At 38.1% G+C, this 72,089-nt stretch overlaps 4 protein-coding genes across 4 annotated transcripts; 2 read left to right on the top strand and 2 right to left on the bottom strand.

Annotated features, from left to right (window-relative positions):
• Positions 1–29,742: 29,742 nt before the first annotated feature.
• LOC143859504 (uncharacterized) lies at positions 29,743–30,708 on the bottom strand. The gene has a single exon (XM_077370184.1). The coding sequence runs from the start codon at positions 30,706–30,708 to the stop codon at positions 29,743–29,745; it is 966 nt and encodes a 321-aa protein (XP_077226299.1).
• A 2,105-nt stretch (positions 30,709–32,813) lies between these two features.
• LOC143859505 (uncharacterized) lies at positions 32,814–33,812 on the bottom strand. The gene has a single exon (XM_077370185.1). It carries the CDS (start codon positions 33,810–33,812, stop codon positions 32,814–32,816), a length of 999 nt encoding a protein of 332 aa, XP_077226300.1.
• Positions 33,813–54,151: 20,339 nt separating this feature from the next.
• Positions 54,152–54,763, top strand: LOC143859506 (uncharacterized). Its single transcript, XM_077370186.1, has one exon. It carries the CDS (start codon positions 54,152–54,154, stop codon positions 54,761–54,763), a length of 612 nt encoding a protein of 203 aa, XP_077226301.1.
• On the top strand, positions 54,763–55,398 carry LOC143859507 (uncharacterized). The gene has a single exon (XM_077370187.1). The coding sequence runs from the start codon at positions 54,763–54,765 to the stop codon at positions 55,396–55,398; it is 636 nt and encodes a 211-aa protein (XP_077226302.1).
• The last annotated feature ends 16,691 nt before the right edge of the window (positions 55,399–72,089 follow it).

Consider the following 72,089-nt stretch of genomic DNA (forward strand, 5'->3'; position numbering starts at 1 on the left):
ATAACTCTCTCATAAAAGGTCGACGGGATGAGAGAGTTATGGTCTGTTTAGTAACATGGAGATATAGAGTAACAAATCCACAACTCTCTCATTTTAAGTCTAAATCAATTGAAATCTGTCTCTATGTGCTCATCCTGAAGTTCTCTTTCAAACGCAAAAACGGCCCAAAAAACGTCAAAGGAATGAAAGAGTTTTTGACTGTTTAGTAAAAACATGGAGATTTATAGCAAAACTTCCATAACTCTCTCATTTTAAGTCCAAATCAAATGATATTAGTCTCAATGTGCTCATCTTGAAGTTTTCTTTCAAACGCAACAACGGCACCAAAAATGACAAAGGGATGAAAGAGTTATAGTCTGTTTAGTCAAAACATGGAGGTATCGTGTAAAACTTTCATAAGTCTCCCATTTTAAGTCCAAATCAAATGAAATCAGTCTCTATCTGGTCATGTTGAAGTTTTCTTTCAAACGAAACAAACGGCACCAAAAATGTCAAATGGATGTGAGAGTTATGATGGTCTTTTTAGTGAAAAGAGGACGTTTAGAGTAAAACATCCACAACTCTACCATTTTAAGTCAAAATCAAATGAATTCAATCTATCTGTTCTCATCTTGATGTTTTCTTACAAACCCAACAAACGGCTCCAAAAAAGTGAACCGTGTGAGAGAGTTATATTCTATTTAGTAAAAACATAGTGGTATATTATTAAACATACACAACTCTTTAATTTTAAGGCCAAATCAAATGCATTCAGTCAATATCTTCTCGTCTTGATGTTCCATTTCAAACACAACAAACAGCTCCCAAAAACTAAATGGGATGAGAGAGTTATGGTCTGTTTAGAATCATGGAGGTATAGAGTAAAACATACCTAACTTTCTCCTTTTAACTCCAAATCAAATGAAACCAGTCTCTATCTTCTCATCTAGATGTGTTCTTTCAAACGCAACAAACGGCTCCGAAAAAGTCACAGGGATGAGAGAGTTATTGTCTGCTTAGTAAAGCATGGAGGTATAGAGTTAAACATCCCAAAACTCTCTCATTTTAAGTCAAAATCAAAAGAAACCAGTATCTATCTTCCATCCAGAAATTTTCTATCAAATGCGACAAACGGCTCCAACAAAGTCACAGGGATGAGAGAGTTATATTCTGTTTAGTAAAAATTATGGAGACGTAGAGTAAAACATCCACCACTCTCTCATTTTAACTCCAAGTCAAATCAAATCAGTCTCTATCTGCTCATCTTGAAGATTTCCTTCAAACGTAACAAACGGCACCAAGAATGTCTGCGGGATGTGAGCGCTTTTTACTAAAAGCTTGAGGTATTTTTTTTTTTATGGGCAAGCTGGGGTTAGGCAAGACCCCCACCAGATATATTAGAAGGAAAAAGAGATACAGAGCTAGGGTGTCATTTTAAATCAAAATAAAATCGAATCAGTCTCTACCTTCTCATCTCTATGTTTTCTTACAAAAGCAACAAACGGCTCCAAAAAAGTCGATGGGATGAAAGAGTTATGGTCTGTTTAATAACATGGAGGTGTAGAGTAACACATCCATAACTCACTCAATTTAAGTCCAAATCAAATGAAATCAGTCTCTATACGCTCATTTTGAAGTTTTCTTTCAAACGCAACAACGGCACCAAAAATGTGAAAGGGATGAGAGAGTTATGGTCTGTTCAGAAATATGGTGGTACAGAGTAAAACATCCATAATTCTCTTATTTAAAGTCTAAATCAAATGGAATGATTCTCTATCTTATCATCTTTATTTTTTCTTTCAAACGCAACAAACGGCTCCAAAAAACTCAATGGGATGAGATGATAGTTATGCTCTGTTTAGTAACATGGAGGTATAGAGTAAAACATGCATAACTCTCTCTCTTTTTATGTCAGAATCAGATGAAATCGGTCTCTATTTGGTCATCCTAATGTTTTCTTTAAAGCGCAACAAACGGCTCCAAAAGAGTCAATAGGATGAGAGTGTTATGGTCTGTTTAGCAAAAACATGGGGGTTCAAGTAAAACTTACATAACTCTCTCATAAAAGGTCGACGGGATGAGAGAGTTATGGTCTGTTTAGTAACATGGAGATATAGAGTAACAAATCCACAACTCTCTCATTTTAAGTCTAAATCAATTGAAATCTGTCTCTATGTGCTCATCCTGAAGTTCTCTTTCAAACGCAAAAACGGCCCAAAAAACGTCAAAGGAATGAAAGAGTTTTTGACTGTTTAGTAAAAACATGGAGATTTATAGCAAAACTTCCATAACTCTCTCATTTTAAGTCCAAATCAAATGATATTAGTCTCAATGTGCTCATCTTGAAGTTTTCTTTCAAACGCAACAACGGCACCAAAAATGACAAAGGGATGAAAGAGTTATAGTCTGTTTAGTCAAAACATGGAGGTATCGTGTAAAACTTTCATAAGTCTCCCATTTTAAGTCCAAATCAAATGAAATCAGTCTCTATCTGGTCATGTTGAAGTTTTCTTTCAAACGAAACAAACGGCACCAAAAATGTCAAATGGATGTGAGAGTTATGATGGTCTTTTTAGTGAAAAGATGACGTTTAGAGTAAAACATCCACAACTCTACCATTTTAAGTCAAAATCAAATGAATTCAATCTATCTGTTCTCATCTTGATGTTTTCTTACAAACCCAACAAACGGCTCCAAAAAAGTGAACCGTGTGAGAGAGTTATATTCTATTTAGTAAAAACATAGTGGTATATTATTAAACATACACAACTCTTTAATTTTAAGGCCAAATCAAATGCATTCAGTCAATATCTTCTCGTCTTGATGTTCCATTTCAAACACAACAAACAGCTCCCAAAAACTAAATGGGATGAGAGAGTTATGGTCTGTTTAGAATCATGGAGGTATAGAGTAAAACGTACCTAACTTTCTCCTTTTAACTCCAAATCAAATGAAACCAGTCTCTATCTTCTCATCTAGATGTGTTCTTTCAAACGCAACAAACGGCTCCGAAAAAGTCACAGGGATGAGAGAGTTATTGTTTGCTTAGTAAAGCATGGAGGTATAGAGTTAAACATCCCAAAACTCTCTCATTTTAAGTCAAAATCAAAAGAAACCAGTATCTATCTTCCATCCAGAAATTTTCTACCAAATGCGACAAACGGCTCCAACAAAGTCACAGGGATGAGAGAGTTATATTCTGTTTAGTAAAAATTATGGAGACGTAGAGTAAAACATCCACCACTCTCTCATTTTAACTCCAAGTCAAATCAAATCAGTCTCTATCTGCTCATCTTGAAGATTTCCTTCAAACGTAACAAACGGCACCAAGAATGTCTGCGGGATGTGAGCGCTTTTTACTAAAAGCTTGAGGTATTTTTTTTTTTATGGGCAAGCTGGGGTTAGGCAAGACCCCCACCAGATATATTAGAAGGAAAAAGAGATACAGAGCTAGGGTGTCATTTTAAATCAAAATAAAATCGAATCAGTCTCTACCTTCTCATCTCTATGTTTTCTTACAAAAGCAACAAACGGCTCCAAAAAAGTCGATGGGATGAAAGAGTTATGGTCTGTTTAATAACATGGAGGTGTAGAGTAACACATCCATAACTCACTCAATTTAAGTCCAAATCAAATGAAATCAGTCTCTATACGCTCATTTTGAAGTTTTCTTTCAAACGCAACAACGGCACCAAAAATGTGAAAGGGATGAGAGAGTTATGGTCTGTTCAGAAATATGGTGGTACAGAGTAAAACATCCATAATTCTCTTATTTAAAGTCTAAATCAAATGGAATGATTCTCTATCTTATCATCTTTATTTTTTCTTTCAAACGCAACAAACGGCTCCAAAAAACTCAATGGGATGAGATGATAGTTATGCTCTGTTTAGTAACATGGAGGTATAGAGTAAAACATGCATAACTCTCTCTCTTTTTATGTCAGAATCAGATGAAATCGGTCTCTATTTGGTCATCCTAATGTTTTCTTTAAAGCGCAACAAACGGCTCCAAAAGAGTCAATAGGATGAGAGTGTTATGGTCTGTTTAGCAAAAACATGGGGGTTCAAGTAAAACTTACATAACTCTCTCATAAAAGGTCGACGGGATGAGAGAGTTATGGTCTGTTTAGTAACATGGAGATATAGAGTAACAAATCCACAACTCTCTCATTTTAAGTCTAAATCAATTGAAATCTGTCTCTATGTGCTCATCCTGAAGTTCTCTTTCAAACGCAAAAACGGCCGAAAAAACGTCAAAGGAATGAAAGAGTTTTTGACTGTTTAGTAAAAACATGGAGATTTATAGCAAAACTTCCATAACTCTCTCATTTTAAGTCCAAATCAAATGATATTAGTCTCAATGTGCTCATCTTGAAGTTTTCTTTCAAACGCAACAACGGCACCAAAAATGACAAAGGGATGAAAGAGTTATAGTCTGTTTAGTCAAAACATGGAGGTATCGTGTAAAACTTTCATAAGTCTCCCATTTTAAGTCCAAATCAAATGAAATCAGTCTCTATCTGGTCATGTTGAAGTTTTCTTTCAAACGAAACAAACGGCACCAAAAATGTCAAATGGATGTGAGAGTTATGATGGTCTTTTTAGTGAAAAGAGGACGTTTAGAGTAAAACATCCACAACTCTACCATTTTAAGTCAAAATCAAATGAATTCAATCTATCTGTTCTCATCTTGATGTTTTCTTACAAACCCAACAAACGGCTCCAAAAAAGTGAACCGTGTGAGAGAGTTATATTCTATTTAGTAAAAACATAGTGGTATATTATTAAACATACACAACTCTTTAATTTTAAGGCCAAATCAAATGCATTCAGTCAATATCTTCTCGTCTTGATGTTCCATTTCAAACACAACAAACAGCTCCCAAAAACTAAATGGGATGAGAGAGTTATGGTCTGTTTAGAATCATGGAGGTATAGAGTAAAACGTACCTAACTTTCTCCTTTTAACTCCAAATCAAATGAAACCAGTCTCTATCTTCTCATCTAGATGTGTTCTTTCAAACGCAACAAACGGCTCCGAAAAAGTCACAGGGATGAGAGAGTTATTGTTTGCTTAGTAAAGCATGGAGGTATAGAGTTAAACATCCCAAAACTCTCTCATTTTAAGTCAAAATCAAAAGAAACCAGTATCTATCTTCCATCCAGAAATTTTCTATCAAATGCGACAAACGGCTCCAACAAAGTCACAGGGATGAGAGAGTTATATTCTGTTTAGTAAAAATTATGGAGACGTAGAGTAAAACATCCACCACTCTCTCATTTTAACTCCAAGTCAAATCAAATCAGTCTCTATCTGCTCATCTTGAAGATTTCCTTCAAACGTAACAAACGGCACCAAGAATGTCTGCGGGATGTGAGCGCTTTTTACTAAAAGCTTGAGGTATTTTTTTTTTTATGGGCAAGCTGGGGTTAGGCAAGACCCCCACCAGATATATTAGAAGGAAAAAGAGATACAGAGCTAGGGTGTCATTTTAAATCAAAATAAAATCGAATCAGTCTCTACCTTCTCATCTCTATGTTTTCTTACAAAAGCAACAAACGGCTCCAAAAAAGTCGATGGGATGAAAGAGTTATGGTCTGTTTAATAACATGGAGGTGTAGAGTAACACATCCATAACTCACTCAATTTAAGTCCAAATCAAATGAAATCAGTCTCTATACGCTCATTTTGAAGTTTTCTTTCAAACGCAACAACGGCACCAAAAATGTGAAAGGGATGAGAGAGTTATGGTCTGTTCAGAAATATGGTGGTACAGAGTAAAACATCCATAATTCTCTTATTTAAAGTCTAAATCAAATGGAATGATTCTCTATCTTATCATCTTTATTTTTTCTTTCAAACGCAACAAACGGCTCCAAAAAACTCAATGGGATGAGATGATAGTTATGCTCTGTTTAGTAACATGGAGGTATAGAGTAAAACATGCATAACTCTCTCTCTTTTTATGTCAGAATCAGATGAAATCGGTCTCTATTTGGTCATCCTAATGTTTTCTTTAAAGCGCAACAAACGGCTCCAAAAGAGTCAATAGGATGAGAGTGTTATGGTCTGTTTAGCAAAAACATGGGGGTTCAAGTAAAACTTACATAACTCTCTCATAAAAGGTCGACGGGATGAGAGAGTTATGGTCTGTTTAGTAACATGGAGATATAGAGTAACAAATCCACAACTCTCTCATTTTAAGTCTAAATCAATTGAAATCTGTCTCTATGTGCTCATCCTGAAGTTCTCTTTCAAACGCAAAAACGGCCCAAAAAACGTCAAAGGAATGAAAGAGTTTTTGACTGTTTAGTAAAAACATGGAGATTTATAGCAAAACTTCCATAACTCTCTCATTTTAAGTCCAAATCAAATGATATTAGTCTCAATGTGCTCATCTTGAAGTTTTCTTTCAAACGCAACAACGGCACCAAAAATGACAAAGGGATGAAAGAGTTATAGTCTGTTTAGTCAAAACATGGAGGTATCGTGTAAAACTTTCATAAGTCTCCCATTTTAAGTCCAAATCAAATGAAATCAGTCTCTATCTGGTCATGTTGAAGTTTTCTTTCAAACGAAACAAACGGCACCAAAAATGTCAAATGGATGTGAGAGTTATGATGGTCTTTTTAGTGAAAAGAGGACGTTTAGAGTAAAACATCCACAACTCTACCATTTTAAGTCAAAATCAAATGAATTCAATCTATCTGTTCTCATCTTGATGTTTTCTTACAAACCCAACAAACGGCTCCAAAAAAGTGAACCGTGTGAGAGAGTTATATTCTATTTAGTAAAAACATAGTGGTATATTATTAAACATACACAACTCTTTAATTTTAAGGCCAAATCAAATGCATTCAGTCAATATCTTCTCGTCTTGATGTTCCATTTCAAACACAACAAACAGCTCCCAAAAACTAAATGGGATGAGAGAGTTATGGTCTGTTTAGAATCATGGAGGTATAGAGTAAAACGTACCTAACTTTCTCCTTTTAACTCCAAATCAAATGAAACCAGTCTCTATCTTCTCATCTAGATGTGTTCTTTCAAACGCAACAAACGGCTCCGAAAAAGTCACAGGGATGAGAGAGTTATTGTTTGCTTAGTAAAGCATGGAGGTATAGAGTTAAACATCCCAAAACTCTCTCATTTTAAGTCAAAATCAAAAGAAACCAGTATCTATCTTCCATCCAGAAATTTTCTATCAAATGCGACAAACGGCTCCAACAAAGTCACAGGGATGAGAGAGTTATATTCTGTTTAGTAAAAATTATGGAGACGTAGAGTAAAACATCCACCACTCTCTCATTTTAACTCCAAGTCAAATCAAATCAGTCTCTATCTGCTCATCTTGAAGATTTCCTTCAAACGTAACAAACGGCACCAAGAATGTCTGCGGGATGTGAGCGCTTTTTACTAAAAGCTTGAGGTATTTTTTTTTTTATGGGCAAGCTGGGGTTAGGCAAGACCCCCACCAGATATATTAGAAGGAAAAAGAGATACAGAGCTAGGGTGTCATTTTAAATCAAAATAAAATCGAATCAGTCTCTACCTTCTCATCTCTATGTTTTCTTACAAAAGCAACAAACGGCTCCAAAAAAGTCGATGGGATGAAAGAGTTATGGTCTGTTTAATAACATGGAGGTGTAGAGTAACACATCCATAACTCACTCAATTTAAGTCCAAATCAAATGAAATCAGTCTCTATACGCTCATTTTGAAGTTTTCTTTCAAACGCAACAACGGCACCAAAAATGTGAAAGGGATGAGAGAGTTATGGTCTGTTCAGAAATATGGTGGTACAGAGTAAAACATCCATAATTCTCTTATTTAAAGTCTAAATCAAATGGAATGATTCTCTATCTTATCATCTTTATTTTTTCTTTCAAACGCAACAAACGGCTCCAAAAAACTCAATGGGATGAGATGATAGTTATGCTCTGTTTAGTAACATGGAGGTATAGAGTAAAACATGCATAACTCTCTCTCTTTTTATGTCAGAATCAGATGAAATCGGTCTCTATTTGGTCATCCTAATGTTTTCTTTAAAGCGCAACAAACGGCTCCAAAAGAGTCAATAGGATGAGAGTGTTATGGTCTGTTTAGCAAAAACATGGGGGTTCAAGTAAAACTTACATAACTCTCTCATAAAAGGTCGACGGGATGAGAGAGTTATGGTCTGTTTAGTAACATGGAGATATAGAGTAACAAATCCACAACTCTCTCATTTTAAGTCTAAATCAATTGAAATCTGTCTCTATGTGCTCATCCTGAAGTTCTCTTTCAAACGCAAAAACGGCCCAAAAAACGTCAAAGGAATGAAAGAGTTTTTGACTGTTTAGTAAAAACATGGAGATTTATAGCAAAACTTCCATAACTCTCTCATTTTAAGTCCAAATCAAATGATATTAGTCTCAATGTGCTCATCTTGAAGTTTTCTTTCAAACGCAACAACGGCACCAAAAATGACAAAGGGATGAAAGAGTTATAGTCTGTTTAGTCAAAACATGGAGGTATCGTGTAAAACTTTCATAAGTCTCCCATTTTAAGTCCAAATCAAATGAAATCAGTCTCTATCTGGTCATGTTGAAGTTTTCTTTCAAACGAAACAAACGGCACCAAAAATGTCAAATGGATGTGAGAGTTATGATGGTCTTTTTAGTGAAAAGAGGACGTTTAGAGTAAAACATCCACAACTCTACCATTTTAAGTCAAAATCAAATGAATTCAATCTATCTGTTCTCATCTTAATGTTTTCTTACAAACCCAACAAACGGCTCCAAAAAAGTGAACCGTGTGAGAGAGTTATATTCTATTTAGTAAAAACATAGTGGTATATTATTAAACATACACAACTCTTTAATTTTAAGGCCAAATCAAATGCATTCAGTCAATATCTTCTCGTCTTGATGTTCCATTTCAAACACAACAAACAGCTCCCAAAAACTAAATGGGATGAGAGAGTTATGGTCTGTTTAGAATCATGGAGGTATAGAGTAAAACATACCTAACTTTCTCCTTTTAACTCCAAATCAAATGAAACCAGTCTCTATCTTCTCATCTAGATGTGTTCTTTCAAACGCAACAAACGGCTCCGAAAAAGTCACAGGGATGAGAGAGTTATTGTCTGCTTAGTAAAGCATGGAGGTATAGAGTTAAACATCCCAAAACTCTCTCATTTTAAGTCAAAATCAAAAGAAACCAGTATCTATCTTCCATCCAGAAATTTTCTATCAAATGCGACAAACGGCTCCAACAAAGTCACAGGGATGAGAGAGTTATATTCTGTTTAGTAAAAATTATGGAGATGTAGAGTAAAACATCCACCACTCTCTCATTTTAACTCCAAGTCAAATCAAATCAGTCTCTATCTGCTCATCTTGAAGATTTCCTTCAAACGTAACAAACGGCACCAAGAATGTCTGCGGGATGTGAGCGCTTTTTACTAAAAGCTTGAGGTATTTTTTTTTTTATGGGCAAGCTGGGGTTAGGCAAGACCCCCACCAGATATATTAGAAGGAAAAAGAGATACAGAGCTAGGGTGTCATTTTAAATCAAAATAAAATCGAATCAGTCTCTACCTTCTCATCTCTATGTTTTCTTACAAAAGCAACAAACGGCTCCAAAAAAGTCGATGGGATGAAAGAGTTATGGTCTGTTTAATAACATGGAGGTGTAGAGTAACACATCCATAACTCACTCAATTTAAGTCCAAATCAAATGAAATCAGTCTCTATACGCTCATTTTGAAGTTTTCTTTCAAACGCAACAACGGCACCAAAAATGTGAAAGGGATGAGAGAGTTATGGTCTGTTCAGAAATATGGTGGTACAGAGTAAAACATCCATAATTCTCTTATTTAAAGTCTAAATCAAATGGAATGATTCTCTATCTTATCATCTTTATTTTTTCTTTCAAACGCAACAAACGGCTCCAAAAAACTCAATGGGATGAGATGATAGTTATGCTCTGTTTAGTAACATGGAGGTATAGAGTAAAACATGCATAACTCTCTCTCTTTTTATGTCAGAATCAGATGAAATCGGTCTCTATTTGGTCATCCTAATGTTTTCTTTAAAGCGCAACAAACGGCTCCAAAAGAGTCAATAGGATGAGAGTGTTATGGTCTGTTTAGCAAAAACATGGGGGTTCAAGTAAAACTTACATAACTCTCTCATAAAAGGTCGACGGGATGAGAGAGTTATGGTCTGTTTAGTAACATGGAGATATAGAGTAACAAATCCACAACTCTCTCATTTTAAGTCTAAATCAATTGAAATCTGTCTCTATGTGCTCATCCTGAAGTTCTCTTTCAAACGCAAAAACGGCCCAAAAAACGTCAAAGGAATGAAAGAGTTTTTGACTGTTTAGTAAAAACATGGAGATTTATAGCAAAACTTCCATAACTCTCTCATTTTAAGTCCAAATCAAATGATATTAGTCTCAATGTGCTCATCTTGAAGTTTTCTTTCAAACGCAACAACGGCACCAAAAATGACAAAGGGATGAAAGAGTTATAGTCTGTTTAGTCAAAACATGGAGGTATCGTGTAAAACTTTCATAAGTCTCCCATTTTAAGTCCAAATCAAATGAAATCAGTCTCTATCTGGTCATGTTGAAGTTTTCTTTCAAACGAAACAAACGGCACCAAAAATGTCAAATGGATGTGAGAGTTATGATGGTCTTTTTAGTGAAAAGAGGACGTTTAGAGTAAAACATCCACAACTCTACCATTTTAAGTCAAAATCAAATGAATTCAATCTATCTGTTCTCATCTTGATGTTTTCTTACAAACCCAACAAACGGCTCCAAAAAAGTGAACCGTGTGAGAGAGTTATATTCTATTTAGTAAAAACATAGTGGTATATTATTAAACATACACAACTCTTTAATTTTAAGGCCAAATCAAATGCATTCAGTCAATATCTTCTCGTCTTGATGTTCCATTTCAAACACAACAAACAGCTCCCAAAAACTAAATGGGATGAGAGAGTTATGGTCTGTTTAGAATCATGGAGGTATAGAGTAAAACATACCTAACTTTCTCCTTTTAACTCCAAATCAAATGAAACCAGTCTCTATCTTCTCATCTAGATGTGTTCTTTCAAACGCAACAAACGGCTCCGAAAAAGTCACAGGGATGAGAGAGTTATTGTCTGCTTAGTAAAGCATGGAGGTATAGAGTTAAACATCCCAAAACTCTCTCATTTTAAGTCAAAATCAAAAGAAACCAGTATCTATCTTCCATCCAGAAATTTTCTATCAAATGCGACAAACGGCTCCAACAAAGTCACAGGGATGAGAGAGTTATATTCTGTTTAGTAAAAATTATGGAGATGTAGAGTAAAACATCCACCACTCTCTCATTTTAACTCCAAGTCAAATCAAATCAGTCTCTATCTGCTCATCTTGAAGATTTCCTTCAAACGTAACAAACGGCACCAAGAATGTCTGCGGGATGTGAGCGCTTTTTACTAAAAGCTTGAGGTATTTTTTTTTTTATGGGCAAGCTGGGGTTAGGCAAGACCCCCACCAGATATATTAGAAGGAAAAAGAGATACAGAGCTAGGGTGTCATTTTAAATCAAAATAAAATCGAATCAGTCTCTACCTTCTCATCTCTATGTTTTCTTACAAAAGCAACAAACGGCTCCAAAAAAGTCGATGGGATGAAAGAGTTATGGTCTGTTTAATAACATGGAGGTGTAGAGTAACACATCCATAACTCACTCAATTTAAGTCCAAATCAAATGAAATCAGTCTCTATACGCTCATTTTGAAGTTTTCTTTCAAACGCAACAACGGCACCAAAAATGTGAAAGGGATGAGAGAGTTATGGTCTGTTCAGAAATATGGTGGTACAGAGTAAAACATCCATAATTCTCTTATTTAAAGTCTAAATCAAATGGAATGATTCTCTATCTTATCATCTTTATTTTTTCTTTCAAACGCAACAAACGGCTCCAAAAAACTCAATGGGATGAGATGATAGTTATGCTCTGTTTAGTAACATGGAGGTATAGAGTAAAACATGCATAACTCTCTCTCTTTTTATGTCAGAATCAGATGAAATCGGTCTCTATTTGGTCATCCTAATGTTTTCTTTAAAGCGCAACAAACGGCTCCAAAAGAGTCAATAGGATGAGAGTGTTATGGTCTGTTTAGCAAAAACATGGGGGTTCAAGTAAAACTTACATAACTCTCTCATAAAAGGTCGACGGGATGAGAGAGTTATGGTCTGTTTAGTAACATGGAGATATAGAGTAACAAATCCACAACTCTCTCATTTTAAGTCTAAATCAATTGAAATCTGTCTCTATGTGCTCATCCTGAAGTTCTCTTTCAAACGCAAAAACGGCCCAAAAAACGTCAAAGGAATGAAAGAGTTTTTGACTGTTTAGTAAAAACATGGAGATTTATAGCAAAACTTCCATAACTCTCTCATTTTAAGTCCAAATCAAATGATATTAGTCTCAATGTGCTCATCTTGAAGTTTTCTTTCAAACGCAACAACGGCACCAAAAATGACAAAGGGATGAAAGAGTTATAGTCTGTTTAGTCAAAACATGGAGGTATCGTGTAAAACTTTCATAAGTCTCCCATTTTAAGTCCAAATCAAATGAAATCAGTCTCTATCTGGTCATGTTGAAGTTTTCTTTCAAACGAAACAAACGGCACCAAAAATGTCAAATGGATGTGAGAGTTATGATGGTCTTTTTAGTGAAAAGAGGACGTTTAGAGTAAAACATCCACAACTCTACCATTTTAAGTCAAAATCAAATGAATTCAATCTATCTGTTCTCATCTTGATGTTTTCTTACAAACCCAACAAACGGCTCCAAAAAAGTGAACCGTGTGAGAGAGTTATATTCTATTTAGTAAAAACATAGTGGTATATTATTAAACATACACAACTCTTTAATTTTAAGGCCAAATCAAATGCATTCAGTCAATATCTTCTCGTCTTGATGTTCCATTTCAAACACAACAAACAGCTCCCAAAAACTAAATGGGATGAGAGAGTTATGGTCTGTTTAGAATCATGGAGGTATAGAGTAAAACGTACCTAACTTTCTCCTTTTAACTCCAAATCAAATGAAACCAGTCTCTATCTTCTCATCTAGATGTGTTCTTTCAAACGCAACAAACGGCTCCGAAAAAGTCACAGGGATGAGAGAGTTATTGTTTGCTTAGTAAAGCATGGAGGTATAGAGTTAAACATCCCAAAACTCTCTCATTTTAAGTCAAAATCAAAAGAAACCAGTATCTATCTTCCATCCAGAAATTTTCTATCAAATGCGACAAACGGCTCCAACAAAGTCACAGGGATGAGAGAGTTATATTCTGTTTAGTAAAAATTATGGAGACGTAGAGTAAAACATCCACCACTCTCTCATTTTAACTCCAAGTCAAATCAAATCAGTCTCTATCTGCTCATCTTGAAGATTTCCTTCAAACGTAACAAACGGCACCAAGAATGTCTTGCGGGATGTGAGCGCTTTTTACTAAAAGCTTGAGGTATTTTTTTTTTTATGGGCAAGCTGGGGTTAGGCAAGACCCCCACCAGATATATTAGAAGGAAAAAGAGATACAGAGCTAGGGTGTCATTTTAAATCAAAATAAAATCGAATCAGTCTCTACCTTCTCATCTCTATGTTTTCTTACAAAAGCAACAAACGGCTCCAAAAAAGTCGATGGGATGAAAGAGTTATGGTCTGTTTAATAACATGGAGGTGTAGAGTAACACATCCATAACTCACTCAATTTAAGTCCAAATCAAATGAAATCAGTCTCTATACGCTCATTTTGAAGTTTTCTTTCAAACGCAACAACGGCACCAAAAATGTGAAAGGGATGAGAGAGTTATGGTCTGTTCAGAAATATGGTGGTACAGAGTAAAACATCCATAATTCTCTTATTTAAAGTCTAAATCAAATGGAATGATTCTCTATCTTATCATCTTTATTTTTTCTTTCAAACGCAACAAACGGCTCCAAAAAACTCAATGGGATGAGATGATAGTTATGCTCTGTTTAGTAACATGGAGGTATAGAGTAAAACATGCATAACTCTCTCTCTTTTTATGTCAGAATCAGATGAAATCGGTCTCTATTTGGTCATCCTAATGTTTTCTTTAAAGCGCAACAAACGGCTCCAAAAGAGTCAATAGGATGAGAGTGTTATGGTCTGTTTAGCAAAAACATGGGGGTTCAAGTAAAACTTACATAACTCTCTCATAAAAGGTCGACGGGATGAGAGAGTTATGGTCTGTTTAGTAACATGGAGATATAGAGTAACAAATCCACAACTCTCTCATTTTAAGTCTAAATCAATTGAAATCTGTCTCTATGTGCTCATCCTGAAGTTCTCTTTCAAACGCAAAAACGGCCCAAAAAACGTCAAAGGAATGAAAGAGTTTTTGACTGTTTAGTAAAAACATGGAGATTTATAGCAAAACTTCCATAACTCTCTCATTTTAAGTCCAAATCAAATGATATTAGTCTCAATGTGCTCATCTTGAAGTTTTCTTTCAAACGCAACAACGGCACCAAAAATGACAAAGGGATGAAAGAGTTATAGTCTGTTTAGTCAAAACATGGAGGTATCGTGTAAAACTTTCATAAGTCTCCCATTTTAAGTCCAAATCAAATGAAATCAGTCTCTATCTGGTCATGTTGAAGTTTTCTTTCAAACGAAACAAACGGCACCAAAAATGTCAAATGGATGTGAGAGTTATGATGGTCTTTTTAGTGAAAAGAGGACGTTTAGAGTAAAACATCCACAACTCTACCATTTTAAGTCAAAATCAAATGAATTCAATCTATCTGTTCTCATCTTAATGTTTTCTTACAAACCCAACAAACGGCTCCAAAAAAGTGAACCGTGTGAGAGAGTTATATTCTATTTAGTAAAAACATAGTGGTATATTATTAAACATACACAACTCTTTAATTTTAAGGCCAAATCAAATGCATTCAGTCAATATCTTCTCGTCTTGATGTTCCATTTCAAACACAACAAACAGCTCCCAAAAACTAAATGGGATGAGAGAGTTATGGTCTGTTTAGAATCATGGAGGTATAGAGTAAAACATACCTAACTTTCTCCTTTTAACTCCAAATCAAATGAAACCAGTCTCTATCTTCTCATCTAGATGTGTTCTTTCAAACGCAACAAACGGCTCCGAAAAAGTCACAGGGATGAGAGAGTTATTGTCTGCTTAGTAAAGCATGGAGGTATAGAGTTAAACATCCCAAAACTCTCTCATTTTAAGTCAAAATCAAAAGAAACCAGTATCTATCTTCCATCCAGAAATTTTCTATCAAATGCGACAAACGGCTCCAACAAAGTCACAGGGATGAGAGAGTTATATTCTGTTTAGTAAAAATTATGGAGATGTAGAGTAAAACATCCACCACTCTCTCATTTTAACTCCAAGTCAAATCAAATCAGTCTCTATCTGCTCATCTTGAAGATTTCCTTCAAACGTAACAAACGGCACCAAGAATGTCTGCGGGATGTGAGCGCTTTTTACTAAAAGCTTGAGGTATTTTTTTTTTTATGGGCAAGCTGGGGTTAGGCAAGACCCCCACCAGATATATTAGAAGGAAAAAGAGATACAGAGCTAGGGTGTCATTTTAAATCAAAATAAAATCGAATCAGTCTCTACCTTCTCATCTCTATGTTTTCTTACAAAAGCAACAAACGGCTCCAAAAAAGTCGATGGGATGAAAGAGTTATGGTCTGTTTAATAACATGGAGGTGTAGAGTAACACATCCATAACTCACTCAATTTAAGTCCAAATCAAATGAAATCAGTCTCTATACGCTCATTTTGAAGTTTTCTTTCAAACGCAACAACGGCACCAAAAATGTGAAAGGGATGAGAGAGTTATGGTCTGTTCAGAAATATGGTGGTACAGAGTAAAACATCCATAATTCTCTTATTTAAAGTCTAAATCAAATGGAATGATTCTCTATCTTATCATCTTTATTTTTTCTTTCAAACGCAACAAACGGCTCCAAAAAACTCAATGGGATGAGATGATAGTTATGCTCTGTTTAGTAACATGGAGGTATAGAGTAAAACATGCATAACTCTCTCTCTTTTTATGTCAGAATCAGATGAAATCGGTCTCTATTTGGTCATCCTAATGTTTTCTTTAAAGCGCAACAAACGGCTCCAAAAGAGTCAATAGGATGAGAGTGTTATGGTCTGTTTAGCAAAAACATGGGGGTTCAAGTAAAACTTACATAACTCTCTCATAAAAGGTCGACGGGATGAGAGAGTTATGGTCTGTTTAGTAACATGGAGATATAGAGTAACAAATCCACAACTCTCTCATTTTAAGTCTAAATCAATTGAAATCTGTCTCTATGTGCTCATCCTGAAGTTCTCTTTCAAACGCAAAAACGGCCCAAAAAACGTCAAAGGAATGAAAGAGTTTTTGACTGTTTAGTAAAAACATGGAGATTTATAGCAAAACTTCCATAACTCTCTCATTTTAAGTCCAAATCAAATGATATTAGTCTCAATGTGCTCATCTTGAAGTTTTCTTTCAAACGCAACAACGGCACCAAAAATGACAAAGGGATGAAAGAGTTATAGTCTGTTTAGTCAAAACATGGAGGTATCGTGTAAAACTTTCATAAGTCTCCCATTTTAAGTCCAAATCAAATGAAATCAGTCTCTATCTGGTCATGTTGAAGTTTTCTTTCAAACGAAACAAACGGCACCAAAAATGTCAAATGGATGTGAGAGTTATGATGGTCTTTTTAGTGAAAAGAGGACGTTTAGAGTAAAACATCCACAACTCTACCATTTTAAGTCAAAATCAAATGAATTCAATCTATCTGTTCTCATCTTGATGTTTTCTTACAAACCCAACAAACGGCTCCAAAAAAGTGAACCGTGTGAGAGAGTTATATTCTATTTAGTAAAAACATAGTGGTATATTATTAAACATACACAACTCTTTAATTTTAAGGCCAAATCAAATGCATTCAGTCAATATCTTCTCGTCTTGATGTTCCATTTCAAACACAACAAACAGCTCCCAAAAACTAAATGGGATGAGAGAGTTATGGTCTGTTTAGAATCATGGAGGTATAGAGTAAAACATACCTAACTTTCTCCTTTTAACTCCAAATCAAATGAAACCAGTCTCTATCTTCTCATCTAGATGTGTTCTTTCAAACGCAACAAACGGCTCCGAAAAAGTCACAGGGATGAGAGAGTTATTGTCTGCTTAGTAAAGCATGGAGGTATAGAGTTAAACATCCCAAAACTCTCTCATTTTAAGTCAAAATCAAAAGAAACCAGTATCTATCTTCCATCCAGAAATTTTCTATCAAATGCGACAAACGGCTCCAACAAAGTCACAGGGATGAGAGAGTTATATTCTGTTTAGTAAAAATTATGGAGATGTAGAGTAAAACATCCACCACTCTCTCATTTTAACTCCAAGTCAAATCAAATCAGTCTCTATCTGCTCATCTTGAAGATTTCCTTCAAACGTAACAAACGGCACCAAGAATGTCTGCGGGATGTGAGCGCTTTTTACTAAAAGCTTGAGGTATTTTTTTTTTTATGGGCAAGCTGGGGTTAGGCAAGACCCCCACCAGATATATTAGAAGGAAAAAGAGATACAGAGCTAGGGTGTCATTTTAAATCAAAATAAAATCGAATCAGTCTCTACCTTCTCATCTCTATGTTTTCTTACAAAAGCAACAAACGGCTCCAAAAAAGTCGATGGGATGAAAGAGTTATGGTCTGTTTAATAACATGGAGGTGTAGAGTAACACATCCATAACTCACTCAATTTAAGTCCAAATCAAATGAAATCAGTCTCTATACGCTCATTTTGAAGTTTTCTTTCAAACGCAACAACGGCACCAAAAATGTGAAAGGGATGAGAGAGTTATGGTCTGTTCAGAAATATGGTGGTACAGAGTAAAACATCCATAATTCTCTTATTTAAAGTCTAAATCAAATGGAATGATTCTCTATCTTATCATCTTTATTTTTTCTTTCAAACGCAACAAACGGCTCCAAAAAACTCAATGGGATGAGATGATAGTTATGCTCTGTTTAGTAACATGGAGGTATAGAGTAAAACATGCATAACTCTCTCTCTTTTTATGTCAGAATCAGATGAAATCGGTCTCTATTTGGTCATCCTAATGTTTTCTTTAAAGCGCAACAAACGGCTCCAAAAGAGTCAATAGGATGAGAGTGTTATGGTCTGTTTAGCAAAAACATGGGGGTTCAAGTAAAACTTACATAACTCTCTCATAAAAGGTCGACGGGATGAGAGAGTTATGGTCTGTTTAGTAACATGGAGATATAGAGTAACAAATCCACAACTCTCTCATTTTAAGTCTAAATCAATTGAAATCTGTCTCTATGTGCTCATCCTGAAGTTCTCTTTCAAACGCAAAAACGGCCCAAAAAACGTCAAAGGAATGAAAGAGTTTTTGACTGTTTAGTAAAAACATGGAGATTTATAGCAAAACTTCCATAACTCTCTCATTTTAAGTCCAAATCAAATGATATTAGTCTCAATGTGCTCATCTTGAAGTTTTCTTTCAAACGCAACAACGGCACCAAAAATGACAAAGGGATGAAAGAGTTATAGTCTGTTTAGTCAAAACATGGAGGTATCGTGTAAAACTTTCATAAGTCTCCCATTTTAAGTCCAAATCAAATGAAATCAGTCTCTATCTGGTCATGTTGAAGTTTTCTTTCAAACGAAACAAACGGCACCAAAAATGTCAAATGGATGTGAGAGTTATGATGGTCTTTTTAGTGAAAAGAGGACGTTTAGAGTAAAACATCCACAACTCTACCATTTTAAGTCAAAATCAAATGAATTCAATCTATCTGTTCTCATCTTGATGTTTTCTTACAAACCCAACAAACGGCTCCAAAAAAGTGAACCGTGTGAGAGAGTTATATTCTATTTAGTAAAAACATAGTGGTATATTATTAAACATACACAACTCTTTAATTTTAAGGCCAAATCAAATGCATTCAGTCAATATCTTCTCGTCTTGATGTTCCATTTCAAACACAACAAACAGCTCCCAAAAACTAAATGGGATGAGAGAGTTATGGTCTGTTTAGAATCATGGAGGTATAGAGTAAAACATACCTAACTTTCTCCTTTTAACTCCAAATCAAATGAAACCAGTCTCTATCTTCTCATCTAGATGTGTTCTTTCAAACGCAACAAACGGCTCCGAAAAAGTCACAGGGATGAGAGAGTTATTGTCTGCTTAGTAAAGCATGGAGGTATAGAGTTAAACATCCCAAAACTCTCTCATTTTAAGTCAAAATCAAAAGAAACCAGTATCTATCTTCCATCCAGAAATTTTCTATCAAATGCGACAAACGGCTCCAACAAAGTCACAGGGATGAGAGAGTTATATTCTGTTTAGTAAAAATTATGGAGATGTAGAGTAAAACATCCACCACTCTCTCATTTTAACTCCAAGTCAAATCAAATCAGTCTCTATCTGCTCATCTTGAAGATTTCCTTCAAACGTAACAAACGGCACCAAGAATGTCTGCGGGATGTGAGCGCTTTTTACTAAAAGCTTGAGGTATTTTTTTTTTTATGGGCAAGCTGGGGTTAGGCAAGACCCCCACCAGATATATTAGAAGGAAAAAGAGATACAGAGCTAGGGTGTCATTTTAAATCAAAATAAAATCGAATCAGTCTCTACCTTCTCATCTCTATGTTTTCTTACAAAAGCAACAAACGGCTCCAAAAAAGTCGATGGGATGAAAGAGTTATGGTCTGTTTAATAACATGGAGGTGTAGAGTAACACATCCATAACTCACTCAATTTAAGTCCAAATCAAATGAAATCAGTCTCTATACGCTCATTTTGAAGTTTTCTTTCAAACGCAACAACGGCACCAAAAATGTGAAAGGGATGAGAGAGTTATGGTCTGTTCAGAAATATGGTGGTACAGAGTAAAACATCCATAATTCTCTTATTTAAAGTCTAAATCAAATGGAATGATTCTCTATCTTATCATCTTTATTTTTTCTTTCAAACGCAACAAACGGCTCCAAAAAACTCAATGGGATGAGATGATAGTTATGCTCTGTTTAGTAACATGGAGGTATAGAGTAAAACATGCATAACTCTCTCTCTTTTTATGTCAGAATCAGATGAAATCGGTCTCTATTTGGTCATCCTAATGTTTTCTTTAAAGCGCAACAAACGGCTCCAAAAGAGTCAATAGGATGAGAGTGTTATGGTCTGTTTAGCAAAAACATGGGGGTTCAAGTAAAACTTACATAACTCTCTCATAAAAGGTCGACGGGATGAGAGAGTTATGGTCTGTTTAGTAACATGGAGATATAGAGTAACAAATCCACAACTCTCTCATTTTAAGTCTAAATCAATTGAAATCTGTCTCTATGTGCTCATCCTGAAGTTCTCTTTCAAACGCAAAAACGGCCCAAAAAACGTCAAAGGAATGAAAGAGTTTTTGACTGTTTAGTAAAAACATGGAGATTTATAGCAAAACTTCCATAACTCTCTCATTTTAAGTCCAAATCAAATGATATTAGTCTCAATGTGCTCATCTTGAAGTTTTCTTTCAAACGCAACAACGGCACCAAAAATGACAAAGGGATGAAAGAGTTATAGTCTGTTTAGTCAAAACATGGAGGTATCGTGTAAAACTTTCATAAGTCTCCCATTTTAAGTCCAAATCAAATGAAATCAGTCTCTATCTGGTCATGTTGAAGTTTTCTTTCAAACGAAACAAACGGCACCAAAAATGTCAAATGGATGTGAGAGTTATGATGGTCTTTTTAGTGAAAAGAGGACGTTTAGAGTAAAACATCCACAACTCTACCATTTTAAGTCAAAATCAAATGAATTCAATCTATCTGTTCTCATCTTGATGTTTTCTTACAAACCCAACAAACGGCTCCAAAAAAGTGAACCGTGTGAGAGAGTTATATTCTATTTAGTAAAAACATAGTGGTATATTATTAAACATACACAACTCTTTAATTTTAAGGCCAAATCAAATGCATTCAGTCAATATCTTCTCGTCTTGATGTTCCATTTCAAACACAACAAACAGCTCCCAAAAACTAAATGGGATGAGAGAGTTATGGTCTGTTTAGAATCATGGAGGTATAGAGTAAAACATACCTAACTTTCTCCTTTTAACTCCAAATCAAATGAAACCAGTCTCTATCTTCTCATCTAGATGTGTTCTTTCAAACGCAACAAACGGCTCCGAAAAAGTCACAGGGATGAGAGAGTTATTGTCTGCTTAGTAAAGCATGGAGGTATAGAGTTAAACATCCCAAAACTCTCTCATTTTAAGTCAAAATCAAAAGAAACCAGTATCTATCTTCCATCCAGAAATTTTCTATCAAATGCGACAAACGGCTCCAACAAAGTCACAGGGATGAGAGAGTTATATTCTGTTTAGTAAAAATTATGGAGATGTAGAGTAAAACATCCACCACTCTCTCATTTTAACTCCAAGTCAAATCAAATCAGTCTCTATCTGCTCATCTTGAAGATTTCCTTCAAACGTAACAAACGGCACCAAGAATGTCTGCGGGATGTGAGCGCTTTTTACTAAAAGCTTGAGGTATTTTTTTTTTTATGGGCAAGCTGGGGTTAGGCAAGACCCCCACCAGATATATTAGAAGGAAAAAGAGATACAGAGCTAGGGTGTCATTTTAAATCAAAATAAAATCGAATCAGTCTCTACCTTCTCATCTCTATGTTTTCTTACAAAAGCAACAAACGGCTCCAAAAAAGTCGATGGGATGAAAGAGTTATGGTCTGTTTAATAACATGGAGGTGTAGAGTAACACATCCATAACTCACTCAATTTAAGTCCAAATCAAATGAAATCAGTCTCTATACGCTCATTTTGAAGTTTTCTTTCAAACGCAACAACGGCACCAAAAATGTGAAAGGGATGAGAGAGTTATGGTCTGTTCAGAAATATGGTGGTACAGAGTAAAACATCCATAATTCTCTTATTTAAAGTCTAAATCAAATGGAATGATTCTCTATCTTATCATCTTTATTTTTTCTTTCAAACGCAACAAACGGCTCCAAAAAACTCAATGGGATGAGATGATAGTTATGCTCTGTTTAGTAACATGGAGGTATAGAGTAAAACATGCATAACTCTCTCTCTTTTTATGTCAGAATCAGATGAAATCGGTCTCTATTTGGTCATCCTAATGTTTTCTTTAAAGCGCAACAAACGGCTCCAAAAGAGTCAATAGGATGAGAGTGTTATGGTCTGTTTAGCAAAAACATGGGGGTTCAAGTAAAACTTACATAACTCTCTCATAAAAGGTCGACGGGATGAGAGAGTTATGGTCTGTTTAGTAACATGGAGATATAGAGTAACAAATCCACAACTCTCTCATTTTAAGTCTAAATCAATTGAAATCTGTCTCTATGTGCTCATCCTGAAGTTCTCTTTCAAACGCAAAAACGGCCCAAAAAACGTCAAAGGAATGAAAGAGTTTTTGACTGTTTAGTAAAAACATGGAGATTTATAGCAAAACTTCCATAACTCTCTCATTTTAAGTCCAAATCAAATGATATTAGTCTCAATGTGCTCATCTTGAAGTTTTCTTTCAAACGCAACAACGGCACCAAAAATGACAAAGGGATGAAAGAGTTATAGTCTGTTTAGTCAAAACATGGAGGTATCGTGTAAAACTTTCATAAGTCTCCCATTTTAAGTCCAAATCAAATGAAATCAGTCTCTATCTGGTCATGTTGAAGTTTTCTTTCAAACGAAACAAACGGCACCAAAAATGTCAAATGGATGTGAGAGTTATGATGGTCTTTTTAGTGAAAAGAGGACGTTTAGAGTAAAACATCCACAACTCTACCATTTTAAGTCAAAATCAAATGAATTCAATCTATCTGTTCTCATCTTGATGTTTTCTTACAAACCCAACAAACGGCTCCAAAAAAGTGAACCGTGTGAGAGAGTTATATTCTATTTAGTAAAAACATAGTGGTATATTATTAAACATACACAACTCTTTAATTTTAAGGCCAAATCAAATGCATTCAGTCAATATCTTCTCGTCTTGATGTTCCATTTCAAACACAACAAACAGCTCCCAAAAACTAAATGGGATGAGAGAGTTATGGTCTGTTTAGAATCATGGAGGTATAGAGTAAAACATACCTAACTTTCTCCTTTTAACTCCAAATCAAATGAAACCAGTCTCTATCTTCTCATCTAGATGTGTTCTTTCAAACGCAACAAACGGCTCCGAAAAAGTCACAGGGATGAGAGAGTTATTGTCTGCTTAGTAAAGCATGGAGGTATAGAGTTAAACATCCCAAAACTCTCTCATTTTAAGTCAAAATCAAAAGAAACCAGTATCTATCTTCCATCCAGAAATTTTCTATCAAATGCGACAAACGGCTCCAACAAAGTCACAGGGATGAGAGAGTTATATTCTGTTTAGTAAAAATTATGGAGATGTAGAGTAAAACATCCACCACTCTCTCATTTTAACTCCAAGTCAAATCAAATCAGTCTCTATCTGCTCATCTTGAAGATTTCCTTCAAACGTAACAAACGGCACCAAGAATGTCTGCGGGATGTGAGCGCTTTTTACTAAAAGCTTGAGGTATTTTTTTTTTATGGGCAAGCTGGGGTTAGGCAAGACCCCCACCAGATATATTAGAAGGAAAAAGAGATACAGAGCTAGGGTGTCATTTTAAATCAAAATAAAATCGAATCAGTCTCTACCTTCTCATCTCTATGTTTTCTTACAAAAGCAACAAACGGCTCCAAAAAAGTCGATGGGATGAAAGAGTTATGGTCTGTTTAATAACATGGAGGTGTAGAGTAACACATCCATAACTCACTCAATTTAAGTCCAAATCAAATGAAATCAGTCTCTATACGCTCATTTTGAAGTTTTCTTTCAAACGCAACAACGGCACCAAAAATGTGAAAGGGATGAGAGAGTTATGGTCTGTTCAGAAATATGGTGGTACAGAGTAAAACATCCATAATTCTCTTATTTAAAGTCTAAATCAAATGGAATGATTCTCTATCTTATCATCTTTATTTTTTCTTTCAAACGCAACAAACGGCTCCAAAAAACTCAATGGGATGAGATGATAGTTATGCTCTGTTTAGTAACATGGAGGTATAGAGTAAAACATGCATAACTCTCTCTCTTTTTATGTCAGAATCAGATGAAATCGGTCTCTATTTGGTCATCCTAATGTTTTCTTTAAAGCGCAACAAACGGCTCCAAAAGAGTCAATAGGATGAGAGTGTTATGGTCTGTTTAGCAAAAACATGGGGGTTCAAGTAAAACTTACATAACTCTCTCATAAAAGGTCGACGGGATGAGAGAGTTATGGTCTGTTTAGTAACATGGAGATATAGAGTAACAAATCCACAACTCTCTCATTTTAAGTCTAAATCAATTGAAATCTGTCTCTATGTGCTCATCCTGAAGTTCTCTTTCAAACGCAAAAACGGCCCAAAAAACGTCAAAGGAATGAAAGAGTTTTTGACTGTTTAGTAAAAACATGGAGATTTATAGCAAAACTTCCATAACTCTCTCATTTTAAGTCCAAATCAAATGATATTAGTCTCAATGTGCTCATCTTGAAGTTTTCTTTCAAACGCAACAACGGCACCAAAAATGACAAAGGGATGAAAGAGTTATAGTCTGTTTAGTCAAAACATGGAGGTATCGTGTAAAACTTTCATAAGTCTCCCATTTTAAGTCCAAATCAAATGAAATCAGTCTCTATCTGGTCATGTTGAAGTTTTCTTTCAAACGAAACAAACGGCACCAAAAATGTCAAATGGATGTGAGAGTTATGATGGTCTTTTTAGTGAAAAGAGGACGTTTAGAGTAAAACATCCACAACTCTACCATTTTAAGTCAAAATCAAATGAATTCAATCTATCTGTTCTCATCTTGATGTTTTCTTACAAACCCAACAAACGGCTCCAAAAAAGTGAACCGTGTGAGAGAGTTATATTCTATTTAGTAAAAACATAGTGGTATATTATTAAACATACACAACTCTTTAATTTTAAGGCCAAATCAAATGCATTCAGTCAATATCTTCTCGTCTTGATGTTCCATTTCAAACACAACAAACAGCTCCCAAAAACTAAATGGGATGAGAGAGTTATGGTCTGTTTAGAATCATGGAGGTATAGAGTAAAACATACCTAACTTTCTCCTTTTAACTCCAAATCAAATGAAACCAGTCTCTATCTTCTCATCTAGATGTGTTCTTTCAAACGCAACAAACGGCTCCGAAAAAGTCACAGGGATGAGAGAGTTATTGTCTGCTTAGTAAAGCATGGAGGTATAGAGTTAAACATCCCAAAACTCTCTCATTTTAAGTCAAAATCAAAAGAAACCAGTATCTATCTTCCATCCAGAAATTTTCTATCAAATGCGACAAACGGCTCCAACAAAGTCACAGGGATGAGAGAGTTATATTCTGTTTAGTAAAAATTATGGAGATGTAGAGTAAAACATCCACCACTCTCTCATTTTAACTCCAAGTCAAATCAAATCAGTCTCTATCTGCTCATCTTGAAGATTTCCTTCAAACGTAACAAACGGCACCAAGAATGTCTGCGGGATGTGAGCGCTTTTTACTAAAAGCTTGAGGTATTTTTTTTTTATGGGCAAGCTGGGGTTAGGCAAGACCCCCACCAGATATATTAGAAGGAAAAAGAGATACAGAGCTAGGGTGTCATTTTAAATCAAAATAAAATCGAATCAGTCTCTACCTTCTCATCTCTATGTTTTCTTACAAAAGCAACAAACGGCTCCAAAAAAGTCGATGGGATGAAAGAGTTATGGTCTGTTTAATAACATGGAGGTGTAGAGTAACACATCCATAACTCACTCAATTTAAGTCCAAATCAAATGAAATCAGTCTCTATACGCTCATTTTGAAGTTTTCTTTCAAACGCAACAACGGCACCAAAAATGTGAAAGGGATGAGAGAGTTATGGTCTGTTCAGAAATATGGTGGTACAGAGTAAAACATCCATAATTCTCTTATTTAAAGTCTAAATCAAATGGAATGATTCTCTATCTTATCATCTTTATTTTTTCTTTCAAACGCAACAAACGGCTCCAAAAAACTCAATGGGATGAGATGATAGTTATGCTCTGTTTAGTAACATGGAGGTATAGAGTAAAACATGCATAACTCTCTCTCTTTTTATGTCAGAATCAGATGAAATCGGTCTCTATTTGGTCATCCTAATGTTTTCTTTAAAGCGCAACAAACGGCTCCAAAAGAGTCAATAGGATGAGAGTGTTATGGTCTGTTTAGCAAAAACATGGGGGTTCAAGTAAAACTTACATAACTCTCTCATAAAAGGTCGACGGGATGAGAGAGTTATGGTCTGTTTAGTAATATGGAGATATAGAGTAACAAATCCACAACTCTCTCATTTTAAGTCTAAATCAATTGAAATCTGTCTCTATGTGCTCATCCTGAAGTTCTCTTTCAAACGCAAAAACGGCCCAAAAAACGTCAAAGGAATGAAAGAGTTTTTGACTGTTTAGTAAAAACATGGAGATTTATAGCAAAACTTCCATAACTCTCTCATTTTAAGTCCAAATCAAATGATATTAGTCTCAATGTGCTCATCTTGAAGTTTTCTTTCAAACGCAACAACGGCACCAAAAATGACAAAGGGATGAAAGAGTTATAGTCTGTTTAGTCAAAACATGGAGGTATCGTGTAAAACTTTCATAAGTCTCCCATTTTAAGTCCAAATCAAATGAAATCAGTCTCTATCTGGTCATGTTGAAGTTTTCTTTCAAACGAAACAAACGGCACCAAAAATGTCAAATGGATGTGAGAGTTATGATGGTCTTTTTAGTGAAAAGAGGACGTTTAGAGTAAAACATCCACAACTCTACCATTTTAAGTCAAAATCAAATGAATTCAATCTATCTGTTCTCATCTTGATGTTTTCTTACAAACCCAACAAACGGCTCCAAAAAAGTGAACCGTGTGAGAGAGTTATATTCTATTTAGTAAAAACATAGTGGTATATTATTAAACATACACAACTCTTTGATTTTAAGTCCAAATCAAATGCAATCAGTCTATACCTTCTCGTCTTGATGTTTTATTTCAAACACAACAAACAGCTCCCAAAATGTAAATGGGATGAGAGAGTTATGGTCTGTTTAGAATCATGGAGGTATAGAGTAAAACATCCCTAACTCTCTCCTTTTAACTCCAAATCAAATGAAACCATTCTCTATCTTCTCATCTAGATGTGTTCTTTCAAACGCAACAAACGGCTCCGAAAAAGTCACAGGGATGAGAGAGTTATTGTCTGCTTAGTAAAACAAGGAGGTATAGAGTTAAACATCCCAAAACTCTCTCATTTTAAGTCAAAATCAAAAGATACCAGTATCTATCTTCCATTCAGAAATTTTCTATCAAATGCGACAAATTGCTCCAACAAATTCACAGGTATGAGAATATTCTGTTTAGTAAAAAATATGGAGATGTAGAGTAAAACATCCACAATTCTCTCATTTTAACTCCAAGTCAAATCAAATCAGTCTCTATCTGCTCATCTTGAAGATTTCCTTCAAACGTAACAAACGGCACCAAGAATGTCTACGGGATGTGAGTGCTTTTTAGTAAAACCTTGAGGTTTTTTTTTTTTTGATGGGCAAGCTGGGGATAGGCAAGACCCCTACCAGATATAATAGAGGGAAAAAGAGATAGAGAGCTAGGGAGACTCATAGCCCAAAAGAAAGGGAACAAGCTCCCAAAAACACATCCAAACCTGGAGGTATAGAGTAAACCATCCACAACTCTATCATTTTAAGTCAAAATCAAATGGAATCATTCTTTATCTTCTCATCTCTATATGTTCTTACAAACGCAACAAAGGGCTCCAAGAAAGTCGAAGGGTTGAGAGAGTTGTGGTCCGTTTAGTAACATGGAGGTATAGAGTAACACATACATAACTCTCTCATTCTAAGTCTAAATCAAATGTAATCAGTCTATATCTTCTCATCTGGATGTTTTCTTTCAAATGCAACAAACGGTTCCAAAAAAGTTAATGGGATTGGAGAGTTATGGTCTGTTTAGAAACATGGAGGTATAGAGTCAAACATCCATAACTCTTTCATTGTAACTCCGAATCAAATGAAATCAGTCTCTATCTTCTCATCTTTACATTTTCTTTCAAATGCAACAAACGGTTCCAAAAAAGTCAATGGGATGAGAGAGTTACTGTCTGGTTAGTAAAAAATTGAAGTATAGGGATAAACATCCACAACTCTCTCATTTTAAGTCAAAATCAAATGAAACCAGTATCTATCATCTCATCCAGATGTTTTCTTACAAACGCAACAAACGGCTCCCAAAAAGTCGACGGGATGAGAGAGTTATGGTCTGTTTAGTAACATGGAGATGTAGAGTAAAACATCCACAACTCTCTCATTTTAACTCCAAGTCAAATCAAATCAGTCTCTATCTGCTCATCATGAAGATTTCCTTCAAACGTAACAAATGGCACCAAGAATGTCTACGGGATGTGAGCACTTTTTAGTAAAACCTTGAGGTTTTTTTTTTTGATGGGCAAGCTGGGGTTAGGCAAGACCCCTACCAGATATAATAGAGGGAAAAAGAGATACAGAGCTAGGGAGGCTCATAAGCCTAAAGAAAGGGAACAAGCTCCCAAAAACACATCCAAACCTAGAGGTATAGAGTAAACCATCCACAACTCTATCATTTTAAGTCAAAATCAAATGGAATCATTCTTTATCTTCTCATCTCTATATGTTCTTACAAACGCAACAAAGGGCTCCAAGAAAGTTGAAGGGTTGAGAGAGTTGTGGTCCGTTTAGTAACATGGAGGTATAGAGTAACACATACATAACTCTCTCATTTTATGTCCAAATCAAATGTAATCAGTCTATATCTTCTCATCTTGATGTTTTCTTTCAAATGCAACAAACGGCTCCAAAAAAGTCAATGGGATTTGAAAGTTATGGTCTGTTTAGAAACATGGAGGTATAGAGTCAAACATCTATAACTCTTTCATTATAACTCCGAATCAAATGAAATCAGTCTCTATCTTCTCATCTTTACGTTTTCTTTCAAATGCAACAAACGGTTCCAAAAAAGTCAATGGGATGAGAGAGTTATTGTCTGGTTAGTAAAAAATTGAAGTATAGAGATAAACATCCTAAACTCTCTCATTTTAAGTCAAAATCAAATGAAACCAATCCCGGATGGGTGTGGCTCTTTGGCGTAAAGTCATGGGTTTGCTCCCCAGTGACGAGCGTTCAAATCCCCCCCTTGTTTACCCGGTGCGCGTGGTTTCCGGGTGCCTGCGCGCATCCCTAGGGACTAGTCCCGCCCTACAAAGTGGGGTGGGGATACCCTATGGTACCCAAAAAAAAAAATCAAATGAAACCAGTATCTTTTTTTTTTATGGTTAAGATGGGGTTAGGCAAGACCCCTACCAGATATCATTAAAAATAAGGAAAAGATACATCAAGGGGGCCAAAAGTCCAGCCAGGGGGGAACATTCTCCCAAAAGGCTATCCACATAATGGCAAAAGGAAAACAAGAAAAACAACCTAAACAGGCAAACATTGGAAACAGGGTTCAGTTTTTCATTCTCTGGTACATGGTTTGCTCTCTGTCAGATTTGACAACAGCAAGGAGATCATCAGGAACTCTCCTCTAAAAGGTGGAATGTCCTTTAAAGGGGCATTCTCTCTTGGATAATAAGTCCGCTGCCATATTTCCCTCTCTCCAGATGTGGGATATTCTCCACGACATTCCTGCCAGCTCACTCCAGGCTCTATTGATAGCTGGGATTTTTCTCCACGGAGGAGAGGAAATTTTGTTAAAAGATTTTACAGCAAAGGTAGAGTCAGCTTCTATCCAAAGAAAAGTGATACCCAGACTTTTTGCAACAGCCACTCCTTCGCATATAGCTTGAATCTCCAAGGCGAAAATCTCTTCCCCATCAGTATTTTTAGAGAAAAATTGGATTATTTCGCCATCATTGTTTCTAATTATTCCTCCAATCCCTCCTCCATCATCAGTTAAAGAAGCATCAGTGTTAAGTTTGAATTCTCTCACAGCAGGGGGAACCCAACAGCAGAATTTTAGATCTTTCTCCTGAACAGAAATCGTGTAGCCAAAGTGGTGTGCGACAGCAGCCGTGTGCACTTCTTTACTGTCCCTAAGATTGAGGCTGTTAACTCTTGCCTTTACATCATCAAGAATCATACGGAGGATTTTGATCTTATGATTTGATTTATTTTCAAAAATTCTCAGGTTTCTCTCCCCCCATAACCTGTAGATGGCAGAAGCAAATGCAATTTTCATGGCCGTAGAACTTTGAGACTTACCTCTACAATGAGTTCGTAACCACTCTTCTTCTTCCTGGATAGTTTTCTTCGGTTTTCTTCGAGATCCATACCGCCACAAAATGGACCTCCATACCCAAGCTAAGAATCCACACCTGAAGAATAAGTGATTAATTGTCTCCTTTTCTGATTTACAGAGAGGACACCCTTCATCCATCACTCTATTCCTGAATATCTGGTGATCTCTAGTAAGCAGTTTCTTGTGAAGAGCTTTCCAAGCAGATAACGCTTGCCTTGGTATGTGACCTGTAAACCATACTGAAGAGCCCATGGGATATCCACCTGATGCTTCCTGATAGAGTTCCAAGCACTATTAACAGAGAAATAGCCATCAGTACTAGGCTTCCAGATTACTCTGTTTTCATCGTCCTCCTGAAAGAGAGACTTTTGCAAAATAGCTTTTTCCTGTATGAGAGATGTTTTATTTATGATTGGATTCCAGCCTTCCTTTGAATGTACTCAGCCAGACTTTTCATCGAGGAGAGGGAATAATCAGTCACTGATTTCGAAATGATTTGATTCGGGACTCCATCCGGATGCCAAGGTTGAGTCCATAGATCAATTTCAGCTTCGATCCCAACTAGGTAACAAATCTTATCTTTGAGGGTATCTCGAGCTCGAAGAATGCTCCGGAAAGCCCAAGACGGTCTGGAGGGAACCTTCATGGACCAAATGTTCTTGTTTTGAATGTATTTGGCAAATATCCATTGGTGCCACAAAGAATTATTTCCCTGAATTAGTCTCCACAGTAATTTGCACTGGAGAGCCGAGTTAATGTCTCTCAGATTACGGATACCCAGGGCCACCTTCTTTCTTAGGCTTGCATATAGATTCCCAAGCCACCGTATGAACTTTCTTAGAATTTTCACTTCCAGCCCAAACAAAATCTCTACAAAGCCGTTTAAGCTTGTCTATAACTCCCGAGGGGAGATTAAAAGAGGAGGACCAAAAGACTTGATAAGAGTGAAGGACAGATTTCACCAACTCAATCCTTCCAGCAGCAGAGAGAAAACGACTACTCCATCCATTTATTTTTTGAGTGACCTTCGAGATGATCGGGAAACAATCATTTGAAGAAAGTCTTGAAGAGGTCAAGGGGAGGCCAAGGTATTTGATTGGCAGTTTTCCTTCAGGGATGAGCAGAATTTTTGAGATTGCCTTTCTTTCTCTGCAACTAATTCCAGAAAAGACCTCACATTTCAAAAAATTTGGTTGGAGGCCAGAGAATCTGTAGAATTCTTGTAAACAAGCTAGAATTTCTTTTGCTGACTTGACAGAACCTTCCACGAAGATCATAAGATCATCCGCAAAAAGTAAGTGTGTTATGGAGACATTTCCATGAGTAAAGGGGGATTGCAGATTACCTTTCAACTGAGAATCTTCAAGAGTCCTGGAGAGCATTTCCATAGTTAAACAGAACAGCAAAGGGGATAGGGGATCTCCTTGGCGAATTCCGTTGGATGAAGAGAAGTGCCTTTGAGGAGACCCATTTATCAAAACAGAAAAGGAGGGAGACTGAATACATTCTCCCACCCACTTACACCAAAGTTTACTGAATCCCTAATCCGCCATAAATTGAAGAAGTGCTTCTCTCTTAACATTGTCAAAGGCCTTTGCAAGATCAATTTTAAGACACATAGCCGCATTTGCAGAGGGGAGGTGGAATTTGTGTAGGATGTCATGAGTTAACAAGATATTATCTTGTATCTGCCTACCTCTGATGAAAGCAGATTGGGCAGGGTTAACCAATTTGTCTATCACCAATTTCAATCTCTGCGCAAGAATCTTGGTAATCGTCTTGTAGATGAAGTTGCACAAGGATATAGGTCTGAACTTGGAGGGCGAAGACGCGTCAGGGACCTTAGGAATGAGAGAAATGAAGGTGTTATTGATTTCCTTCAAGAGCTTTGCTTTCGAAAAGAAATTGAGAATCGCATCTGTGAAATCTTTTTCAACAAGATACCAAAACTTTTGAAAGAAGGAGCCATTAAACCCATCAGGCCCAGGCGCTTTGTCTCCATCGGCCATAAACACAGCCTCTCTAACCTCCTCCTTGGTCACCTCACGGGATAAATGATTTGCTTCCTCCAAGGTAAGAATTTTATTAGGCCTGGGGGTGTGGGAATTCTGATCTTGGGTCCTATTTAAGAGCTTGTGATAGAAATTGACCAAGATACTAGATATCTCATCAGGATCATAAGAGATGGATTTGTCTTCTCTTTCCATAGCCATAATGTGATTGGAATGATTTCTGGTCCTAACAGCAGCATGAAAGAATTTTGTATTAGAATCACCTTGGCACAGCCACTCACTTCTTGATTTCTGCTTGTAAAGCGCCCCTTCCCTCCTAGCGACCGTACAAAATTCATTTCTGGCTTAAATTTCAGCCTCATTGATTCTCTGATCCGCAGGGTTATTTGCAAGTTTGATCTGAATGTCGTCCAGTTTGAGGCGAGCTAAAGGAAGCATCACATCAATTCTACCAAAAATGTCCTTGTTCCATGAAACAAGCTGTGTTTTAACTTCTTTAAGTTTGTGCACTAACCTATACATAGGATTCCCGATGCACTTGATAGCCCAAGCTCTTTCAACAACAGGATAAACAGAGACATCATCGAACCACATGTTCATGAATTTGAACGGTTTTGGGCCCAAACTAGTGTGATTTTTTAGACTCACAATAATGGGGCTATGGTCCGAGATTCCAGGAGGCCTATACTCAGCAAAGCCAAGAGGGAAGTCTTGCAGCCATAGGTCATTGACAAGGGCTCTATCTAATCTTGCATATTTTCTTTCACTCTTAGTGGCTTGATTATTCCAGGAAAGAGAGTGACCAATAGATCGAAGATCCGCCAAACAGCAATTGTATATACAACTATTAAAATCCTCAATGTCGTTCTGATTATGAGGAGATCTGCCCGATCTTTCGTCATAGCTTCTTATCGCATTGAAATCCCCTAACACAATCCAAGGGCCTTGGATGGTAACATTAACTAATTCAAGATTTTCCCAAAGAGCTTTCCGATCTCCCCCATAATTCCTTCCATAGACAGAGGTAAGATGAAATCGCTGGTTGGTCTGGGTTAGATGGACCTCAGCATGAATGAATTGGCTCGACTCCGATAGAATCTGAAGATTTACTCTCATTGGATCCCAAAGAATCCAAACTCTTCCTTTAATAACATGTGCGTAATTTCCATGAGAAGCCCAAGACTCACAAATATCTTTCACATGATTCTTCATCATAGGTTCTCTGGCTTTAGTTTCTTGAAGACAGCAGATAGGAGCGTTAGTGCTCCTTATCAGATTTTGAACTTCCCTTCTCTTTGTGGCTGAACAGATCCCCCTAATGTTCCAGGATGTTACAATATTCATTGGGTAACAGTGAAAGATGGGGGAGGAGGGGCTCCTTCAGAGTTCGGGTCATGGGCTCTTTCGGAGTTCGGGTCATGGGCTCTTTCGGATTTCGGGTCAAGGGCTCTTTCAAAGTTCAGGTCATGGGCTCTATTGAGAGTAGATGGATTCTGGCGAGCGGTTAATCCTACCAATAAGTGTTGAACAGGAATTTCACCTGATGAAGATAAGACATGGACGAATTCTTTTCCAAGACAGCCTACCATTTTATCTCGATCATCTATATTGGATTCGACTTGATCCTCACTCTCTTCCCCCTCTTCATTTTCATTTCCTTCAACATCAGCCAGAGCATCAAAGCTGTTTTGAATCTGGATTGCTGTATCCGCCACATGTGTGCTGACACCACTTAGAAATTTGCTTTGCTCCACAACTTGGGGGTATTTACAGGTGGGTTTGACTGGCCTTTCCTCCCGGTCTCTATCAGGTTTAACTACTTGAAGGGGTTGCTTAGAGGGATTTTTTACTGGTCGCCATTCCTGCTTATGATTGTGCTGCGCAACCTGAACATTTTTGGGGCATGCTTCCGAGGTATGACTGAAATCAATACAGGTTTTACAGGCTGATGGTTTCCAGTCATATTGCACACTTTGGTTGTGGGTCCCATAAGGGGTGTGTATGGGAATGATTTCTGGAAATTCTGCCCCTGCTTCCACTTCCACACACATAAGAGCGTAACTTAGTCTTGTTTCTTCCGCAGTCCTTGAATCCATGTACAAAGGATTCCCTATGAAACTGGCTATTTTACTTAATCCTTTAGCAGTCCAGAACTCAAGAGGCAAACCTGGAAGACGAACCCACACAGGGATTGAGGTAAGGTTTAGTTTCTCGAAGGGTGTCCCTGGTTTCCACTTTCGTAAAATCAAAGGTCTCCCCGTATAGGAGTGCTCCCCTGATTCCAGCACTGAGTCACAATCATCCAGACAGGTGAATTGAAATAAATAAAATCCATTTGAGAGACTAAAAATCTGCAGTTCTCCTTTAAGGTTCCACTTTCGTGAGAGATTATCTCTCAGATTCATGAGTACGGCCTCCTACCAATAAAGTATCCCACCACAGAAGTTCTCCATTTACATCCAATCTCCTCAAGCTCCTCATTCTCGAAAGAAATCCTCTTCTTCCCCGAATCAGCAATTACAGGGTTTACAAACTCAAGTTTTGAAAGACCCTTAGTAGATTTTTCCCCAAAGAGGGATCTCCAAGGACTGGATTTAGCTTGGTTAGCATCAGCTCCTGTTGCTGAATGAGTGGCAAGATCAGACCCATCAGTTTCCAGGGGCAAGGGGATGGTCGTTGAAGCTGTCCCAACAGAGTGGGCGGGAATATCTGAGCTGGGAGAAGGGGTTTTTTCGTTTGAAATTTCAATTGGGCGGGAATAATTTCCAGGGGTCGAAAAGAGAAATGAGTGGGGGTGTGGGCCAATGCTGATTTTCTCCACTTTTGCTGCTTCAATCAGCTTTTGATTTAAAAAAGGACTGGGTTCTGGTGAGAGAACAGAGCTGGTTGGGAATGAGGAGGGAACAGATAAGGTTGGGAATGAGGAGGCGTCAGGTGGTAGGTGTTGACTGTCAGGGGTCACAGCAGAAACTGGTGGGCAATACCCCTTTTCCTGGAAAGAGTGGTTTTGTTCCTGGTTTTCTTGGGCAATGGAAGAACTTCCCAAAATGGAAGGTTTCCCTCCAGCTGTCTCTTCTTCTCCAAATTGCAGATTCAGAGGTAAGAAGCAGCTAAAAGTTGGAAGGGGAGGAGCACGAATTTCTTGTGTGGACTGGAGCTCAGGGCTTTGGGATTTTCGAGAAGAAGGAGTTTTCACAGCAATTCTAGAACTCTGCTTTGATTTTTTCAGAGAGCTTGTAGTCTGAGCTGGGGTTATGGTAAACCTTTTCTGCACTCTAGTACCTCTCCTGAAATGGGTTGAGGGTTCAGGATCCTCTATAGGGAACAGTTCTTTCAGGTATGCAACACGCTGGACAGAATTCATACCTGGTTCAGAGATAGGAGATGGCTTTTGTTCAACACAAGAAGAGAGCCCATCAAAGAGATATTTATCCTCAAGCTCACAAACTGCTTGAGGCACATTTCCATGGGGCGAGGGTGATTGGCCAAGACCAGCTGGTTGTGGATTTGCCCAGAACCGGCCTTCCAATACAGCAGACTTTCCTGGGTCAGGAGGAATCCGTCAGGAGGAATCTCCATGGTCTGGAATTCCTCCTAAACCACCAACAAAAAACCGAATAGCTTCCCAGGAGGGAGGTAGGAAATGAGAAGGGCTTGGGCCCTTAGCCTCTAGCCGGCTGGCCTGAGGAAGAAGATGATCTCCTCAAAGAGGAGAGTTTCTCTCACTAGAAATCGCAGAAGGGAAGGGAGGAACAAGAAGGGCTTGGGCCCTTGATGCTTCGCCGGCCGCCGCCGGCTCTCACCGAAGAGAGGGGGAGGAAGAAGAAGACTTTTCTCTCTCCTCAGCACTTTTAATGGAATGAGAGAGTTATCTATCATCTCATCCAGATATTTTCTTACAAACGCAACAAACGGCTCCCAAAAAGTCGACGGGATGAGAGAGTTATGGTCTGTTTAGTAATATGGAGATATAGAGTAACAAATCCACAACTCTCTCATTTTAAGTCTGAATCAAATGAAATCTGTCTCTATGTGCTCATCCTAAAGTTCTCTTTCAAACGCAAAAACGGCACAAAAAATGTCAAAGGAATGAAAGAGTTATTGACTGTTTAGTAAAAACATGGAGATTTATTGCAAAACTTTCATAACTCTCTAATTTTAAGTCCAAACTCTCTAACTCTCTAACTTGCAAAACTTTCATAACTCTCTAACTTTCATAACTCCTCTGCTAAACCCTGGACTACCCTTTTCTCTCAGCCAAACTCAAAATTTGATCCCAACCTTGCTTTCTTCACCCCCAACAAAGATGATGAAGGTGAAATCTTGATAGAGGTGGAAGATAAGGAGGTTGCTGAAGCGGAACTGAAGTGGGATAATTGCATAGTGGGGTACTTTCTCGGAAGAAGACCTTACTATCTAGCCCTTAGAGACCATCTGGCCCGGAAGTGGAAGCTGAAAGGAGATATTCAACTATTTGCAATGAGTAATGGGTTCTTTCTTTTTAAATTTTCAAATGAAGAGGACTGTTTAACAGTCCTAGAAGCCCCTGCTCACTCTTATGGAGGAAGACCTTTAATTCTTCGGAAATGGTCGAAAGACATTCCAATTGAAAAATCTGATCTAAGCACAATTCCTATTTGGGTAAGATTACCAGGTTTACACCTTAAATTCTGGACCCCCAGAATTCTAAGCAAAATAGCAAGTGGCTTAGGAAATCCCCTCTATATGGATGGCCAAACAGCTGATTCCACTAGGCTTAGTTTTGCCAGGATGTGTGTAGAGATCAAGGCTGGTGCTCCCCTCCCTGACTTTATCCAAATTAAAACCTCTTCAGGCATTACCCGCCAACCTATAGAATATGATTGGAAGCCCTCCTCATGCTCTCAGTGTCTGACTTTCAACCACTCTTCCAAAGCTTGCCCAAAAATCCTTGAAAAAAAGGAACCTGTTCTCACAAGGAAAAAATCTGTTCTCTCAAAAAACGAATGGAAAGTCACCAAAAAGACCTCAAAAGAACCCATCAGAGAAAACAAAAACCTACAGGCCCTTCCTGTAATGCCCCAATCTAGACAGACACCCCTTGTTTCACCCCAAGATTTGCAGACCCCTCATGCTTTGTCCCCTGGGAAAAATCAACTTGCTAAACAGATTCCTCCTTGTGTTCCTTCCCTTCCTAAAGATATTCCCATTGTTAGTCCTGAATACCTATCAAAAAATCCCTTTTCTATTCTAGAAAACAGTGTGGATGAGTCTAGCATCGAATCTGAGAAAAAAAATGATACCTCGCTAGGAAAAATTAATGAAATTGAACCCAAATCTGGATCAAACGAGGAAAATGAAATTGAATCCAAATCAGGCTCTGAGGAGGAAGAAGATCAGACCAGTGACTCAGAAACAGAGAAACAAGAAGAAGACACCACCATGGCATTTCCAAATTTGAGAAGAAACTGGTCTCCTGGTCCGGGTTTGGCTTCTTCAAAAACCTCGGATTTGGCTCCCTTGGCCATTCTTCCATCTGCATCTCTGAATGCCCCGGAAACCCTTTCTCCTTCCATTGATGAAGATCGGATCGTGGAATGTTAGAGGCATAGGTTCGAGTCGGAGGAGAGCTGACATCAAAGCTCTTATTCATGAAGAAAAATCTCCCTCTTATTTGCCTCATTGAAACTAAAGCTACTGAGGATACGGTTGAAGAATATCTCCTGGAAATCTGTGAGAATTGGGCTTATTATGCAAATTACAACCACACTGTTTTGGGAAGAATCTGGGTTGCTTGGAATCCGAAAATAGTTCATTTTATGGTCCATGATGAATCCAGTCAGCACATTCATGGGGAAGTTCAATACCTGTTCTCTAACCACAGATTTGCTCTCACTTCTGTTTATGCAAAAAACAATGGAATAGAGAGAAGAACCTTATGGAACTCTATTCGGAATTTTGCTCATCTTATAAATATTCCCTGGATTGCTGTTGGAGATTTTAACACTGTTAGAACTGCAGATGAAAGACAGGGTGGTGCAAACCTCATTCAAAGTGAGGTTGATGATTTTAACTGCTTTATTCATGATTGTTCCCTGGCAGAGCTGAGGGCTCTGGGTCACTTCTTCACCTGGTCCAACAACTCTAAGAAGGGAAATCTCAAGCTTAGAAGGCTTGACAGATGTCTTGTTAATGATAATTGGCTCTGTGACTACCCGCATTCTTCGGCTAACTATAAAAATTCTGGTTTGTCGGATCACTCTCCAATTATTATCCAGATTGAGCAGCAGGGAAATCCTAAACCTAAACCCTTCAGATTCCATAACATGTGGCTGGAGGATCTTTCTCTTTTTGAAATTGTTGAAAAGGCCTGGTCCTCTGAAATCAAAGGGAATCCAATGTTTCAATTTGTCAAAAAGCTGAAGAAAGTGAAAGAAGACATTAGAATCTGGAAGAACAATATATTTGGGAGGGTCGATATTATGCTTCCCATTGCCAGACAGGAGCTCAATGCAATACAATCTCAAATGGCTACCAAGCCCTTTGATCTCCACCTCAAAAATGAAGAAATTTCTGCTAAGGAGAAGGTTCTTCAAATTTCCAAAGCAGAAGAATCTTTGTTTAAGCAAAAAGCTAGAGTTAATTGGCTGAACTTGGGCGATAGCAACTCTTCCTACTTCCATTCGGTTATGAAAGGCAGGAGAAATCACAATAGCATTCCAGGTCTGACGCAACCTGATGGGAGTGTTACTTCTAACCCTGAGCAAATAGCTATAACCCTGGTATCCTTTTACCAAACCCTTCTAAATGCCCCAAAAATTCCCTCTCCTTCCATTAGAATTCCTACCCCCTCTAGGAAGCTTTCTCTGTTCCAAGCCTCTAACCTCACTAAGGAAATCACCCCTGAAGAAATAAAAGGTGTGGTGTTCTCTTGTGATGGGGATAAGGCCCCTGGGCCTGACGGTTTCAATGGGAAATTTTTCAAAAGTTTTTGGTACCTCATTGGCGAAGATCTCATTAAAGCCATTCAATACTTCTTCAAAACCAATCACCTTCTCCCTGAAGTTAATACTACTTTCATATCCCTCATTCCTAAATCCATAAATGCTTCTTCTCTTGATATGTTTAGGCCAATTTCTCTTTGCAATTTCTTTTATAAAATCATCACTAAGATCTTGGCCAATAGACTCAGAGAGGTCATGGGTTTCCTCATCAGCCCGAACCAATCTGCCTTTATCAAAGGCAGATTAATTCAAGATAATATCCTTTTGGCCCAAGACCTTGTCCACCAATTCCACTTGAAAAGAAAATTTTCGGCCATGTGCATAAAAATGGATCTCAAAAAAGCGTTTGATAATGTGAACCATGACTCTCTCATTGCCTTCATGGAAAATCTAGGTTTCAATGAGGTTTGGTGCACCTGGATGAGACAATGTATCCAAACTCCAAAATTCTCAGTTCTTGTCAATGGTTCTCCCCATGGTTTCTTTTCTTCGTCTAATGGTTTGAGGCAAGGGGACCCTCTTTCTCCCCTCCTCTTCTGCATTTGCATGGAAATGTTCTCTGTCATATTGGATGGGGCCCTCATGGGTGGAAAAATCTCCACTCCTTTCACTCGAGGTAATCTTTCAATATCCCACGTTTTATTCGCTGACGATGTGCTCATTTTTGCTGATGCTACCCCAGGAGTTAGTCGAGGCATAAAAGACTGTATTGCAAATTTCAATTCTTGCTCGGGGCTATCTGGGAATGCTAGCAAAAGTGAAATTCACTTCTCTGCTGGAGTTAACTGCTTCAAGAATCAGATATGCACTGTGCTGGAGATTGCTGAAGGTCAATTGCCAATTAAATATCTTGGGCTCCCTCTCATCACCAGGAGATTATCCTCTTCCGATTGTCAGCCTCTCCTTGGGAAAATTCAGAAAAGAATATCAAGCTGGTCTAATAAGCTTCTCTCTAGAGCTGGGAGAATTGAGCTCACAAAATCTGTTCTTAATTCTTACCAACTCTACTGGTCTGCTTCCTTTCATATTCCAGCAGGGATTCTTGACAAGATTGAGCAAATTCTAAGAAACTTCATCTGGGCTGGCTCAAATCTGCATTCTTCTCATCACAATGTAAATTGGGACATCATGTGTACTCCAAAATGTGAAGGAGGAATCGGCCTCAGAAAGCTCAGAGATATAAATCAAGCGTGCAAACTCAAACAGCTTTGGAATCTTCATAAAATGGATGTCTCCCTTTGGTCTAGCTGGTTCAATGCTAAATACATCAAAGGTAAAAACTTCTGGACCATAAAAACCCCTTATATAATGTCTTGGGGAGCCAGGATAGCTTTTAAATACAGAAAAATGGCTGAAAATATGTTCTGTTATGCTATTGACGATGGGAAGGGGATTGACTTTTGGACCCAACCTTGGCATCCTGATGGCCCTCTATATTTGCAATATCCGGAATGGAACCTTTACAGAGCATCTCACCCACATGTTTCTATTGATCGAATTCTCTCCAATGTAATTTGGGATCATCCGACCATTAGAAGGCTTCCTGGGATCCAATCAATTCTCGAAAAGGCTATTATGTTTCCAGGGGCTGGAAATGTAGCAATCTGGAAGCTCACTTCATCTGGTTCCTTCACCTTAAAAAGCGCTTGGAATCACTTCAGATCCAAGAATAATCGTGTTCCCTGGTTCCGTTCAGTTTGGTTTAAAGGTCACACTCCTAAACACAGTTTCGTGAGTTGGCTGGCTATCCAAAACAAGCTTACAACCAGAGACAACCTTCAGTTCCTCGGGCCTAACCGTGAAACCAAATGTGTGTTATGCAATTCAGAAGATGAAAACATAAATCACCTCTTTTTCCGATGCTCGTACTCCTCCTGGATATGGAGGCACATTCTCTGGAGATTCTCTTCCAGCAGGACTCCAAAGAATTCAGTGCTGAAAGAAGAGGAATGGATTCGAGAGTCTTTCAAAGGTTTAGATCAACTGGCTTCTGCCATTCGCATTGCTTTTAATGCTTCCATCTATCTTATCTGGTGTGAAAGAAACAACCGGATTCACGAAAACAGGAGCACTCACAAACAAGAAATCTTGAGGACTATCCTTCATACAATCAGAACCAGGTGTATCTTTCTCGGGTTCAACGGCACTACTTTTACCAGAAGTAAATGCCTTGCCAATTCGCTTCAGCTCCCTCATTTCCTCCCTAAAAAGGAAATCAAATTCTGTTCCTGGAAGCCTCCGGAGACTGGTTCAATTAAGCTGAACGTGGATGCTTCTCTCACCACCAGTGGCGCCGGGCTTGGGGGTCTGATCCGAGGCTCTCTGGGAGAGATCCTCACAGCTTTCTCCGTTTCTACAGACATGGCTGCTATTCAAGAATTGGAAATTGATGCTATTCTCGTAGGATCAAGATTAGCCACTGACTATGGATTTCGCAATATTTGGGTCGAAACTGATTCTCTTCTCGCGATTCAAGTCATATCTGGCCAAATCAAATGCCCCTGGAGGAAGAAACAAGCCCTTTACAACATCCATTGCTTGATGTCCAAGATAGACCACTGGAAAATTACCCACGTCTGGAGGGAGGCAAATCGTGGGGCTGATTTCCTATCCAAGATAGATTGTCCAATCAAGGGAGGCAATATTCCAGTCCATCTTCTCCCTCAAGCCCTTCTGGACATTGCTGAGGAAGACTTTTCGGGAACCCTTTATCCTCGGATGAAATGATTGCGATCCTGATGCTTTTTTCCTGTTTCCTGCTGGGAGGGTGGAATTCCTTTCCTAAGTCTATCAGTTCTGTAGACTCATGTCTTATAAGTTGTAATAGTGTTGTTTTTTTCCTTGGTGACCTCCTGTGGTCTTGGTTTTTGTTTTTGCTTTGCTGGGAGATTATTCCCTTGTTTCTAGCCTATGAGCCTCCCTGACTTTGTAATTTTATCCTTCATTAATGAATCTGGTAGGGGTCTTGCCTAACCCCAATTTACTCACCAAAAAAAAAAAAAAAAAGTCCAAATAAAATGACATCAGTCTCAATGTGCTCATCTTGAAGTTTTCTTTCAAACGCAACAATGGCACCAAAAATGACAAAGGAACGAAAGAGTTATAGTCTTTTTAGTCAAAACATGGAGGTATCGTGTAAAACTTTCATAAGTCTCCCATTTTATGTCCAAATCAAATGAAATCAGTCTCTATCTGGTCATGTTGAAGTTTTTTTCAAACGAAACAAACGGCACCAAAGATCTTGAAGGAAATCAATAACACCTTTATATCCCTCATTCCTAAAGTCCCTGATGCGGCTTCGCCTTCCAAGTTCCGGCCGATTTCCTTGTGCAACTTCATATACAAGACGATCACCAAGATCCTTGCTCAAAGATTGAAATCTGTGATCAACAAGTTGGTTAATCCTGCCCAATCTGCTTTCATCAGAGGAAGGCAAATTCAAGACAATATCTTGTTAACCCATGACATTCTGCACAAAATCCATCTCGCCTCAGCTAAATCGGCTATGTGTATTAAAATTGACCTTGCAAAGGCCTTCGACAATGTTAAGAGAGAAGCTCTTCTTCAATTTATGGTGAAACAGGGCTTCACTATAACCTTTGGTGTAAGTGGGTGGAGGAATGCATTCAGATTCCCTCCTTATCTGTCTTGATAAATGGGTCTCCTCAAGGCCACTTCAATTCAACCAACAGAATTCGCCAAGGAGATCCCCTATCCCCTTTGATGTTCTGTTTAACGATGAAAATGCTTTCCAGAACCCTTGAAGATTCTCATATGAGAGGTAATCTCCAATCCCCCTTTACTCATGGAAATGTCTCCATAACCCACTTACTTTTTGCGGATGATCTTATGATCTTCGCAGAAGGTTCTGGCCAGTCTGCAAAAGAAATTCTGGCTTGTTTGGAAACATTCTACAGCTACTCTGGTCTCCAACCAAATTTCTCGAAATGCAATGTCTTCTTTTCTAGAACTTCATTCAGAGAAAGGAAGAAAATCGAAAATTTTTGCATATCCCAGAGGGTAAATTGCCAATCAGATATCTTGGGCTCCCATTGACTTCTTCAAGACTCTCTTCCAATGATTGCTTCCCGATCATCTCGAAGGTCACTAAAAAAATCAATGGTTGGAGTAACCGTTTCCTTTCCTCGGCGGGAAGGATTGAGTTGGTGAAATCAGTAATTCAGTCTTATCAAGTCGTTTGGTCCTCTTCTTTTAACATCCCCTCGGGAGTTATCGACAAGATTGAAAGGCTTTGCAGGGATTTTGTTTGGGCTGGCAGTGAGAAAGCTAAGAAAGTCCATACGGTGGCTTGGGAAACTATTTGCAGACCTAAAGAAGAAGGTGGTTTGGGTATCCGTAAGCTAAGAGACATAAATTCGGCTCTCCAGTGCAAATTACTGTGGAGGCTTATCCAAGACAATAATTCTTTGTGGAGAAAATGGATATTTGCAAAATATATCAAAAACAAGAACATTTGGTCCATGAAAGTTCCCTCCAAACCGTCTTGGGCAGTCAGGAGCATTCTTCGAGCTAGAGAGGTCATCAAAGATAAGACTTGCTACTTAGTTGGGAAAGAAGCTGAAATTGAGCTTTGGACTCAGCCTTGGCATCCGGATGGTGTTTTGGAGCAACTCATCTCTAAGTCTGTGACTGATTATTCTCTCTCCTCGATGAAATGTCTGGGTGAGATTCATTCAAAGGAAGGCTGGAATCCAATTATCAATAAACCATCTCTCAATTAGGAAAAATCTATTCTCCAGAGGTCGTTGTTTCAGGAGGAAGACGAAAACAGAGCAATCTGGAAGCCTAATATTGATGGTTATTTCTCTGTCAAAAGCGCTTGGAACTCAATTAGGCAGCAAAATGTGGTCGTCCCATGGGCCTCTTCAGTCTGGTTTCCGGGTCATGTTCCAAGGCAAGCTTTGATCACTTGGAAAGTTCTTCACATGAAATTGCTTACTCTATCATCCGATTTTCTGCAATAGAGTGATGGATGATAGATGTCCTCTCTGTAATTCAGAAAAGGAGACTATAAATCACTTATTCTTCAGGTGTGGCTTCTCAGCTTGGGTCTGGCGATCTATTTTGTGGCGGTATGGATCTAGAAGAAAACTGAAGAAAACTATCTAGGATGAAGAAGAGTGGTTAAGAATCCATTGTAGAAGTAAGTCTCAAAGTTCCACTGCCATGAAAATTGCTTTTGCATCTGCTATCTACAGGTTATGGAGAGAGAGGAACCTGAGAATCTTTGAAAAAAAATCAAATCATAAGACTAGAATTCTCCGCTTCATTCTTGACGATGTATTGTCAAGAGTTAATAGTCTAACTCTCTGGGACAGTAATGAAGTGCATAAGGTTGCTGTTGCAAATCACTTTGGATACAAGCTTTCTGTAAAGGAGAAAGAGTTGCAATTCTGTTGTTGGCTTCCGCCTGAATTGGGAGAATTCAAGCTAAATACTGATGCCTCTTTAGTTGATGAAGGAGGAGGGATTGGAGGAATTCTAAGAAACAAGGATGGCGAAATAATTCATGTTTTCTCTAAAAATACTGATGGGGATGAGATCTTCGCCTTGGAAATTCAAGCAATATGTGAAGGAGTGACCGTCGCAAAATATCTGGGCATTACTTCTCTTTGGATTGAAGTAGACTCTTCCTTTGCTGTTAACTCTTTCAACAAACGCTCTTTACCTCCGTGGAAAAAAATCCCGTCGATCCAAAGAGCTTGGACTAATCTGGCAGGAATGAAGTGGAGAATCACCCACATCTGGAGAGAGGGCAACATGGCAGCTGATTTTTTGTCCAAGAGAGAGTGCCCCTTTAAAGGCCATTCCACTTCTCAGATGACAGTTCCTGACGAGCTTCTTGCTATTGTAAAATCTGATAGAGAGAGAACAAAGTATCTGCGTCTGAAAAAACGGAACTGATTCTGTCTTCTATGCTGCTCCCGTTCTTCCCCTTTTGTTTCCTATGTTTGGCTGTTTAGGCTCTGTTCCTTATTGTCCTTTTGCTGTTATGTGGATTGCCATTATGTGGTTTGCCTATTGGGAGTCTGTTCCCCCCTGGCTGGTTTATTGGCCCCCTTGATGTATCTCTTTATTTCTTTAATGATATCTGGTAGGGGTCTTGCCTAACCCCAGCTTAACCATCAAAAAAAAAAAAAAGATGTCAGAGTTATGATGGCCTTTTTAGTGAAAAGAGGACGTTTAGAGTAAAACAACCACAACTCTATCATTTTAAGTCAAAATCAAATGAATTCAGTCTCTATGTTCTCATCTTGATGTTTTCTTACAAACCCAACAAACGGCTCCAAAAAAGTGAAACGTGTGAGAGAGTTATATTCTATTTAGTAAACATACACAACTCTTTAATTTTAAATCCAAATCAAATGCAATCAGTCTATATCTTCTCGTCTTGATGTTTTATTTCAAACACAACAAATGGCTCCCAAAAAGTAAATGGCCTGAGAGAGTTATGGTCTGTTTAGAATCATGGAGGTATAGAGTCAAACATCCGTAACTCTCTCCTTTTAACTCCAAATCAAATGAAACTAGTCTCTATCCTCTCATCTAGATGTGTTCTTTCAAACGCAACAAACGGCTCCGAAAAAGTCACAGGGATGAGAGAGTTATTGTCTGTTTAGTAAAACATGGAGGAATAGAGTTAAACATCCCAAAACTGTCTCATTTTAAGTCAAAATCAAAAGAAGCCAGTATCTATCTTCCATCCAGAAATTCTCTATCAAATGTGACAAACGGCTCCAACAAAGTCATAGGGATGAGAGAGTTATATTCTGTTTAGTAAAAATTATGGAGATGTAGAGTAAAACATCCACCACTCTCTCATTTTTACTCCAAGTCAAATCAAATCAGTCTCTATCTGCTCATCTTGAAGATTTCCTTCAAACGTAACAAACGGCACCAAGAATGTCTACGGGATGTGAGCGCTTTTTACTAAAAGCTTGAGGTTTTTTTTTTTTTGATGGGCAAGCTGGGGTTAGGCAAGACCCCCACCAGATATATTAGAAGGAAAAAGAGATACAGAGCTAGGGTAGCTCATAGGCCAAAAGAAAGGGAACAAGCTCCCAAAAACACATCCAAACCTGGAGGTATAGATTAAACCATCCACAACTCTATCATTTTAAGTCAAAATCAAATGGAATCAGTCTTTATCTTCTCATCTCTATATGTTCTTAAAAACACAACAAAGGGCTCCAAGAAATTCGAAGGGTTGAGAGAGTTATGGTCCGTTTAGTAACATGGAGGTATAGAGTAACACATACATAACTCTCTCATTTTAAGTCCAAATCAAATGTAATCAGTCTATATCTTCTCATCTTGATGTTTTCTTTCAAATGCAACAAACGGCTCCAGAAAAGTCAATGGGATGTGAGAGTTATGGTCTGTTTAGAAACATGGAGGTATAGAGTCAAACATCCATAACTCTTTCATTGTAACTCCGAATCAAATGAAATCAGTCTTTATCTTCTCATCTTTACGTTTTCTTTCAAATGGAACAAACGGTTCCAAAAAAGTCAATGGGATGAGAGAGTTATTTTCTGGTTAGTAAAAAATTGAAGTATAGAGTTAAACATCCACAACTCTCTCATTTTAAGTCAAAATCAAATGAAACCAGTATCTATCATCTCATCCAGATGTTTTCTCTCGAATGCGACAAATGACTCCAAAAAAGTCAAAGGATGAGAGAGTTATGTTCTGTTTAGTAAAAATATGGAGGTGTAGAGTAAAACATCCCCAACTCTCTCATTTCAACTTCAAGTCAAATCAAACCAGTCTATATCTACTCATCTTGTAGTTTCCTTTCAAACACAACAAACGGCACCAAAAATGTCAAAAGGATGTGAGAGTTATGGTCATTTTAGTAAAACATCGTGGTATAGAGTAAAACACCCACAATTCTGTCATTTTAAATCAAAATAAAACTGAATCAGTCTCTACCTTCTCATCTCTATGTTTTCTTACAAAAGCAACAAACGGCTCCAAAAAAGTCGATGGGATGAAAGAGTTATGGTCTGTTTAGTAACATGGAGGTATAGAGTAACACAGCCAAGAGGGCAGACAGCTATAGCAATGAGAATAGTCTTTAACACTGCTGTTTATATGATTTGGCTGGAGAGGAATACTCGCATTTTTGAAAACAAAGAGGTTCATAAACAAAGAATCCTTGCTGCTGCTCTAAATGCCATTAGAGATCGAGTCCTATTCCTTAACCTTGAGGATATTCGGTCCAGCAAAATTGAGGAAGTGTCAAAAAATTGGAACTTTCCCTACTTCTATAGGAAAACTGATAGTAAGTTCTGCTCTTGGGTTATGCCAGTGGGGGAAATGGTCAAATTAAATACTGATGGAGCCCTCAACTCCGAAGGTGCGGGGATTGGGGGGATTCTAAGAGATGGAAAGAGGAATATCATAGCCATGTTCTCTGTTGATAAACCTGTGGAAGAGATTCATGGTTTAGAAATGGAAGCAGTCCTCCATGGCTTAGAGCTTGCTCACAGAAAGAATATTCAGCACATCTGGGTTGAATCAGATTCGATGATGACTGTGAAAATTATAGAGAAGATGTGGACTTGTTCTTGGAAGAAGATCCCTACTTTTGAGAAGATTATGAACCTGCTTAATAAGTTCAAAAGCTGGAAAATCTCACATATTTGGAGAGAGGCTAACCAAGCAGCTGATTACCTCTCAAAACCAAATTGCTCTCTCAAAGGTGAAGATATTCAGTCAGTTTCTATTCCTTCAGATCTTCACAACATCGTGTCCCTTGATTATGATCGGATGGTTTATTCTAGAGTGTAGTTGTCCCAATCTTGTGACGAAGAGAAAGATGTACCTTGCTTTAAGCCGCTTGTAGAGCACTGTTGGGAGGGAGTGGTTATTCCTCCACACCCCTCATCAGATTAGCTTAATGTCCCTAAGCTACGTGTTGAAGACAAGTGTTGTGTTTAGTTGTTGGTGTTGTGGTGCTATCTGTAGCCCACCTTGTGGCATTTTTCAGCACTCCACTTTTATTTTCTTTTTGGCTATTTGCCTTTGTCGCCCTTGTGGCCCTCCTTTGTAATCCTTTCCTTTGTTATTAATATATCTGGTCGGGGTCTGCCTAACCCCAGCTTACCAACCAAAAAAAAATAAAAAGAGTAACACATCCATAACTCACTCAATTTAAGTCCAAATCAAATGAAATCAGTCTCTATATGCTCATTTTGAAGTTTTCTTTCAAACGCAACAACGGCACCAAAAATGTGAAAGGGATGAGAGAGTTATGGTCTGTTCAGAAATATGGTGGTACAGAGTAAAACATCCATAATTCTCTTATTTAAAGTCTAAATCAAATGGAATGATTCTCTATCTTATCATCTTTATTTTTTCTTTCAAACGCAATAAACGGCTCCAAAAAACTCAATGGGATGAGATGATAGTTATGGTCTGTTTAGTAACATGGAGGTATAGAGTAAAACATGCATAACTCTCTCTTTTTATGTCAGAATCAAATGAAATCAGTCTCTATTTGGTCATCCTAATGTTTTCTTTCAAGCGCAAAAAACAGCTCCAAATGAGTCAATAGGATGCGAGTGTTATGGTCTGTTCAGCAAAAACATGGGGGTTCAAGTAAAACTTACATGACTCTCTCATAAAAAGTCGACGGGATGAGAGAGTTATGGTCTGTTTAGTAACATGGAGATATAGAGTAACAAATCCACAACTCTCTCATTTTAAGTCTAAATCAAATGAAATCTGTCTCTATGTGCTCATCCTGAAGTTCTCTTTCAAACGCAAAAACGGCCCAAAAAACGTCAAAGGAACGAAAGAGTTTTTGACTGTTTAGTAAAAACATGGAGATTTATAGCAAAACTTCCATAACTCTCTCATTTTAAGTCCAAATCAAATGATATCAGTCTCAATGTGCTCATCTTGAAGTTTTCTTTCAAACGCAACAACGGCACCAAAAATGACAAAGGGATGAAAGAGTTATAGTCTGTTTAGTCAAAACATGGAGGTATCGTGTAAAACTTTCATAAGTCTCCCATTTTAAGTCCAAATCAAATGAAATCAGGTCATGTTGAAGTTTTCTTTCAAACGAAACAAACGGCACCAAAAATGTCAAATGGATGTGAGAGTTATGATGGTCTTTTTAGTGAAAAGAGGACGTTTAGAGTAAAACACCCACAACTCTATAATTTTAAGTCAAAATCAAATGAATTCAGTCTATATGTTCTCATCTTGATGTTTTCTTACAAACCCAACAAACCGCTCCAAAAAAGTGAAACGTGTGAGAGAGTTATATTCTATTTAGTAAAAACATAGTGGTATATTATTAAACATACACAACTCTTTAATTTTAAGTCCAAATCAAATGCAATCAGTCTATATCTTCTCGTCTTGATTTTTTATTTCAAACACAACAAACGGCTCCCAAAAAGTAAATGGGATGAGAGAGTTATGGTCTGTTTAGAATAATGGAGGTATAGAGTAAAACATCCCTAACTCTCTCCTTTTAACTCCAAATCAAATGAAACCAGTCTCTGTCTTCTCATCTAGATGTGTTTTTTCAAACGCAACAAATGGCTCCGAAAAAGTCAAAGGGATGAGAGAGTTATTGTCTGCTTAGTAAAACATGGAGGTATAGAATTAAACATCCCGAAACTCTCTCATTTTAAGTCAAAATCAAAAGAAACCAGTATCTATCTTCCATCCAGAAATTTTCAATCAAATGCGACAAACGGCTCCAAAAAATTCCTAGGGATGAGAGAGTTATATTCTGTTTAGTAAAAAATATGAAGATGTAGAGTAAAACATCCACAACTCTCTCATTTTAACTCCAAGTCAATTCAAATCAGTCTCTATCTGCTCATCTTGAAGATTTCCTTCAAACGTAACAAACGGCACCAAGAATGTCATCGGGATGTGAGCGCTTTTTAGTAAAACCTTGAGGTTTTTTTTTTTTTATGGGCAAGCTGGGGTTAGGCAAGACCCTCACCAGATATATTAGATGGAAAAAGAGATACAGAGCTAGGGAGGCTCACAGGCCAAAAGAAAGGGAACAAGCTCCCAAAAACACATCCAAACCTGGACGTATAGAATTAAACATCCCGAAACTCTCTCATTTTAAGTCAAAATCAAAAGAAACCAGTATCTATCTTCCATCCAGAAATTTTCAATCAAATGCGACAAACGGCTCCAAAAAATTCCTAGGGATGAGAGAGTTATATTCTGTTTAGTAAAAAATATGAAGATGTAGAGTAAAACATCCACAACTCTCTCATTTTAACTCCAAGTCAATTCAAATCAGTCTCTATCTGCTCATCTTGAAGATTTCCTTCAAACATAACAAACGGCACCAAGAATGTCATCGGGATGTGAGCGCTTTTTAGTAAAACCTTGAGGTTTTTTTTTCTTATGGGCAAGCTGGGGTTAGGCAAGACCCCCACCAGATATATTAGAAGGAAAAAGAGATACAGACTAGGGAGGCTCACAGGCCAAAAGAAAGGGAACAAGCTCCCAAAAACACATCCAAACCTGGACGTATAGAGTAAACCATCCACAACTGTATCATTTCAAATGGAATCAGTCTTTATCTTCTCATCTCTATATGTTCTTACAAACGCAGCAAAGGGCTCCAAGAAAGTCAAAGGGATGAGAGAGTTGTGGTCCGTTTAGTAACAAGGAGGTATAGAGTAACACATAACTCTCTCATTTTAAGTCCAAATCAAATGTAATCAGTCTATATCTTCTCATATTGATGTTTTCTTTCAAACGCAACAAACGGCTCCAAAAAAGTCAATGGGATGTGAGAGTTATGGTCTGTTTAGATACATGGAGGTATAGAGTCAAACATCCATAACTCTTTCATTGTAACTCCGAATCAAATGAAATCAGTCTCTATCTTCTCATCTTTACGTTTTCTTTCAAATGCAGCAAACAGTTCTAAAAAAGTCAATGGGATGGGAGAGTTATTTGTCTGCTTAGTAAAATATTGAAGTATAGAGTTAAACATCCACAACTCTCTCATTTTAAGTCAAAATCAAATGAAACCAGTAGTATCTATCATCTCATCCAGATGTTTTCTCTCGAATGCGACAAACGACTCCAAAAAAGTCAAAGGATGAGAGAGTTATGTTCTGTTCAGTAAAAATATGGAGGTGTAGAGTAAAACATCCACAACTCTCTCATTTTAACTTCAAGTCAAATCAAATCAGTCTCTATCTGCTCATCTTGTAGTTTCCTTTCACATACAAAGAACGGCACCAAAAATGTAAAATGGATGTGAGAGTTATCGTCTTTTTACTAAAGCGTGGAGTTACAAAGTAAATAATCCACAACTCAGTCATTTTAAGTCAAAATAAAATGGAATCAGTCTCTATCTTCTCATCTCTATGTTTTCTTACAAAAGCAACAAACGGCTCCAAAAAAGTCGAAGGGATGAAAGAGTTATGGTCTGTTTAGTAACATGGAGGTATAGAGTAACACATCCATAACTCACTCAATTTAAGTCCAAATCGAATGAAATCAGTCTCTATGTACTTATTTTGAAGTTTTCTTTCAAATGCAACAACGGCACCAAAAAAACGGTCTGTTCAGAAATATGGGGGTACAGAGTAAAACATCCATAATTCTCTTATTTTAAGTCTAAATCAAATGGAATGACTCTCTATCTTCTCATCTTTATTTTTTCCTTCAAACACAACAAACGGCTCCAAAAAAGTCAATGGGATGAGATGATAGTTTTGGTCTATTTAGTAACATGGAGGTATAGAGTAAAACATGCATAACTCTCTCTTTTTATGTCAGAATCAAATGAAATCAGTCTCTATTTTGTCCTCCTAATGTTTTCTTTCAAGCGCAACAAACGGCTCCAAAAGAGTCAATAGGATGAGAGTGTTATGGTCTGTTTAGGAAAAACATGGAGGTTTCAAGTAAAACTTACATAACTCTCTCATTTTAAGCCCAAATAAAATGAAATCAGTCTCTATCTACTCATCTTAAAGTTTTCCTTCAATGGCAACAAACGGCACCAAAATGTCAAAGGGATGTGAGAGTTATGATGGTCTTTTTGGTAAAACGATGACGTAAAGAGTATAGCATCCCTAGCTCTGTCATTTTAAGTCAAATTCAAATGAAATCAGTCTCTATCTTCTCATCTTGAAGTTTTCTTACAAACCCAACAAACGGATCATAAAAGTGAAAGGGATGAGAGAGTTATATTCTGTTTAGTAAAAACATAATGGTTTAGAGTAAAACATCCACGACTCTCTCATTTGAACTTCAAGTCAAATCAAATCAGTCTCTATCTGCTCATATTGTAGTTTCCTTTTAAACACAACAAACGGCACCAAAAATGTCAAAAGGATGTGAGAGTTATGGTCTTTTTAGTAAAACGTCGTGGTATAGACACCAACAAATCTGTCATTTTAAGTCGAAATCAAATGGAATCAGTTTCTATCTTCTCATCTGTTAGTTTTCTTACAAACGCAACAAACGGCTCCCAAAAAGTCGACGGGATGAGAGAGTTATGGTCTGTTTAGTAACATGGAGATATAGAGTAACAAATCCACAACTCTCTCATTTTAAGTCTAAATCAAATGAAATCTGTCTCTATGTGCTCATCCTGAAGTTCTCTTTCAAACCCAAAAACGGCACAAAAAATGTCAAATGAATGAAAGAGTTATTGACTGTTTAGTAAAAACATGGAGATATATAGCAAAACTTCCATAACTCTCTCATTTTAAGTTCAAATCAAATGATATCAGTCTCAATGTGCTCATCTTGAAGTTTTCTTTCAAATGCAACAACGGCACCAAAAATGACAAAGGGATGAAAGAGTTATAGTCTGTTTAGTTAAAACATGGAGGTATCATGTAAAACTTTCATAAGTCTCCCATTTTAAGTCCAAATCAAATGAAATCAGTCTCTATCTGGTCATGTTGAAGTTTTCTTTCAAACGAAACAAACGGCACCAAATCAGAAGTCTTCTTTCGAGGTACTTTGCTCAGAGATAAGAAGGAGATCCTAGAAATTTTGGGGTTTGCTGAAGGAGCTCTCCCCATAAGATATCTTGGTCTCCCATTGTTTACTTCGAGACTCTCTATTTGTGACTGTGCGCCGCTGATTTCTAAAGTTCGCAAGCGCATTGCCAGCTGGTCCAGCAAATGCCTAAGCCAAGCTGGGAGAATTGAACTCGTGAAAACTGTGTTAAACAGTTTCATGATATATTGGTCTTCAGCTTTTGACATTCCAAAAGGTGTCATGGACACGATTGAGTTAATCTTCAGATCTTTCATATGGGTAAGCGCTGAAGGAAAAAAAACTCACCATTCTGTTTCATGGGAAGAAATGTGCAAACCCAAAAGCGAAGGGGGGGCTGGGCTTAGGCTCATCAGGGACATTAATGTCTCTCTCAAAATCAAGCAGGTATGGTCAATCATATCATGTAAGGATAACCTCTGGAACCGCTAGTTTTCGTTGAAATATCTCAAAAGAAAAAACTTTTGGACCATTATCCATCCTTCCAAACCTTCCTGGGGGATTAGAAGTATCCTTAAGAGTAGGGAATTGGCTAAACCCCATATCTGTTACTTTGTGGGCAATAAAGCTGAAATTGATCTTTGGAACCAACCTTGGCATCCGCGCGGTGTCCTTTCTTCCCTCATATCAAGACATAGAGCTAATTCCCCCCTTTCATCCATGACTACTCTTGACCAATTGCACTATGAGGGATCCTGGAATCCTATTCTGAACATTGGATCTCTCATCTGTGAAAAAGCCCTTTTATCCGAAGCCATCTTCAATGATTCAGCTAGCAACCTCCCTATTTGGAAACCAAACAGCAATGGTCTTTTCTCCGCGAAAAGTGGGTGGGAAGTCACTAGACAGAAATTTGAAAAACCTGTTTGGGCCTCGAGAATCTGGTTCAGATGCCATATCCCTCGTCATGCTCTTGTCTCCTGGAAAGCTCTCATCAATGGCCTAAGTACCACTGATAATCTTCATTTCCTGGACTCTTCAGTAAGCAGGTCTTGTATCTTATGCAAATCAGGTCTTGAATCTGTTAACCACCTCTTCTTCCAATGTCCCTACTCAAATTGGATCTGGAAATCTCTTCTTGTGAAGCTCGGACACTGTCGCAATCCCAAACCTGACCTTCTTCAGGAAGAGCATGGCTTGCTACCAACTTCAAAGGTGCAGGCCAGTCAGCTAAATTGGCCTACCTTGCTTTTGAAGCTTCAATATACAAAATCTGGATTGAGAGAAATCAGCGAGTATTCCATAATACTTCTCGTCCCAACACAGAGCTGATGTCTGATCTTCTTTCCCTGGTAAGATCAAAGATTCAGGGCTTGAAGATTGAGGATGTTGATAACCAAAGCAATCTCTCTATAGCTTCCAACTTTGGCTGTACCTTATGTCCTAAAATCTGTTCACCTCAAGCCGTTTCCTGGATCAAGCCGCTGCTTGGGTCTTTTAAAATCAACTCCGACGCTTCTTTGGATATTGAAGGAGGTGGTATTGGCGGTGCAATTAGGGACAACAATGGTTTCCTTGTTTCCATGTTCTATGTGAACGTGGAGGGGGAGGATATTCTTGCTCTGGAAATTCGTGCTATCCTCAAAGGTTTGCAGCTGGCCGCATCTTTAGGCATCGATAAAATCTGGGTGGAAGTTGACTCTAAAACCGCTGCTGATGTGATCAACGGAAACTCGAAAATTCCTTGGAGGTGCTTCCATCGTATTAAGGCCATTCATCAGCTCTTATCTCTTTTTCTCCAATGGAAAATCTCTCACATATTGAGGGAAGGAAACAGTGTTGCTGATTTTCTATCCAAACGGAAATGCCCATGCAAAGGGATCGATATCCCTCCTTTCCTGTCTCCCCCGGCTCTCCTTCAGCTCCTGGATTCGGATAGGAGTGGCACTGAGTTCTGTAGAATGTAATTCCTCCATGTCTTGTAATTTTGTATTTTGGATTCTCTGTTGTTGGAAGCTTGTTCCCTTCTTGTTGGCTTTTCAGCCCCCTTAGTTGTTCCTCTTTTTTTTTTTCCTAATGCAGGTTGAGGTCTTGCCTAACCCCTGCTTACTCATCAAAAAAAAAAAACAAACGGCACCAAAAATGTCAAATGGATGTGAGAGTTATGATGGTCTTTTTAGTGGAAAGAGGATGTTTAGAGTAAAACATCCACAACTCGATCATTTTAAGTCAAAATCAAATAAATTCAGTCTCTATGTTCTCATCTTGATGTTTTCTTACAAACCCAACAAACGGCTCCAAAAAAGTGAAACGTGTGAGAGAGTTATATTCTATTTAGTAAAAACATAGTGGTATATTATTAAACATACACAACTCTTTAATTTTAAGTCCAAATCAAATGCAATCAGTCTATATCTTCTCGTCTTGATGTTTTACTTCAAACACAACAAATGGCTCCCAAAAAGTAAATGGGATGAGAGAGTTATGGTCTGTTTAGAATCATGGAGGTATAGAGTAAAACATCCCTAACTCTCTCCTTTTAACTCCAAATCAAATGAAACCAGTCTCTATCTTCTCATCTAGATGTGCTCTTTCAAACGCAACAAACGGCTCCGAAAAAGTCACAGGGATGAGAGAGTTATTGTCTGCTTAGTAAAACATGGAGGTATAGAGTTAAATATCCCAAAACTCTCTCATTTTAAGTCAAAATCAAAAGAAACCAGTATCTATCTTCCATCAAGAAATTTTCTATCAAATGCAACAAACGGCTCCAAAAAAGTCACAGGGATGAAAGACTTATATTCTGTTTAGTAAAAAATATGGAGATGTAGAGTAAAACATCCACAACTCTCTCATTTTAACTCCAAGTCAAATCAAATCAGTCTCTATCTCCTGAACTTGAAGATTTCCTTCAAACGTAACAAACGGCACCAAGAATGTCAACAGGATGTGAGCGCTTTGTAGTTAAACCTTGAGGTATTTTTTTTTTTTGGGCAAGCTGGGGTTAGGCAAGACCTCCACCAGATGTATTAGAAGGAAAAAGAGATACAGAGCTAGGGAGGCTCACAGGCCAAAACAAAGGGAACAAGCTCCCAAAAACACATCCAAACCTGGACGTATAGAGTAAACCATCCACAACTGTATCATTTCAAATGGAATCAGTCTTTATCTTCTCATCTCTATATGTTCTTACAAACGCAACAAAGGGCTCCAAGAAAGTCGAAGGGATGAGAGAGTTGTGGTCCGTTTAGTAACATGGAGGTATAGAGTAACACATAACTCTTTCATTTTAAGTCCAAATCAAATGTAATCAGTCTATATCTTCCCATCTTGATGTTTTCTTTCAAACGCAACAAACGGCTCCAAAAAAGTCAATGGGATGTGAGAGTTATGGTCTGTTTAGAAACATGGAGGTATAGAGTCAAACATCCATAACTCTTTCATTGTAACTCCGAATCAAATGAAATCAGTCTCTATCTTCTCATCTTTACGTTTTCTTTCAAATGCAACAAACAGTTCCAAAAAAGTCAATGGGATGAGAGAGTTATTGTCTGCTTAGTAAAAATTTGAAGTATAGAGTTAAACATCCACAACTCTCTCATTTTAAGTGAAAATCAAATGAAACCAGTATCTATCATCTCATCCAGATGTTTTCTCTCGAATGCGACAAACGACTCCAAAAACGACAAAGGATGAGAGAGTTATGTTCTGTTCAGTTAAAATATGGAGGTGTAGAGTAAAACATCTACAACTCTCTCATTTTAACTTCAAGTCAAATCAAATCAGTCTCTATCTGCTCATCTTGTAGTTTCCTTTCACGCACAACAAACGGCACCAAAAATGTCAAAGGGATGTGAGAGTTATCGTCTTTTTACTAAAGCGTGGAGTTACAGAGTAAATAATCGACAACTCCGTGATTTTAAGTCAAAATAAAATGGAATCAGTCTCTATCTTCTCATCTCTATGTTTTCTTGAAAAAGCAACAAACGGCTCCAAAAATGTTGAAGGGATGAAAGAGTTATGGTCTGTTTAGTAACATAGAGTTATAGAGTAACACATCCATAACTCACTCAATTTAAGTCCAAATCAAATGAAATCAGTCTCTATGTGCTCATTTTCAAGTTTTATTTCAAACGCAACAACGGCACCAAAAATGTGAAAGGGATGAGAGAGTTATGGTCTATTCAGAAATATGGGGATACAGAGTAAAACATCCATAATTCTCTTATTTTAAGTCTAAATCAAATGGAATGACTCTCTATCTTCTCATCTTTATTTTTTCTTTCAAACGCAACAAACGGCTCCAAAAAAGTCAATGGGATGAGATAGTTATGGTCTGTTTAGTAACATGGAGGTATAGAGAAAAACATGCATAACTCTCTCTTTTTATGTCAGAATCAAATGAAATCAGCTTCTATTTGGTCATCCTAATGTTTTCTTTCAAGCGCAACAAACGGCTCCAAAAGAGTCAATAGGATGAGAGTGTTACGGTCTGTTTAGGAAAAATATGGAGGTTTCATGTAAAACTTACATAACTCTCTCATTTTAAGTCCAAATCAAATGAAATCAGTCTCTATCTACTCATCTTAAAGTTTTCTTTCAATGGCAACAAACGGCCCCAAAATGTCAAAGGGATGTGAGAGTTATGATGGTCATTTTGGTAAAACGATGATGTATAGTGTATAGCATCCCCAACTCTGTCATTTTAAGTCAAAATCAAATGAAATCAGTCTCTATCTTCTCATCTTGAAGTTTTCTTACAAGCCCAACAAACGGATCATAAAAGTGAAAGGGATGAGAGAGTTATATTCTATTTAGTAAAAACATAGTGGTATAGAGTAAAACATCCACAACTCTTTCATGTTATGTGAAAATCAAATGTAATCAGCCTATATCTTCTCAGCTTGATGTTTTCTCTCAAACGCAACAAACGGCTCCAAAAAAGTCAATAGGAGGAGAGAGTTATGGTCTATTAAGAAATATGGAGGAATAGAGTAAAAAGATCATAACTCACTCGGTTTTAACTCCAAATCAAATAAAATCAGCCTTTATCTTCTCATCTTGATGTTTTCTTTCAAAAGCAACAAACGGCTCAAAAAAAGTTAATGGGATGTGAGAGTTATTGTCTGTTCAGTCTTCATGTGCTCATCACGAAGTTTTCTTTCAAACGCAACAACGGCACCAAAAATGTGACTGAGATGAGGGAGTTACAGAATGTTTAGTAAAAACATGGAGGTATCGAGTAAAACTTCCACAACTCTCTCATTTTAAGTCCAAATCAAATTAAATCAGTCTGTATTTTCTCATCTTAATATTTTTCTTAAAAACGCAAGAAAAGGCTCAAAAAAAGTCAATGGGATGAGACAGTTATGGTCTGTTTAGTAACATGGAGGTATAGAGTAAAACATGCATAATAATTCTCTGATTTTAAGTCGAAATTAAATGAAATTAGTCTCTATCTTCTCATCCTGAACTTTTCTTTCAAACGCAACAAACTGCTCCAATAGAGTTAAAAGGATGGGAAAGTTATGGTCTGTTTAGTAAAAACATGGAGGTATAGTGTAAAACATCCACTGCTCTCTCATTTTATGTCCGAATCAAATCAAATCACTCTCTATGAGCTCATCTCGAAGTTTTCTTTCAAACGCAACAATGGCTCAAAAAATGTCAAAGGGATGAGAGAGTTATTGTCTGTTTCGTAAAAACATGGACGTATAGAGTTAAAACATCCACAACTTTGTGATTGTAAGCCCAAATCAAATCAAATACGTCTCTATCTGCTCATCTTGTAGTTTTCTTTCTAACGCAACAAACGGCACCGAAAATGTCAAATGGATGTGCGAGTTATGGTCTTTTTAGTAAAACATGGAGGTACAGAGTAAAATATCCACAACTCTATCATTTTAAGTCAAAATCAAATGGAATCCGTCTCTATCTTCCCGTCTCTTTGTTTTCTTACAAATGCAACAAACGACTCTACAAAAGTTGAGGGGATGACATAGTTATGGCCTGTTTAGTAACATGGTGGTATAGAGTAACAAATCCATAACACTCTAATTTTAAGTCCAAATCAAATGAAATCGGTCACTATATGTTGAAGTTTTCTTTCAAACGCAACAACGGCACCGAAAATATCAAAGGGATGAGAGAGTTATAGTCTGTTTAGTAAACACATTGAGGTATCGAGTAAAACATCCGTAACTCTCTCATTTTAAGTCCAAATCAAATGAAATCAGTCTCCATCTGCTCATTTTGAAGTTTTCTTTCAAACGCAACAAACAACACCAAAAATGTCAAACGTAGAAGTATAGAGTAAAACATCCACAACTCTATCATTTTAAGTCAACATAAAATGAAATTAGTCCCAATCTTTTCATTTTGATGTTTTCCTACGAACGCAACAAACAGCTCCAAAAAAGTGAATGGGATGAGAGAGTTTTGTTCTGTTTAGTAAAAACATGGAAATATAGAGTAAAACAAACACAACCTTTCATTTACAATCCAAATCAAATGTAATCATTTTATATCTTCTCATCTTGATCGTTTCTTTCAAACGCAACAAACAGCTCCAAAAAAGTCAATGGGATGAGAGGGTTATGGTCCGTTTAGAAACATGGAGGTATAGAGTGAAACATCTATAACTCTCTCATTTTAACTCTAAATCAAATGAAATCAGTCTCTATCTTCTTATCTTAATGTTTTCTTTCAAACGCAACAAATGGCTCCAATAAAGTCAATGGGATGACAGTGTTACGGTCTGTTTATAAACATGGAGGTATATAGTAAAACATCCATAACTCTCTCATTTTACCTCCAAATCAAACGAAATCAGTCTCTATCATCTTATGTTGATATTTTCTTTCAAACGGAACAATCGGCTCCAAAAAAGTGAATACGATGAGAGAATTGTTGCATGTTTAGTAAAACATAGAGGTATAGAGTTAAACATCCACACCACTCATTTTAAGTCCAAATAAAATGAAATCAATATATACCTTCTGATCCTGAAGTTTTCTTTCAAAAGCAACAAACGGCTCCAAAAAAGTCAATGGGACAAGAGGGTTATGTTTTGTTTAGTAAAAACATGGAGGTATAGAGTAAAACATCCACAGCTCTTTCATTTTAAGTCTAAATCAAATGAAATAAGTCTATATTTTCTCATCTTCATGTTTTTCTTTCAAACGCAACAAATGGCTCCAAAAATGTGAATGGGATGAGAGAGTTATGGTCTGTTTAGAAATATTTTTTTATATTAATTTTTGGTGGGTAAGCTGGGGTTAGGCAGGACCCCTACCAGATATATTAATAAAACTAAAAGATTACAAAATCAGGGGGCTCAAAAGCCAGCAAGGAGGGACAAGCTCCCAAACAAAAAGAAGCCAAAGCAAGGCTACGTTCTCAAGATACAACATGATATAAGCATAAAGTAGTCACAATCTAGGATACAGGACACCTTCACGATCATTCCTTACAATTGTTGTCAGGTTTTGAGGAATGTCATGACTTGTAATATCTCCCCCTTTAATTAAACTGTCAGGTTTAGAAAGGTAATCCGCTGCTTGGTTGGCTTCCCTCCACGTATGTGAAATTGTCCATTCTTCAAATAAATTGAGCTTCTCTTGAATCTTTTCAAAAATCATAATCTTTTTCCAAGGGCAATCCCAGTTACCTTGAATGATATTAACAACCATGCATGAATCCGATTCAATCCATATTCGAGTATGGTTTTTCTGTAGAGCCATCTCAACTCCCCATAACACCGCATCCATTTCGAGCCAATGAATCTCTTCCTCCTGTGTTGTGATTGAAAACAGGCCTTGAATGTTACTTTCTGCATCCCTGAGTATCCCTCCATTCCCCCTCCATTTTGATTTATCGCCACATCCGTATTGATCTTGATTTGTCCATTTGCAGGGGCGATCCATCTACCAAACCTCATTTCTTTTATGCTGTCTTGACAAGGTAGACCAAAATGCATAGCAACTTCCACGATTCTCTGTGATCGGACATCATCCCTCTTCAGTGCAATCAATTTTTCTTTAATTGTAAACAGAATATTTTGCAAAATTTTCTGTTTGTGATTCGATTTCCCATCAAAGACTCTGAAATTCCGTTCTCTCCAAATCATATACATTGCAGTGTTGAAACCAATCTTGAGAGCAGTGTTTGCCTGACCCGTACCTTCAGACTTTTTCCTGATCCACTCCTCTTCTTGCTCCAGAGATTTGAGAGGCTTCCTCCTATAAGAAAACCTCCACAACACCGATTGCCATGGAGGTATAGAGTAAAACATCCATAATTCTCTCATTTTAAGTCCAAATCAAATGAAATCAGTTCTTCCCATCTTGATCTTTTCTTTCAAACGCAACAAACGACACCAAAATTGTCAATAGGATGAGAGAGTTATGGTCTGTTTATAAACATGGAGGTATAGAGTAAGACATCCTAACTCTCTCATTTTAACTCCAAATGAAATGAAGTCTGTCTCCATCTTCTTATCTTGATGTTTTCTTTGAAAGCAACAAACGGCTCCAAAAATGTTAACGGGATGAGAGAGTTATTGTAAGTTTAGTAAAACATGGAGGTTTAGAGTTAAAAATCCACAACTCTCTCATTTTAAGTCAAAATAAAATAAAATCAGTATCTATCTTCTCATCCTGAAGTTTTTTTTCGAATGCAACAAATGGCACCAAAAAGGTCAAAGGGATGAGAGAGTTATGTTCTTTTTAGTAAAAAAATGGAGGTATAGAGTAAAATATCCACAACTACATCATTTTAAGTCCAAATCAAATCAAATCAAATCATTCTCTATGTGCTAATGTTGAGGTTTTGTTTCAAACGCACCAAAAGGCACCAAAAATGTCAAAGGGATGTGAGAGTTATGGTCTTTTTAGTAAAACGGGGAGGTATAGATTAAAACATCCACAACTCTGTCATTTTAAGTCAAAATCAAATGGAATCAGTCTTTATCTTCTCATCTCTATGTTTTCTTACAAACACCACAAACGGCTCCTAAAAAGACGAAGGAATGAGAGAGTTATGGTCTGTTTAGTAACATGGAGTTATAGAGTAACATATCCATAACTCTCTCATTTAAGTCCAAATCAAATGAAATCATTCTCTATTTGCCCACCTTGAAGTTTTCTTTCAGACACAACAACAGCACCAAAAATGTCAAACGGATGAAAGAGTTATAGTCTGTTTAGTAAAAACATGGAAGTATCGAGTAAAACTTCCATAACTCTCTCATTTTAATTCCAAATCAAATGAAATCCGTCTCTATTTGCTCATCTCGAAGTTTTCTTTAAAAACGCAACAAACGGCCTCCAAAATGTCAAAGGGATGTGAGAGTTATGATGGCCTTTTCAGTAAAACGAGAACATATAGAGTAAAAATGAGGACATAGATCGATACCTCCATGTTTAGTAAAGACATGGAATTATCGAGTAAAACTTCCATAAGTCTCTCATTTTAAGTCCAAATCAATTGAAATTAGTCTGCATCTTCTCATCTTGATGTTTTTCTTTCAAACGCAACAAACTACTTCAAAAGAGTCAAAAGGATAGGAGAGTTATGGTATGTTTAGTAAAAACATGGAGGTATAGAGTAAAACATCCACAACTCTCTCATTTTAAGCCCGAATCAAATGAAATCATTCTCTATGTGTTCATCTTCAAGTTTTCTTTCAAACACAACAAACGACACCAAAAGAGTCAAAGGGATGAGAGAGTCACGGTCTGTTTAATAAAGCATCTTGGTATCGAGTAAAACATCAACAACTCTCTCATTTTAACTTCGAATCAAATGAAATCATTCTCTTGTGCTCATCTTGAAGTTTTCTTTGAAACGCAACAACGGCACCCAAAATGTCAAAGGGATGAAAGAGTTATTGTTTGTTTTGTAAATACATGGAGGTATCGAGTAAAACTTCCATTACACTCACGTTTTAAGTCCAGATCAAATGAAATCAGTCTCTATTTGCTCATCCTAAAGTTTTCTTTCAAACGCAACTAACGACACCAAAAGAGTTAAAGGGATGAGAGAGTTATAGTCTGTTTAGTAAAAACATGGAGTTATAGAGTAAGACATCCACAACTCTCTCATTTTAAGTCCGAATCAAATGAAATCAGTCTCTATGTGCTTATCTTGAAGTTTTCTTTCAAATGCAACAATGGCACCAAAAATGTCAAAGGGATGAAAGAGTTATGGTCTGTTTAGTAAAAATGTGGAGCTATAGAGTTAAAACATCCACAACTATGTCATTTTAAGTCCAAATTAAATCAAATTAGTCTCTATCTGCTCATCTTGAATTTTTCTTTCAAGCACAACAAACGGCACCAAAAATGTCAAAGGGATGTGAGAGTTATGGTCTTTTTAGTAAAACATCGAGGTATAGAGTAAAACACCCACAACTCTGTTATTTTAACTCAAAATCAAATGGAATCAGTCTCTATCTTCTCATCTGTATGTTTGCTTACAAACGCAACAAACAGCACGAAAAATGTCAAAGGGTTGACAGAGTTATAGTCTGTTTAGTGAAAACATGGAGGTATCGAGTAAAACTTCCATAACTCTCTCATTTTAAGTCTAAATCAAATGAAATCAGTCTCTATCTGCTCATCTTGAAGTTTTCTTTCAAACGAAACAAAGGGCACCAAAAATGTCAAAGGGGTGTGAGAGTTATGATGGTCTTTTTAGTGAAACCAGGACATATAGAGTAAAACATCCACAACTCGTTCATTTTAAGTCAAAATCAAATGAAATCACTCTCTATGTTCTCATCTTGATGTTTTCTTACAAACCCAACAAACGGCTCCAAAAAAGTGAAACGGGTGAGAGAGTTATATTCTCTTTAGTAAAAACATAATGGTGTAGAGTAAAACATGCACAACTCTTTCATTTTAAGTCCAAATCAAATGTAATCAGTCTACATCTTCTCGTCTTGATGTTTTCTTTCAAACACAACAAACGGCTCTAAAAAAGTTAATGGAATGATTGAGTTATGGTCTGTTTAGAAACATGGAGGTATAGAGTTAAACATCCATAACTCTCTCCTTTTAACTCCAATTCAAATGAAATCAGTTTCTATCTTCTCATATTGATGTTTTCTTTCAAACGCATCAAACGGCTCCAAAAAAGTCAATTTGATGAGAGAGTTATTGTCTGCTTAGTAAAACATGGAGTTATAGAGTTAAAAAACCAAAACTTTCTCATTTTAAGCGGGTCTTCAGACTCCATCACTTTTTCTTCTTGATTGAACCTCTGCTTGTTCACGAGAAGGACTTTCTAGGCGAGCTTGGGTTCAAAGGGGTTGGATATTTCTTTTGGATTTCAAAGTTTCAACCGAACCTGGATTGGTCAGGTTGCCTAAGTACTCCAAAAATGGAGGATCAGGTCCGCGTAGTTCGCTGGGGTTTGGAACCGAAAGATTTGGCTTTTAAACTCAAAGGTTGAAAGGGAATAATTTGACTTTTATTCCAAAGGTTGATCGAACCTGAATTGATCAGGTTGCCTACGTACCCTGTAGAAAGGGATCAGGTCAGACGTAGTTCGGAACTAAATGCCCCTGGTTTGAGGGTGTTTGAAAAGAATGTTTGATTTTGTTGAGGCTCAAAGGTGTTTGCAAAAGGATTTTTTTTTTACTTGGGATTTTTGGCGTTTAAAGCGCAGGCGTCCAAGGATGGCCTTCTGGTGTTTTGGCATACAAGCTTCTTGAGTGGCTACGGTTCAATGGCTTTGAACTTTTTTCTCTTTCTCTTTTTTTTTGAGGAGTCTGGCGGCATTTCCTGGCAAGACTTCATCTGCATTGTGCAAGCTAGACTGATTGAATTCCCACTTTTTCTTTGGGATCTCGCACTGATATTCGGGATTCTACGACTCTGGGTCTTCTCTGAATGCTGAAGATTTTGAAATCTTTCAATCTATTTATCAGCTCTGCTTTTTGAGATTCTGACGTTCTTGAGGAGTTGACGTGGGGCATGCTCCCTTCTCCTTTCTTCTCTGGATTCTATCTTTTTTTTTTCTTTGTTCATTCTTTTTTTTTTCACTTGAAATGCGGGAATGCCCTTACTCTTTGATAAAGGAGGGCTCTCAGCAAGAACGCACACTCCGGTAATGATAATGGCAAGATAGACTCATAATCGACATGCGGAGTACATCTGACCAGGATCAATTAAATGATCAAGCTCATGGGAGATAGATCATGGCTAAAAGAACCAAGCAACTGATGATAATCCATAGAATGGATAGAGAGGAATAATTGATTAGATTATGAAGGAAAACTTAACTAGGAGGTAAACCCTAATCTAATAACAAATATGTATACATATAAATATATATACATATACACATATATACATATATCCTAACCAGAGGCACCATCCCTAGTCTAACCTAGCGGAGTCAAGGATGTCTTGACTCAAAAATGTCTGTGAGTGTACTAGACAGCGCGGCGGGTAATCACAGTGTGATTTACCCTTCTACACTACAAGGGTAGACTGACTTCTATCCTTGGCTCACACATGCCAGTCGGACATGCTCGTCCTATATGAGTATATATATATAGTGTCCTAGCAAGGGTTCCTAGTTTTGGTTCTAAATAGGGCAACTAATATATATATACATAATATAATGAAATAAAAGTAGGGCCCAGGCATTTCTGCAGGGTACTATGCTTATGACCATACTCGTGATGTATAACGCCAGCACACCCAGCATTATACAGAGTATGTTCATTGCTCATCGGCTGCTGTAGAACACCAGCACACCCAGTGTCTACGGCTGCAGCTCCGGCGCATAGCTTGGAAATAGATACAACGGTTCCCTCAAGGTCATAATTACCCATCTGGTACGCGTCATATCTATTCCCTGAGGCCAATAATGAAAATAATGAAAGAAATAAAGAATATGACAATGCATGATGTGCAGTGTGTGAATCCCTTGTTTTATTTACGCACCTACTTGGTGCCCCCAGATTTCTAACGATAAAGTTCCCATTTAACTTGGTTTTGACCCAAATTTCTTCAAAATTAATTAAAATGGCATTTTTATAGAGTTAGGCAATGTTTCAAAAACTCCCCAGCAGAGTCGCCAATCTGTGGACCCCGATCTGAGAGAGGCGGGGGCACGGGCCCCCACGCGAGTCTCAGGATCATCCACGTGAAGGAGAGCTCCACCAAGGAACTCTCGAAAGAGTGCCCCTCACAGCATGAGCGGCGATACGAAGTGAGATACCTCTCGACTCGGGGACTAGCCCGGATTCGAGGCGTACCTTAAACAAAGAAAGAGTCGCCATCCAAGGAAGTAGGCCTTGGATCCCATGTTGTGCTCTGTCGCAACAGATAACCAGAGATATAAAGGGTCCGTGCCTGATGACGAATGGGGAAGGGGTTAGGCGCCCCCAATTCGTCCAAGTGCAAGCACCTGGTCTCTTATGCCATTTATTATTAACTTTGAAGAGTTTTGGGCAAAAATCATGTGAAATGGGAACAATCATCCCCGAGAAAACGTCTATCTAAGCATGCATGACCCGGGGATGGGCACAGAAAGTAAACATCCAAATCCTAACTCATCGCATCTAATCCTAACTCATCACATCTAAGAAAGCAATAAACAATCGCATGCATGGCTACAGCTAAGCAGATAATGACAGATATAATGAGATAAGGAAAGCAAATATATAAGTTTAGACAGATAATCAAGCTAAGACGAATGGATAAACGCTATAGCTAAGCAATCAAAGCAGTAAAGTAAACACACTAGCATGCGGGCCTGTGCAAGGGATAAGACTAAGAAAATGGCAATCGATCGCACGCTAAAAGAACAAACAAACTAGAATGCATGAGAAATCTAAGATAAGCACACAGCAAGCTAAAAGGTGTAAGAAAAGAAAGAAATTGGAAAATCAACGGCATGTGAGAACCAAAAATGCCAGGGGAAAGAAGATGGAACACACGATAGGCTTAGAGGGCGATTCAAAAGGAATCAAGCCCAGCGATCCTAATCTGCTGAAGATCGGACAAGTCTCGCGATCGTCATGACCTATCGTTGGGCTCAGCGAGGACAATCCCTGTAAAGGGGCCACGCTACGTCATCGCCCGTCCCAAAACCCGATAAAACGTCAGAAAACCGAAGGAAACCGGAAAATCACGATAAAAACCGGAAATGAAATGAAAAGAGGGCTCCGAGTGACCTGGCAATCACCATCCTTGCCCATTTTAGTTTTTGTTTTGAGATATTTGAAAATATTTATTAAAAAAGGTTTGACTGAACTTGAGTGGACCCAAGCTACCTACGTATCCTGCGGAGAGGGATCAAGCCAACGTAGTTCGGACGAAAAGGTGAGAAATATTTGTAAAACGGTGATGAAAAGGGTGTGTAAAAAAATGGTGACTGGACTCAGGATGCCAGCTGCACGCCTGAGCTGCCTACGTACCCCTCAGCTAGGATCAAGCCATCCGTAGTTCGGACCAAAATTTCCTAACTACTCTTAATGACTCTTGATTTTTGAGATTTTTGGTTTTTAGATGTTTTTGAAGTGTTTTTGAATTTTTGACACAAGAGGACACAATCCTATCATCATAAGGGTAGGATAGACTCCTGATATCCCGCAAAGGTTGGACAGCATCCTATGCTTTGCGGGGGGAATGGACAGAATAACAACTCTGCAAGGGTTGGACAGCATCCTATACCTTGCAGGAGCGGATAAAATCACATGATTTGATGAGGGGATGGACAGAATCCTAACCCCTATGATGATAGGACAGACCCCTAAAAGATTAAAGGACTGACTCCTATGCTGAAGACGGACTCTGGAAGATGGAAAGGCGGAATCCCAAACTTTATGAAGGGATAGGACAGAATCCTAAATTCTACAAGGGTAGGACAGACCCCTAAACTCTCTACGACTGACTCTATAGAGGAAGAAATCCCTTAACCTGCGATACCTCTAAGGCAGGAAGGGAAGGGGTTGGCTCAAGAAGCATTCCGTCATAGCCTAAACCCGATGGAAACTCCGAAAATCGATGAAGATCTCGAAAACCGAATGAAATCCCGAAATGCAGGAACTCGAAGGAGAAAACGAAACGGAAGGAGCCCCAAAATGAAAGAAAATCCCAAACTCTAAGGAAAGTCGAAAGTGAGGCAAAGGAAGGGTATTACCTGTTTGGAGGGAAATCGCCAATGCAGAGGATTCCTTGGAGCTTTAGTGTCGGCACCGGAAATGGTGGCCGAGCATCTCCAGGATTGTGACGGTGCCGGATCTAAGCTGGAATTGCCGAAGTTTCCGATCCGATGGCAAGGTTGATGAATTGATTGCCGGAATTTTCAAGGATTGTTGGAGTAAATGGCGAGGTGGCTTCGATGGTACAGTTGAAATAGAGAGTTAGATCTGATGGGGAGATGAGATTCAAGTCACTGGAAATGAAGGGAACGGAGGTGAATAAAGCAATAGAGCCGGGTTTTGGTGGTACCGACGGGAGAAATAAATGGTGGAGGAGTGGGTTTTGAAGTGGGTTTCGAGAAAAATGGAGATTCGGATATGGGGTTTGGGGGTTTATAATGCAGGTTAGAAGGTAGTGGAAATGGAATAATGAAATGGGTTTATATATCGGAGGGATTGTAGAAACGATCAGGGAAAATCTTGGGCTCGGATCTACAGAGGAAGGGGCGGTGATGCAGAGAGGATGGACGGCGGTTCCTTCTCCTCCCCCCCTCTGTTTTCTCTCTCTCTCTCCCTCTTTCTCTCTCTCTCTCTCTATGTTTGCTGACAAAAATGGGGGAGCACCAAATGGGTTTGATATGAATAGGGGGTTTTAATGGCAGAGAAGATCAAAATCGAAGTGGGTTTCGGGAGGTGGAAATGGTGGTTTGGCCGAGCTCCGGCGGCCCGGGATCGGAGAAGATGGAGAAGGAGGTTTGATGTGTTCGAATGGGGTAGCAGGTGAGATGGTGGTGGGTTTTTTTTTTGGGTTTTTTCCGAAATGGGTTTGGGTTGTTTGGGTTGATCGGTTTGGAGGTGGTGAAGAGGGAAAAAATGGTTTGTGAGGGGTGGAGATTGCGGCCGATGGAGGTGGTGATGGGCGGTGGAAGATGGTTGATGGCTGTGAAATGGGTTTGATGGGGTGGAGGTTGCGGCTGGTGGCTATGGGTTTCAGTTTTTGGGAGGTGCAGAAAGTGGGTTCGGCTTTGAGGGTTGAGGAAGGTGAAGGTGGAGGATGGTGGAGGATTTTCGAAGGGTTTCGGTGGCTGATGGTGGTGTGGGTGGTGGCAGTTGTCGGGTTCGGGAGACTTGCCGGAGAAGAGAGTGGGTTTAGGGTTGGATTTTGGGGTTTTAAGGAGATGAGGTTGGATGATGATGGCCGTGGGTTGTGGAGGAGGATGTTGGGACGAAAATGAGGAGGAAGGGGGAGGTGGCTAGCCGGAGAGGCTTGGGTGGCCGGCGGGAAGGTGGTGGCTATGGTTTTTTGTTTTTTTTTGTTTTTGTTTAGGTGGGTTTTGATGGATGAAACGGCAGAGGGTGGTTGTAGAGGTTTGGGGTGGGGATGGTGGCCGTGGATGGTGGCTGGTGGAGGTGGAGAGAGGAGGGAGGACGTGGAGGGTGGCCGGAGTAGGGAGAGGTGGAAGAAGATGGGCGGCTGGTGATGGAGATGAAGAGATGGTGGCGGTGTCTCGGCTCCCTCTCCCCTCTTCTTGAATTTTTCTTTAAAAAAATGAGAAATGAGGCTTCTCCCCCCTCTCTTTGCCATATATAGGTAGGTTTTGGGGGGGGGGGGATATTGGCACACCAATATCCTCTAAGCGCACCAAAACCCAACCTTGATGAGTGCACGAATTTCGCTCCTTCTTTTTCCCAGGGACAACCCTCTTTTGGTTTATCTTCACCGCTTTTCCTCTGCCTAGGGCACCCCTGACTTGACTAATTCGACCCCCTTCTGCACTATTTTTCGAAATAAACCCCATTACCCAGGCAAAATTCTGTCGAATCTCGACGAAACTTCAGGGGGCCCACTTACGGTCTCGAACTATTCAAGATTTAACCCCAGAGCCTTGAGTTGATAATTCATAGGTTATTATTATTTATTTTTTTCCTTTTTTTTTGTCGAGGACTTATCCGGGTCCAGCTGCTAAGGGATTTTCCAATATTTTTTTTTGTTTTGCTTTTGTTTTTAGGGCTTGGTTAAAATGGGGTGTCTACAGATGACCCTCTTTGGCAGAGTGTGCTTGTCGCACGAAAGCCAAAGCCGAACAGACAACACATTTTGACTGGTCCAAGGTTTCAAACAGAAGGGATGCAAGGGGGCGACGAGATGGGTCAACGAGACAGATTCTCATCGAGAAGGAATGATAAGATGAATTGACGAGACAGATTCTCGAAAAGAAAACTGAGATGGACTCTCAAGGGATAGTGAGAATATAAAGCGGAATGATTAGACAGTCATCATGATCAAACCTAAATTAGGATCTGAGAAGACAGCATCTTGACAGATGAACAAAGCGGAATGATTAGATAGCATCATGATCATTCCTAAATTGGGATCTGAGAAGACAGCATCTTGACAGATGAACAAACGGAATGATTAAACAGCATCATGATCAAACCTAAATTGGGATCTGAGAAGACAGCATCATGACAAATGGACAAAGCGGAATGATTAGACAGCATCATGATCAAACCTAAATTGGGATCTGAGAAGACAGCATCTTGACAGATGGACAAAGCGGAATGATTAGACAGCATCACGATCAACCTGAATTTAGGATCTGAGAAGACAGCATCTTGACAAATCAACAAAGCGGAATGATTAGACAGCATCATGATCAAACCTGAATTAGGATCTGAGAAGACAACATCTTGACAGATCGACAAAGCGGAATGATTAGACAGCATCATGATCAAACCTAAATTAGGATCTGAGAAGACAGCATCTTGAGAGATGAACGAGGCGGAATGATTAGATAGCATCATGATCAAACCTAAATTGGGATCTGAGAAGACAGCATCTTGACAGATGGACAAAGCGGAATGATTAGACAGCATTATGATCAAACCTGAATTAGGATCTGAGAAGATAGCATCTTGACAGATGAACAAAGCGGAATGATTAGACAGCATCATGATCAAACCTGAATTAGGATCTGAAGACAACATCTTGACAGATGAACAAAGCGGAATGATTAGACAGCATCATGATCAAACCTAAATTAGGATCTGAGAAGACAACATCTTGACAGATGAACAAAGCGGAATGATTAGACGGCATCATGATCAAACCTAAATTGGGATCTGAGAAGACAGCATCTTGACAGATCAACAAAGCGGAATGATTAGACAGCATCATGATCAAACCTAAATTGGGATCTAAGAAGATAGCATCTTGACAGATGAACAAAGCGGAATGATTAGACAGCAACATGATCAAACCTGAATTAGGATCTAAGAAGACAGCATCTCGACAGATCGACAAAGCGGGACGATTAGACAGCATCATGATCAAACCTGAATTAGGATCTGAGAAGACAGCATCTCGACAGATCGACAAAGCGGAATGATTAGACAGCATCATGATCAAACCTGAATTAGGATCTGAGAAGACAGCATCTTGACAGATCGACAAAGCGGAATGATTAGACAGCATCATGATCAAACCTGATTTAGGAT

Source organism: Tasmannia lanceolata, unplaced genomic scaffold, assembly GCF_043159265.1.
Source record: "Tasmannia lanceolata isolate RefF3 unplaced genomic scaffold, GAP_Taslan_0.1 ptg000031l, whole genome shotgun sequence".
Lineage (NCBI taxonomy): Eukaryota > Viridiplantae > Streptophyta > Magnoliopsida > Canellales > Winteraceae > Tasmannia > Tasmannia lanceolata.

Excerpts from the sequence above, each read along its gene's own strand:
- LOC143859504 (XM_077370184.1), bottom strand. The coding sequence starts at position 30,708 with ATGGGCTCTTCAGTATGGTTTACAGGTCACATACCAAGGCAAGCGTTA.
- LOC143859507 (XM_077370187.1), top strand. The coding sequence starts at position 54,763 with ATGTCTGATCTTCTTTCCCTGGTAAGATCAAAGATTCAGGGCTTGAAG.
- LOC143859505 (XM_077370185.1), bottom strand. The coding sequence starts at position 33,812 with ATGAATATTGTAACATCCTGGAACATTAGGGGGATCTGTTCAGCCACA.
- LOC143859506 (XM_077370186.1), top strand. The coding sequence starts at position 54,152 with ATGACTACTCTTGACCAATTGCACTATGAGGGATCCTGGAATCCTATT.